Consider the following 72089-nt stretch of genomic DNA (forward strand, 5'->3'; position numbering starts at 1 on the left):
ACCCTTGGTTTCTCTTTTCTGCCAGATTGAGCTGCTCCTTATGTAATCATACTTATTTAAATGTTTAACGACAAGCATCAAGCAAGAATGTTGAGCTATGATCACAAGATGGATCTTGATAAGAGAAGAAGAGAGGACGGAGCAACCAGTCACACTGGTGGGCTCTGTACAGAGCAAAAGGAGCAAATGAAATAAATTAAGGGAGACTACAGGAGGAATAGGAACGAAAGGGATAGAGGCAGATGTTCAAGCATAGCCAAAACTATCGTGGGCATAAAATGTTCGAATCTGCTCCTTCTCTCTCCCTATCGTGGGCCCGATGGAGCGTCCAACACGTATTGGTCATGGAACTCTAAGCATTTACGAATTTAATGTTGTGTCGCGCGTTGGCCTTGACTTGTATCTCACACTTATGCACACACCAGAAAGGCAGACCTTGTGTCAAATAGAGACTGACATCAAGGGACGCATATTCTGGTGCCTTGCTGGACCGACCGACAGGCCAAGAAACCAAGCTGGGTGGGTGCCTGGTTTGGTGAAGAACTGAAACTGAAGGACCGAATCGTCGTCTTCATTTGTTTCATTAGTTGACTTGACTTGGCAACGATTGGGCGTATACAAGTCCAGATCCAGAACCAACGCAGCTGCCAAAAACAAGTTCCGGGAAACTACATGCCAGCGACTCTGCAACGCTCTTCATCCCAGCAGCCGTCGGCGTGTTCGGAGCAAGTCTCAAGCAGCTGTGCGCGTGTTGCGATATCAGATAGCTCGGTCTCCATGGATGGAGCTTGCCCTTCAGCTTCAGATTTGCAGGTAAGTCATCATCGTCCTACATATCTGCTCTTGACTCGAATTAGAGCTGTCCCTGCATGTCCGCACAGAAGTTACAATTAATCTGTGCCTTCTATCGTCATTTCTTTTTCTTTTATTCATTTCTGTTTTCTAGATACTCCTAACAGGACCTGTAGAACACTTTGACCTCTCGTAATGAAGCTGGGCGAGAGTAAAAGATACTCATAACAAGTTATAAAAGAATAAGCGAAAAGAACATGTTACAAAATAAAGGGTCGTATGGTGATGATCATGCTTACATGCCGTATGGTGATTAATCTGTAGATTTTTTTCGTGATTTTTAATTTAACATGATGTTTGCTGAGACTTTTTAGGATAGTTGTAAATTTGTAGTGCACTGTCTCGCCTCTCCTCGCTCAGCTCTTCTTGTTGGGCAAGAAGAGGTAAAGCAAGGGAAGGCAAATTAGTTGGTTCATCTTTTTGGTATATAGCTTTCCCGGTCTTTTCTAGACTCGTATCATTTTGAGAGATTTTTTATTTTATATTTTTAAAATTAAAAAATTATAAAAATAGATGTCCGTTTTGAAAAATCACACATCTAAGACTCTTATCACTGTTGGAATTTACATGTCGCTCTTCTAAGAGATGATAAATTTTAAAAAATAAATTTATCACCCTTCCTACGGACGATAGGTTGAAAAATAAAAAATACATCATTCCAATGCTCTAAAGATTTAAAAAACTATCAAAATAATCATAAAAATTCTAAAAAATATATGGTGTAGAGGATACTATAATCTAGTTCTAAATTTTTTTAACTAAAACAATTACTTGTACAATAAGAAAAAAGACATACTATGTTTAATAAAATTTTATCTTTTTTATTTTTTATTGTACATATAACATTTTTATCTATTTGTTTTAGAGTTAGACTATAGTATCCTCTACACACTTTTTCTTAGAATTTTTCATAAATATTTCGATAGCGTTTTGAATTTTGAGAGCAATAAACATAATATTTTTTTATTTTTCAACATGTCATCCGTTGGAAGGACTACACAATTTTAAAAATAAATCTATCGCGCTTACCATGGACAACAGGAGTCTACATGTACGATTTTTCAAAACGGATATCTATTTTTTAATTTTTTGATTTAAGAAATATAAAAAATAAAAAATCTCATTTTCGTGGGCTTGGTGCGAGAGAAGCCCAATATGGGGACCAGCCTAGCTCTAACACTATGGGCCCACTAAGGCCTTGGGCCATATTAGAGATGATCTGACCTTTTACTATTTTCGGTTAAGGTCGTTGCCAAGATGGGCCAACTAAGTGTACCAAGGCAGCCACACTTGAGCTAGGCCAGTTCACATCCTGGCCATTTTTCTGGGGTCTCGGATAGCCAAGTCAACCTCTCACTGAGGGGCTGAAAGGCCTATAGGTATACGGGCCTAATTATAAAATGGGCTAAAACTGGATAGTCTAGCCCAATGAATTGAATAGGAGACGCACACACCATCTAGGCTAATAATAATATCACAGCCAGGATAATGTATGAGATTCGTGCAGGCGTGGGTTGGGTCTGGCAACACGACGGGTCCGGACTGAGTGCAGCAAGAATACACTGATATGAAACCCGATTAAAAAATCCGACTTCAGTTTGAAACACATAACGGGTGAAAAATCACTCGACCCTGAACCTAACAAGACTTAAAACCCGATAGGACCTGTTGCTGCTGGGAGATGAGAGTGGATGAGTGACAGACTGGGGCGGGTGGTGGTGCGACGCTGAGGCGATGTAGCTAGGGTTAGTGTTAGGTGGGCTAGATTGGGGCGCTGGTCGATGGCTTGGCTGGGCACTAGGCTGTCAGCTATGCAATCCTTTTCAACGTCCACGGGCAAATATTTGCCCCCGCCTGGACCCAAACACAAATCAGGCATAAGTTTTGCCCCACCTTCACCGGTGTAAAACTTGCGAGAGCCTAACCTGACCTGTTCCGATGCCAGCCTAGGCTCGTTACGTGGAAAATGTCAAGCCAAGGAAAAAGAGAAAAGAAGAACATGGGCTGACGTTTCACCCACATGCTGGGCCGTATTTGAGCCTCGTCCCCGTGTGATAGGCCTCGTGGGCTGGCCGACGCCGAAGCTACATAGATAGGCTGTCCCGATCACAGCCTGCGTCCAAACTCGAAAACGACAGCCTTTGCATGTAGACAAAATCAGGAATTAGCAAGCTAGGGCGACACTTGTATGGATTAGATTAATAATACTCGAGTTCTTTATTCGTTAACTTTTGTGACTTGTCGTGACATCTTTCACGCAGTAAAAATCTGTTAGTACTTCCGCAACAATCTCAATAGAAAGTGTGTTGCTATATGGCTGGTTTAGTATATACGTACTTCTCAAAGCATGCATGGTTTGCATTGTTCGATCGACTTCTCTGGAAAAACCTCGACTCAGTTGTGCTTATTATGGTTTATGAATAAGAAGAAAAATGGGTACTAATTAATCACGTGCATCCCATCCTCTTTGCGCAGAGGATGAACGGAGGAGGGCGAAACCAAAGTTTGTCGACCATGAAACCGGCGTCCCTGTGACCCAAAGAGCTCCGCCGGCGGCGTGGTCGATCGCGGATAGCTCGAACCCACTCAGGTCAGTAACGCTGGCCGGCCGCGTGCCATTCGGGTCGAGGCTGTGTGTTTCCTGTGTAGATTTGAGTAGCCATTAATTTATGCCTTCTCTCGGTTATCTGCACGCAGGCAGCAGCTGATGCCGGCGGCGACGCGAGGCCTGCTTCTGTTCATCGGCATCTCCAAGCAGCTAACGCAGCCGCCGGAGCATCAGCCTCCGCCCAATCACAGGTGAGACAACGAGAGGTGCGGAAACTGTGGCTAAGTTATTTGGTTTCTTTTAGTTATTTATCGCGTGTGAGATGCGCACCACAAGTGCAACCTCGCCGCCGACGTTGTGGACGACGCGGGTTGCGTTGCGCTAGCTTTCCGGTGATAAACGCGCCGGCGAAAATACGCCGGCAATGTAGGCGGGGAAGAAGCTAACCCGCGGCCGCCATGCACGATCCCATGCATCTTCCTTCGTCTCCAAGTATTGGAGTGGCAGGGTCGGGGAGAGGGATCTAAGTGATAGTCAGAGCTAGGTTTTCGAGGAAATTGCCGCTCTGCCTCAAGGAAACTCTTTCCATCGTAAATAACTTGGTGTAGCTTTATGCTTACGCGTTTTTTCGCGAATTTCGGGATCAAATTTCAGAGTGGAACGAAATATCTAACTCTGAAATTTTCTTTCGCTAAACATGTGAGATCCACAGAAAAAATAACAAAAAATGATAAGAATTTTGACAAAATTTTACAAAATTCAGTCTTTTCGCTGATGAACGAAAAAAATTATTAAAAAATTATGAATTTCAGTCTTTGTGACAGAGACTTATCTTGCATCCAGTAATCGTCGAAGCCGATTTCTTGAACCGAAAGAGATGGAGATGCTGGAGCAAAACTAAACGGAAATTTTTAGATTTACCCATCCTTTTTCTTATTCATGCTAGCACCAGCACACCTCTCTCAATTTGACGAGTGAGACCGGCCCGTTTCACCGTATGTCTCGATGTATGCATGCGTCCACGAACTGGAAGCGCCCTGATGCATTTGGACTTCATTGGACTCGCTAGCCAACGAAAATTTGGACTTCGTTGTGTTGGTAATTTTCATCTTCATTCAGCGCAAAGCAAGAAAGTATTATTAGTACGAATTCCTTGGATCGAGTTGACACACTAGCCATTAGAAACCATTAAAAAGATAGAAAGGGTGCTCGAGATCAATTCATGCCAAGAAAGGCAAAGGATGAACTCAGCTCGACCTGTATGTACATGGCCATATGAACGTAAAGAAGAAGAGATGGCCTAAAATAAGTAAACAGAGAAGAATAGAGGGAGTTAACAGACTGGCGCGTGAACCCCTCCGATCCGGGCTCCGGCCGCTTGGAGGAGTAAAACTAGCGTTCACTCCGGCGAGCAATTCAGTTCATGAACGAGAACAACATGTTCAGCCCGATGGTCCACAGCACATAGGCGACGAAGAACCACGCGGCCGAAGCGGGTGGCACGGCTATAGCTTCGGCGAAGAGAAGGTACGCGCCCGCGGCGGTCATTACAGCGATAGCTAAGACACGCCTCCCCCTCCTCATCCTCAGCCCACGCAGGTGCCCACCAATTGCTTCGTGGCCATGCTGCGGCGGCGGCGGCGGCGGCGGCGGTGCGGGTGCTTTTCCTTTGCCACGGGCCGCCGGTCTGCCGGACTCGCGTTCCATCGCCGACTTGAGTCCGGCAGCCGAGAGCTTCTCGCCTCGGCCGGCTAGGTCGTGATGGACTAGTCTAACAAACACTGGATCGATCTTTATGGTAGGCTGACAAATTAAGAAAAAAAGCCAAGCACGATTAGACGAAGGTTCCCGGAAACTTGGTAGGACCTGTTCGTTCAACGATTCCTGTGTAGCTTCTTCGAAGCTTCATGAGCTGATCTCCCGTGTCTCTCTACTTTGACCCAACGGACGGACGACATAGGGTCTTCGCCTTGACGTCTGCCTGCTAATCCAGGAGAAAATGCTTATCTATATGATTAGAGGTTGAAACATAAGTAAGCTATGCCTTGAAATTCCATCGTATATAGTCATGGAGTAGTACATATATCTTGCGTCATTTCATAAATTATTTTGCGTCATTCCATAAATATATCTTGCGTCATTTGATATAACTTAGATATCGAGTGATGCAATAATTTCCACACTCTGCTTTTTTAGACGCGTACGTATCATATCTGAAAACGAGTGACGTGTGATTACATGACGTAGGCACATGTGCGTGCTATCTTCCGTGCGCCGGAGTACGTCGGCCTGGACGCTCTTAGACTGTTCCCAACCATATTTCTTTTATTTCGTTCCCTTTTTTATTCCCTTCCTTATTTTTATTCTCTTTATTTCCTCTCATCTCCAACAGCTTTTCTTCGAGGGGAATCGCGAAGGGAAAGTAGAGAGAATCCCGGTCTGGAGGGAATGACCTTAGGAATCCCTTCGCGACGGGAACCGTGAAGGGAATCTGTTGGAGCGCTGAAGGGAACGAAAATTCCGTCGTGAAGGGATTTTAGCCCCTGAAGGAAAACCGTTGGACACAGTCTTATGCCGTTTCTCGAAAGCGTGATCTAAGGTCATCTCCAACCATATTCTTTTTATTTTGTTTCCTTCCCGATTTCTTTTTCTGTTCCTATTTCTTTTATTGTCTCTCATCTCCAACAGCTTCCTTTCGAGCGGAATCGCGAAGGGAAAGAAGAGAGAATCCCGTCCTAAAGAGAATGAACCTATGAATCATGTCGTGAAGGAAACCGTAAAGGGAAATCATTGAAACGCTGAAAGGAACAAAAATTCCTTCACAACGAGATTTTAGTCCCCGATGGAAAGCCGTGGGGTAGCCTAAAGAAAAAAGGAACGTACCTGTACCAATCTATCCACGGATGTGAGAATATTCTGTTCTGGCGTATCATCGCCACGACCAGAAAACAAGAAAACATTCAGATGTTGCCCATTAATTGACAAGTACAGTATCCTATTAATGGTGAAGTTGGTGTATATATAAGTGGGGTGGTACTACTATACATGTATATATACTACCATGGATCGAGCAACTAAATTTTCTGTTGACATCAACAGTCAAGTAATTAAGGAAGTTAAAACAACACGAAGAACAGATCGAACATGGCAGTGACGAAGAACAGTTGCATGTAAGGGCCAACACGCTGGCCTAATTTCCATGTGATTTTGTGGAATAGCTGCAGGCCACCAATTAGTACAGACTGGCTTTTCTATCTAGTACAAGTTGTCGGATTTTTTTTTCTCAAGTTTTTTTTTCTATTGTGGGGTTTCTCAAAGGGCAAGTCAACTTGATATACTTGCACTTGAAATTCTTTTGCGTGCGGATCTTGTCGTTGACGAGGGTAGTACGGGCGGACAATCAACCTGACAAGGAAATACTTGTGTTCTTCTGTGTACCGACTACGTCCTATAAGTGCACGACCGAGCTTTCCATCTCGCCAGCCATATTTCTTAGCTTATTGGGTCGCAGTTTCCCTCTTTGATGCAAATAAGATTCAAACAAAACAGATTTTTTAATTAAAAACATACTTTTCGTTCATGGCCGGAATAAACGAATTTCGCGAAATTTTCACCGAAATTAAAATCCCTGCGGAGATCACTGTGTAGAATGGAGAGGGATACTTTACAGCAAACATATAAGAGATCGATCATGTATTCATGTCCCTTATTGTTACAAGGAAATAAAATCCATCAACGAGATAGCACACGTTACACATACACGTCTTACACTCGTTACATTATTCGAGTAACAAACGTGTACTATTGCTTCGTAGCTCATGCTGCGATCTGATAGAAGAGAGCGAGCGCGGCGAGCACGAGCGTGCCAAGACCGCAGCACGCCAGCACCGTCGCCGCGAACGCCGTGCTCGCCTTCGTCTTCTCGGCCTGCGCCGTCCCGAACGTGAGCACCCCCAAGCTCACCGAGGCGACGAATGCTGATGCCAGGAGGAGCGTGCACGCCTGCAGCTGCTCTTTGCCTACCGCGCCGCCAAGCAGCCCGCCGAAGATGGCTAGAATGGCGCCGAACGATACCGAGGCAACCGCCACCGCTATCACGTACATCGTGCCATGCGCGGCCTTTCCGTCCTCCGTCTCCGTGCACCCACCGTCCTCGCCTGCTGCGGTGAAGAACTCGACGACCAGCCATGCGGAAGCCCCGGCGACGACTGGGAACACGGCGGCTACTAGTAGCCCGTGCAAGATAGTTTCGGCGATCATGAGGATAGCCGACACATGAACGGCAATCATGACGATGTTTGCTGCAGAGAGTATTGCCCTCTGCCATGTTCCCGACCGCCGGCAATCGCCATTGCCGCAGAGCATCCTGCACAGCAGCAATGCCAAGATTCCGGCGACGCCTGCGCCGAGCAAGAGGTAGACGGGGACTTCGACTTGCGAATAGGCTGCGCCTAGGCTAGGTGCCTTGTGGTAGATGGCAAAGACAACACCAATGAATCCAGAGAAGGACGTCGAGACCAGCGACAAGATGAGCTGGGTTGCGCGCTTTACCTCCTTCTTGCGAGCTTTGCTCTGCGCTGAACTGATCTCCCCGTGATCAGTATCAGCGCAATAGAGGAAGTGAAATCCGGCGATAAGGAGTGACGGGAGCAACGCAAGAGGCAGGAAGTAGTAGGCCTTGCCCTTGGGTAGGAGGGAATAGGTGATCGATATGCATGTCAAGAAGAGCGAAGCCGCGCCTATGGCGAAGAGGATCTTAGAAGCCCTGGACAGGTTCTTGGGGATGAGCCGTGCTGATTTAATGGCCATCAGTTTCAAGGTGTGGAACAAGAGGCTGATGGCAGATAGGAAGGCAGTGAAAGCGAAGAATGCCGAGAGCTTCAGAGTCAGATCTATCTTAGCAGCGGATCCATGGAGGCAGAGTATGTCGATCAGTGGGATCATGGAGATTGTGATGAGGATTACTGACACCTTGAGGTCAAATTTCAGTTTTATATTTCTCCCTTTGCTCACGGTCGCGGTGCTACTCGCGCAATTCTGCAGTACATGACATAAAATTAAGGACATGTAATAATAAGTAGTTAGATGTAGGTTCTTTAATTAATTAAACTTGATTGATACATGTAGTGATTCATATTTGCACTAATATTTTTCATGCCGATATGTAGTAGGAATCTATGTTGAGTAATGTATAGAACGTGCATGAGAAATAATACACACGTGCATGCATCATACTTGATGAAAAAGGCCTTTGAGGAAATAGAGGTAGAAATTTTACGGTGAAGTGTGTTAGTGCATATATAAAGAGTACTAGCTAGAACCTGCACGCGCAAAAGGACCAGACTTTATCTTCACAAAGTAGCTAGCAAACGGAAACACTTAAAGAATCAAGGATGATGCAGAGTTGAAGTTACAAATATGGTTATTTGGGAAGTGCATGACTTCGTGGTTGTCGAATGGGATGAGCCGATGAGATACCTTCAACTTTGTACTGAAAAAATATTGGGAAAATTAAGAATTTTTATTGTTACCTCAACTGGCAGATTTTGTTGGAAAATCCCCATTTCTATACCACCGACTGGCACAAGAGCATTTCCACCTTCTATGGCGTTGTCCTGTGAGTTTCCCATCTCTTCCAGCTATTGTATGTGCACAAATTAAACATCAATTAATTAGATATGGATATGGACATGATGAATCAACAAACTGAAGAAGATACCGAGATGGGCAGCATGCGCTAACTATCCATATCTTTGCAGGTGCATGACGGCAAGGGGATAAATTAATCAAAGAAAGGTGAAACCAATTTTTGGTGAGAATTGGTGCAGTGGAGAATAAGGGAATTCTTTTCGTACTGCAGCTAGGAGGAGCTGATGTGCTGGACGCAACCCCTTCTCTTCATCTCTATTGTCCACCAACTGATCTGGAGGAGGGAGATGAGGAAGAGGACCCTCCTTCTCCGCTGCGCCCACCACGTCCTTCATCTGCACATCTACCAAGCAATGGAAATAAGAAAGCCATCGATCGTTGGAGGAAAGAGAAGAGTTACAAACGAGTGACGAGGTAGCTAGCCTGCATATCTCTTCCTTGCTTTGGCCTTCTTCTCAGCGAGCTTTCTCTCCCATGGAAAAGAAGCTGATAATCAAGAACCCATCATCGATCCGAGGCTAGCTAGTTAGCTGCTCATCACGTATTAATTGGAGAGAGGCAGAGAGGGAGGAGTGTAATGTAATGACACAGGAGAAGCTTTCGTGTTTGTGTAGTAGGCTAGTTCCACTCCACTCCGCACTTCAGAGTTCAGAGGTCCTTAGCCTCCAAGTAATGATTTTGAAGTCAAAATAGGAGGCTGCTATACGTTTCCCTGACAACTGTTCTTGATGGTTACCTGTGTGTTTTGCCATTTAATAAATTTCACTAAAAAAATTTAAATTTTAAATTTTTCAACAAATCAAAGCAAATAAGATTTAAATTGGGAAAAATATTTCGAATATACATCAAATTAAAATTTGAATTTTGAAAACATGCACAAACCAAACCATATTGCATTTTGAAGTTTTATAGTTTTTTTTAATTTTTGATTTCGTGTTCAAATTTGAACTTCTTCAATTCTCAGAAATATTTAAACATTTCTAAACCTCTAAACCCTTAGAGCCCAAACCCTCTAGGAAGGAGATGAAGAATAAGAAAATGACTACATCGATGGTATTGATGAAGATTAGAAGATTAAGACTATGTCTGTACCCAAGTTGCATATAGGTATTAGGCTTACCCCTTTTTGTTGTTGTTCTTACGTTGATCTCCTTTATTTAATAAATTTATGATATATGTGCTATGTGAGATTCTATTTATAGTATTGTAATACAATCGATGTATGACGTGATATATGCTCTTCTATTAAAAATGTGTATATCGGTTACTGATATAGAGATTGATATGCGATACATAATATAATGTAAAATGGGAGTCCGACACTAGAGTATCACACTGCCATCTTGAGAAGTGTCATTTCTAAATAAAAATAACTAGCAGTAGGGATTATCCTGAGACTAGTGGTCACCTTGGATTTCTCAGTTGCGGCACGGTGTTGATGATTTTTATCAACTATTTCTAGTAGTCCAATATGCGATGAATACTAGTACTATAATTAGACTAGTACTACAACCTCCTAAGTAAATCCATCGACTCTGATCTGGCAGGTCTAAATTAGTGGTCAGATTTGACCCCAGATCAATATCAATATGCAATGATTGCAAGGGCTATAGTTGTCCAGTAACTTCATCAATTTGATTCTCCCTTGAACTTGTTCCAGCTTCGCATTTCTTCTTTCTGACTAGAAAAAAGAAACGCAAGGGCGCAGCCGGATGTCGTTAACTTCGAATTTTTCAGTCCACCTTCTTCTAGATTACTGTCAATTTTGAAAGATATATTGCTGGTTCACCCAAATTTTTATATGTGATATGGAAGCACACGTTGATCTAACATGTATGCACGGTGACGTATGCACTGTGACATCAACAAAAATAATAATTAATACCATCAATGTTGACCGGATGATAACGGCGTGACAGCATATATTATTACTACAGCCGAAGTCTTGCATGTTGACATAATGCATGATAATTAATATCGGCCAAAAGCAAGAAGTTATCATTCGTGAAAGCAACAGTAACGATAATTATTAGTTATAGAAGACCATGTCATAGATCAAGGAAAGACGACTCTTCTTCTTAAGCATATTAATTAGAGGTGCTGTCTAATATGAGTATACAGTTATAGTAGAATCCTTAATTATGTGGTCGATGTAAGTTGGTATCAGTCATCAGACAGAGTGGTTAATTATCCGAATATGATATCAGAAACGGGAAACGTAAATTTTGTACTAAATCTAATAATAGTAATAATTATAGCCGAATTTGCAAAGTAGCAAGTTTACTGACCTGATTCTGCTGCCCACCGGAACGTCATCGATCCTACTCCAACTGATCTTATTATATATTTACCGTGATGAGGACTCAAAAGCACATATTCATGGTACATGTCGATCCAGTTTAGTTTCACTATATTACTAATTTGAGTCATCACAATTGTTGCCAAGTAAACGGCCTGTCGGAAGCATAAATACGAGCAAATCCTCAGGTCTGCCTCGCTCAATCAAACTCGATTTGCACTTTTATTATCAGTTTTAATTATGCATGCGCGGATCATGGATGCGCTTGCAGCAAGAGACCTATACGTGGCACGTCGGCATCATCTAGAATAAGTGGACTGTTTTTTTGTCCTTATCGAAACGAACTTTCGGCGAGTCTGTATCGTTTGGATCCTTGGGGTCCATATACAGCCCAGAGCCATCGCGTCACGTGTCGTTCTTGAATTCCTATCAATCGGAATCGGATGCTCGTTTTGAGCCTCTGCATTGGACGCTTTAAGACTGATGCTGTGGTTCGAGTGTGCAACAACTTGACGCGTGGTGCACTCTAGAAGATGGTACGATGGGTAGGTAGACTTGCAAACTTCAAACGTGTTCTACTATTTCAAATCCGTTTAAACCGTAGCGTTGTTTAGAATGAAGGGCACGATAACCATTCCAGTTCGATATTTCTTCCACATGTGTTGCATTCACATATGCACTGTTAAAGTATAAGTGAATTATTTTTATCATCTTAGATTTTATGAATTACTTGGTACATGTAGCTCAATATATTATCAGATCAGAGGTCTCAAGTTCAATTCCTAAGGGTGTAATTAAAACATAATTGCAGTCAACTTACATTTTCACGCCTGAGACTTGATAAAGCTTCCACGTGAGGAGTGTTAAAATATAAATGAATTGTCCATTTTTTCCCATCAACTTAGAGTTTTGGATGAATTGATTGATACAAACAGCTTAATAAGCACCAACACCTACAAAGGGAAAATTACCCTAACTCTGACTTATCATTCTAACTCTGCACACATGTCAAGGAATAATCTAACATTTATTATCTTTTGACATATGTTGCTGGACATTATTTGGCAACCCAAAAATGGCACTACAGGATTTGCCATTTCATGTGTTAATGGTAAATCACATCTTGAAATGCGCTTTTTGGGTGGCAACTCTTTCATGAAAATTACTAAAATTAAGTAGTACTATCTCGATGCTACACTTTTTCGTGATTATATGATCTCACTATATGGAGGACATATAGAGACAGCCAGAATAAGCCTCAGAAGTAGGAAAACCAGCCTCAATAGGTTTTCTGAGGCGGACGATGCTTGCCCTAGGAAACCTGTCGCAAAACATATCATGAGGATGTCATGCTGTCTTAGGTCATTCCCAATACTAATTTTTTAGACATTAATTAGGTGACCATATAAACAAAAAGATGATGTGGCAAACAATTTAGACAGGAGAGAGAATGAACTTATTTTTTATTGAAGAAACTAGCTTTTTGAGCCATCCAAGATGATTGTGAGATAATAAATTACTTTGGGATACCTCAAGAAATAAGCAACACACATGTATGCATTGAAAGCTTATTTCTTAATATCAGTTTAGTATCCTCTATCTCCTTTTAGACATCAGCTAAGAAATAAAGCATGGAGAGTGACTTTAGAATCCTTCTAAGGTAACCTGTTGTGTTGCCTAAAAAACTTTTGAGGCAAATTTAAAATGTTGCCTCGAAAGCTTTCTAATCAAGCAGCCTAAAAAACTTCCTAAGGCAAACCATGCATACAACTTGCCTCGGAAGCCCTTTTGTTGACTAAGGCAATTAATAAAATGAATATTCATTAAATTCATGCAATATTTTGGCACACCTTGAAATGAATGATAAAAACAGTTGACTAGATCATCTCAACAAAATCTTATATTGCCAATCCATATATTGAGATTGCGCTTCAAAAACACAGATTCGATTGCACATGTACATTAAACATGGGTCAATCAGTGGGTACAATAACATTATCATCATATGGTATCATAGTATTCATAACAAAAGGCTCTATATAGCTAATATTTGCTAACTGATTTTAACTTCTGCATTGCTACATGGCAGTGGCTGATCCAGCTAGGTGGCGCGGTGGGCTATGGATCACCATAAGAATTTGTATCAACCTAAGGCCTATGTAGTGTGTAAGCTTTTTTTAGGTAAATTTCAGATTCAATTATGTTAGCATGTTAAATTTGGCCACCCTTACCTATAATCTTGGATCCGCCAATGCTACCTGGTCTCTCAAACGATGATGGCCATCTGAAATCATTAAGAAAAATAGATGACAACTAAGAACAAATATGCCTATAAATTAATGAAGACGAATTGAACAAAGTTTTTTTTTAACTAGAACATAAAACAAAGTTATTGTTGTACAAGTCTAACCACGTCTGTGAAATAATAAAAGAAAAATAACGGATGTCTTAGGTACAGGAAGTAGAAAAATTAGCTAGACAAGCCCTTATAAGAGCAAGTGATGCCACCACTTATTTCACCACATTTGTAAGACTGAGAATGACGACTAGAGGGGGTGAATAGACACCTCACAAATTTCTTTCGAAACTGATAGCCTTCTCCTATTATGGTCACAGAACACACCTCAAAACTAAAGCGGAAGCAAAACTAGAGAGAAATAAGTTGCTACAAAAATCACAAAGAAAGCATGATTCTCATGGTTATAATTGAAAACTAGGTTCCATTAAAACCCAATTCATGCATCATCACAATCACACACAAAAGCTTGCAAGTTGAAAAACGAACACTTAGATCCAAACAGATAGACTCTGGGCGAAGAAACTCTCAAAGTCGATGATTTAGAAGCAAGAAAATTCAAGATCAACTTGTATACATTTCTATATGAATGTATTGAGCAACAAGAAGAACAACTTCAATAAGAGACAAAATTTCAGCCCTTAACCAAAACAAAAATTGCAACGAAATCCAAAAAACTCACAACGAAACAACGAAGCCAATAAAAGGAGACTAGAAGGAGATGAACACAAGCATGAGAACAAACTTAATCTTCATTACTTGCATAGATCAACCCTATTTTTGGTAGATTATAAATATTTTGCTCACAAAAAACTCTCACATAATATATAGCCTAACGCTACCCTCTCCCTCTCCTCTAAAACCGTAGCGCTCAAACTTAAATGGCTAGCTCTCACTCTCCTACAACTCTACCCCTATTTATAGGCCTAGGGAGGTTGCTTATCCCTTAAGCTTTCTTGTTTCCAAAATACCCACCTCTTTTAATAGCCCCATCGAACGACCGTGCCGCCTTCATGACTTAGCTTCGCCTAGACGCAAGCTTCACGATGATGTCACATGCACTCCATCCGCCCTTCACGGTTTTGAGGCAAAACTACGAAACCTACTTGCACGCTTCTCAAAGCGTGATTCACTGCCACTTGCTTACACCTTAAGCAAGCGATCCGATATCGACGCGTGTACTCTATCTTGTGATCTTGGTCGCCGGCAAGTCTCTCTCACTTTCGATCCCTCGGGCCACCTTGTCACTTGCACCGGCACCCCCTTCTCTTGACTTCATCAATATGCCGTTTCCATCCATCTTCTCATGTTTTGCTCGCTCTCCATGTGCACAGCTTAGGACCACCTTTGATTCTGCCCGACCTCCTTGATCGTTCGGCACCAAACACCCACTTAGCCATGATCATCCTACCGTCGAACGCCAAATTACATTCATCACCTGCACAATGTAAGACAAGCACAAACATATCTCCAACTTTATCTCCAGTTAGTCCAAATCAAAATCCTCACTTCAAAGCAAATCCCAGAAAAATCTTGAACACCATATATATATATATAGATTTTAACTGGAATACTCAGAAGTTCCAGTTTTGATCGGAAGTTCCGATCACCAGAAGTTTTAGGTTCAACCTGGAAGGAAGCTCTCAGTTTTGGTTTTCTCCTGACACCGGAAGTACTAGTTTTGGACCAAAAATTCCGACCATTGGAAGTTCCGGGTTCAACTTGGAAGGAAGCTCTCGATTTTGGTTTTCTTATGACACCGGAAGTTCCAGCTTTGGACCGGAAGTTTTGACCACCGGAAGTTCGTTTAACCTTCATGCAAACCAAGCTCAACTCAATTCAAACTCTGTCAATGACTCATCACATGCAAACCAAGGTACATATTCACTTGGTTTCTCAATCTACCTCTTGATGAGTGCATTGACAACTCTCAAAGCATAAATATTTTGCTTTGAAGAAATCTAATAAGAGAAGCTCATCCAAGTGACCGAAAACTCAAGAAAGAATAGAAAATGTCACTTGGCATTAGAAGGATTGCAAAAACCTGAAGAGATGCAAAGAAAAGCTCAATGCAATACTCTACCTTGATGAATGCACAGTTTCATTATGCAAGATTTTTCTTTGTGATTTAGTTCATATTTTCTCCCCCTTTGGTAATGCAAATATCAAGGATAAAACACAATGCAATGCATGAACATGCAATCCTAATGAGCTTTCACAAGTATATCACAAAGCATTTACAAAAGTTAGAAATATCAAAGGGATATGGAGAATAGAAAGTGGAGCTCACTGTTTCGCGGATTCGAAACATCGACTTCGAATTGTGTATATAACTTTGTATGTAATATTTGTGGGCGTGCCAGTATACCATTGTATACGAATTAAATAAGTACACAAATGTGAAATACGGGGAAACATAACTTTATTCATTCATCATAGAATTACAAAGTACAATTTCCCACGCTTTACATTATGCCAAGTATATATGACTAAATCAACTGGCGATTGCATGGCTCTTGGTTCCCGTGGCCTCGTAAAGCCGCCGGTTAATTACATTTGCAGTGTTGGACTGCAGACCACCTCCGATTAAGCTGCTTAATGGTCGTCGTGTCCAAAATAGGAGTTGTCTCCGAGTATGCATAAATATAATGCATGAAATGTGGAGTGCCAAAGCCTCATCGGCCTCTAGCAAAAGATATACGGCCTCGTCGTACGGATCCCATAATGGAGTCTCGAAAAGAGTGTTCGGCCTCGTCGGTCATGAACAAATAATTCCGGCCTCGTCGGTCACGGAAAAGGAAAAGTGTCAGCCTTGTCAGTCAGGGAGAAATGAGGAGACTTCAAGTGGTACACCGGCCTTGACAGCACGGACAAACGGATGTATGGTAGTAGCAGCATTATGCTCATGCAATAATTTGGAGATTTCTCTCGGTGTAGTCTCTTGATGAGATCATCTCCACGACACTTAGTCGCATGCTGGCTTAGCTTTCTCTGGTAGCATATACATGCATAAACTCAGCCCTTGCTTTGACATGCAAGCTGATATGTGACACTTAGAATTATTCAGGAATGCTGGAGAGCAAGCAAACGTGCTTGCAGGTGAAATCTGGGGCTGGTCAAGGCCAAACAACAAAAGAACAGCCGTGTAACAAGCCACGGTGTTGTGAGATTATTGGGGCCGTGCGGTGGTAGCAGGTAGGCAGCTGTAAGAGATGATAGCAGGCTGACGGCCGACTACATCGGACTTCGGTTGCCCAGTTCGACTTTGGCATAATCTAATGGCCCTCATCTTGAGTTTTTCTCATGGATAACACAAAAAATAACGAAGAAGCAAATGACTTGCTCTCCTATACACACGGCTGCATATATGCATGTATATAAATGCATGGTCCTGTAGCAAGGACTTTTGCTCCTACGTATCTTTGCTACTCGCAGCATTTTCTCGATCGAAATTGTGGGTCTTGCATGCCGGCATGTGCAAAGGTCATGCACTTTGTTGTTGCAGATTCGTGCTTATTTGTTGTGGCCAAAACTATAGAACCGGGCTTATGTACAAGCACAACGGCCCATAAACAGATAATCACATGATGGCCGGGCTTATGTACAAGCACAATGGCGTGGAACAGTAATCAGACAGCAAAAGAGGTGATCAGGTTCACACATGAGGAGCACAACAGCGACCACGGGCAGCACGACGGTAGGGCTATCATGACTCCTGGCTAGAGCCCGGAATTCACTAGAATGTGGCCAGAGTGCAAGATTTCGACGGCGCACGGCTGGAACTCGGAACTTCTTACGGCACACGGTTTGAGCTCAAGCGTCCACAACACGACGGCAAGGCTATCACGACTTGTGGCCAGAGCCTGTAATTCACTAGCGCATGGCCGGAGTACAAGACTTTGATGGCACACGGCTGGAATCCGAAGCTTCTTACGGCACACGGCCTAAGCTCAAACGTCTACGGCGCGAATGTGGCACTGTCAGAGGCTCGCCGACTTGGCCATGACCAGGGGTCCAACTGAGCATGGTGCGACAACGGTCGGAGACGGTAGGAGCGCGAGCAGCAGCTCTCGGTGGCGTAGTCAGCTTGACGGCCATGGCCTCCGGCCTTTTCTCCCCTCAGCCTCCTCTGTGGGCAGCGGCATTCATGGGGGCAGCGGCGCAGGAGCACGGCCGGGCGGCAACACGGCCTCGCCCAGATTTCTCTATGTCAGTGACGACTTCTTCTACATCGTGTGTGTATACGAACTACAGCCGGGCTTTTAGCCAGGCCCTTCTCCATGCCCGATCGATCTCCATGGGCAGCGGCAGCAGGAGAGTGGCGTGGTGGCAGCCGGGCTCAGCGTCGCGCAGGAGCACGGCAACAGCAGGGACTCGGCGGACGGCTGGGGCTCCGCCCCTCCTCCTCGGCGCTCGGCAGCTGTCCATGAGCGGCGGCAGAGCTTGACACAGCCTTGCTGCTCCAAACGCCGGAGGCGGCAGCAAGAGGCTCCGCCCCTTCTTCCATCTGCGCCCCCCTTTTTCGTGGGATCACCTGGCGGTCTTTATATAGGCAGAGCTGGCCTTGGAGTCTAGTTGGATTACGACGCGTAATCTCTTACGCAGGAGTAGTTTTAAATGGTGCAAACTCTATCTCCAAGCCAGCCTTATCTTTAAGCCAAGCAACGAGCACTTTTGCAACTTGATTGTGTACCTGAAGTTTTACATTGCCCCATCAATGACAAACGGGCCTGAGCTTTTTGCTTGCTTGTGGCCGCATGTATACTCGTATGTGCATGTATCCTAACTGAAGTCAGCCAGGGAAATCACGGCCGGTACTGCTGCTGTTGAGCTCGTGTGATTCCTGAATGCAGTTACAACTGATGGTGATTATCTTTGGCGAGCTGGCCATTTGACATTCAGTTGGATTAGCATCGCGCCGCTGAACAGATAAACACGCTACTACTCCTTCAACTATACACAGCAAACCCATGCTCACTGAATTGTGGGGCTAATGAAATGCAAGCCCTGCCGAGTTGTACATATGCACGTCCACGTATTTTGGAGATGGCATTCACGTGAGGACATGCATGCACTCTAACTTGGTCTTGTACACGTACTTGGATGGCCCATGCACAAAGATGTTTTGCCTTCTTGCTTCTTGAATAGCACATAAGTATACATATAAAATACTAGTGAATATGCACGATGGACATGAACAAAATACCGTCAAATATACGTGCCGTTTTGGGCATCGTGTTCTTTGCCGATCCATTACCCAAAGTTATACTAGAAATATTGGCAGCCTCATGTAGAGTGTATTCATGTCGTCCTGCTTGTTTGAACTGTTACAAAATCTTATCGTACACTCACAAATACACAAATGCTCAAAAAGATACCGTGTCACAAGAACATAAGGCTACACAAGCTTAACCAGAAGAATTATTGGTACATTTAAGTTTACATAGCCAAATTATGATAAAATTGACCACTACATAAGCATCCACTCGTGCCGAGGCAAGATAAGCATTAAGGGCTAGCAAACTTTAATCTCAAAATAAGCAGGCAATCATTTATGATAGTAGATTTTGCAAACGCTCACATATAAAACTAAGACTTAGTTAGATCAAGTGATTAAAGTAAAATTGATCATTTAGGCACATTTCTTTGTAATTTAGTTTATCCTTAAGTTGACATGAACTATCATGGGTTCACTTTTTTTTGGCAAACCACATGAAGCATCAAGACAACTGTATTGGGTCACATTTTAGCACAAAAACTTGATTATTCAAGATTATTCAATTTACACAATTTAACAAGTTTTTCATAAGATAAAGTCAAACAGTGTCTTTGCGACACAAGGAACATATATTCCCCCTAGGTTCTATCATGAGCTAAATATTTTATAAAGACAGAAAACATATTGCAATGTTCCCCGATTCACTATCTTGAACTAAGAAGCTTAGAGCAAGATATTCATAAAACTAGGTTTAACACAAGCATTGTCTAAGCGAAATAATTATGAACATGGTGATCAGTATTTCATAGTCTACATGATTCATAAAATTGCCAATTTCATCTTTAAAAAAGTTAGCTTACTTGAAATATTTCATGTCAAAGCATCAAGAGAAAGCTAAGATTAAAAGCTTGTTTCGCAACAACTACTTAACTTAGTTCAAATTTAAGTCTAGCAACAAAAAATGCTAAAGACATACCAATCAAAGCTCAACTATCATGATTATCTTACATGATGATATACAATGCAAATGGAATAAAAATAAAATAGAGGATGTACAAAGGCAACTCCCCTCACACAATACCATAGAGGTGACACACTCAAAGATCTCCTATCAAAAAAGTAAACCTTGTTGCATCTAGAGGCTTGGTGAAGATATCAGCAAACTAGTGTTGGGTACCTATGTGTCTCAAGTTAATGTCTCACTTCTCATTATGGTCTCACAGGAAGTGGAATCTCACATCTATGTGTTTGGCTCTGGAGTGTTGGATTGGGTTATTACCTAAGCTTATGGTACTGGTGTTGTCACACGAAAGTGGCACATTCTTAAAGTCTAACCCATAGTCTCTTAAAAGTAGCAACCATCCATAAAATTTGAGAACAACAGTTAGCGGCAACAACATATTCAACCTCAGTAGTTAACTGCGCAACACTAGACTGCTTGTGAGAAGACCAACAAACAAGAGAGTTACCCAAGAAATGACAAGTACCCGAGGTACTCTTCATATTAATTCTATAACCAGCAAAGTTGACATCCGAAAAACCTTGAAGAGAAAGCGAAGAGGATACATAAATCCAGAGATCATACTCAAATATTTGTTTGAGATACCTCAAGTTGTGCTTTACCGCTTGACGATGAGATGTCCTTGGTGATGCTTGGAAGCGAGCACACATGCAGACGACAAAGTGGATGTCGGGTATTATCGTCGTCTGGTACAGGAGGAAGCCAATCATGCTTCTGTACTCACACTGATCTACCGCCTCACCATTTTCATCCGGATCAAGTGCTGTCGAGATAGCCATCGGTGTCGCCAAGAGCTTCACATCCTCATGTCAAACTTTTTCAGCAGATCTTTGGTGTACTTCATCTGGTGGACCAATTTACCTTGCTTGCGTTGCTTGATTTGAAGCTTAAGGAAGAAGTTGAGCTCACCAATCATACACATCTCAAATTCCATACTCATAGTTTCTACAAATTTAGCCACAAGTGCATGAGAAGAGCAAAAAAAAATAAAAAATAAATATCATCCACATATATCTAAACAACTAGGAAATCATTACCATGCCTAAATGTGAATAATGTTTTATCGACCGACCTCATTACATACCCATGCTCTAACAAGGACTTAAGCATATCATACCAGGCCCTATGCGCCTGCTTAAGCCCATACAAAACCTTCTGAAGCTTGTATACTCGATGTGGGTATTTGGGATGCTCAAAACCAGGGGGTTGCTTGACATATACCTCTTGCTCTATGAACTCATTTAGGAAAGCACTTTTGATATCTATTTGGTACAACTTGAAACCCTGGAAAGCCATAAATGTAAGGAGGATCCTAATAGTTTTTAGTCTAGCTATTGGCGCAAAGGTGTCTCCAAAGCATATCCCCTATATTTGAGTGAAACTCTGAGCCATAAGTCTAGCTTTATTTCTAACTATAGACCCATCCTCTCCCTACTTGTTTTTGAAAACCCTTTTGGTGCCTATGGTATGGATATTTATGGGTGATTCTACAAGGACCTAAACTTAGTTTCTCTCAAAATTTTCTACTTCTTTATGTATAACATTGACCCAATGTGAATCAGAAAGAGCGTGCCCAACATCATAGAGCTCAAAAAAAGCAACAAATGCAGAATTAGTGAAATAAGCATGTTGAACAGATTTGTACCTCGTTACCCTTTCATTGAGATCACTGATCATCATCTGTGGGGGATATCTCCGCTAATATGCTAAGGAGTCTCGCACTATGAGACGATCTCCCCCTCAAATACTGCTGGTGCAGGCTCGAAAACAACTGAAGTAAAAGTAGAGGCTGCGGATCCTTTTGCCGGTGTAGAAGAAGCAGAAGCCAGCTCTGAAGCAGGTGTGATAGCAAAAAGTAGTGGATCATCCTCATCATCACCGAAAACTAGAAGGATGCCATATACGAAGATACTTTCACTCATCTTTTGATCACCTACACACTCAATAACAGAGCTAGCACAAGGGGTCGATTCATCAAAGGTCACATAACAGGATTCCATGATAGTGTTACTTTCAAGATTATAAACCCTGTAAGCATAACTATGAAGAGAATAACCCAAGAAAATCCCATCGGAAGAACGCCACTCGAATTTGTCAAGGTTGCCACATTTTAGGATGAAGCAACGATGTCCAAAAACTCTCAAATGAGAAACTTTCAGCTTCCTCCCAAAGCGTAACTCCTAAGAACCCACATTTAAAATCGAGCGCAAGAAAATCCGATGAGAGATATAGCAAGTTATGCTAATAGCCTCTGCCCAAAAATTTCTAGGAGTCTTATGCTCATCAAGCATCATCCTAGCTGTCTCCACCAAAGTGCGATTCTTTCTTTCAACCACACCATTCTACTGAGGAACACATGGGGCAGAAAATTGATGCTCAATACCATGTTCAAGAGAGAAAGCATCAAAGAGATAGTTCTTGAACTTTGTATCATTATCACTGTGAATTACTTTCAATGCACCGATGAGTTCCTTGAACAATCTCAAAGCTAAGCTCTAAAACTGTGAGAACACTTCATCCATGCTCACAAGAAAGAACACTCAAGAATAGCGAGAGTAGTCATCAACAATGACAAGTACATACCACTTCCCACCCGCCGAACGAACATAGAAAGGAACAACAATGTCCATATGGAGAAGTTCTTCTGATCATTCAGTCATCACCAGTTTGACTGGTGGGTGAGATGTGACAACCATCTTAACATGCCGACAAAGAGCACAAATAAGATTCTTCTCAAACTCGAGCTTAGACAATCCTCGGATCAAGCCTAAGGGACTCAAACAAGTGAGAAAATCAAAACTCAAGTGCCTCAGTCTCCTATGCCACATCCAAAGCTCAGAAGAAGGTTGAGCAATCAAACAACGAGAAGAAGCAAGGGACTTAGAAAAATTAGCTCAAAAAACTCTCCCAACTATGGAAATCCGACAATAAAAGCACTTGAAGAATCAAGAACTCGAGAAGCATCATGCTTGAAGCGCACTTCTAAGTCTTCATCCAATAATTGAGATACAGACAGCAAATTGTATCCTAAATACTCTACCAAAACCACATCTTTAAGAGTGAAACTTCCATTTACCTTTACCATATCGTTGGCTTTCACCATTCCTTTTCTATCACCCCAAAAGTGATACTCATGCCACTTAGTTAGGGTGAGGCTAGAGAACCATGATGAATCTTCGGTCATATAGCGCGGATAACTAGAGTAAATGAGCCACTTGTTCTCTAGACCTCTGCCTGCCACCTCAGAAGAATCAAGCTCGGGGTCGCTGTCGTTGTTGTCCGCCGTGAAGTGAAGGCCACAAGTTCTTCTTCTTGTTCTTCATGGGCAGCTCCTCCTCCTCCTCCGAGCTATCGTCCTCACTTGAGGATGTATCGATGTCGCTGAGGACCACCACAAACACTTGTGAAGCTGCCTTGCTCGCCTTCTTGGTTATCTTGTCGCAGTTCTTAAAGAAAGACTTCTTGTTCTTCTTGTGCTTGTCATGGTCGTGGTTGCGATCTTCCCTCTTCTTGAGCTTGGGGCAGTTCACCTTGAAGTCAATAGTGTCATCACACTCATAACAGGCACGAGAGCCCCCTCTCATCTGATCTCATCGGTTGTTATAGAAACGAGTGAACTTCTTCACAATCAATGCTAAGTTTTCATCATCAAGTACATCCACCTGCTCCTCTGTGATAGAAATAAAGAAAGACAAAGCAAATCCACTAGGTGAAGGGTGAAGGGTTAGCACAAGAAAATCCATCTCCAGCCTAACTACCACCACTAGGTCCTAAAATCGACGCTATGTTCTGAGATAGGGGGTTTCTTAGGCCTATCTTAGCCGCCTTGACTATCTCAGTGGATTTGAGCTTACTAAAGAGTTCATCACAATTCAATGTGTATAATTAGATAACTCATCAATGCTTGAGATATTCACTTCCCATATGCTACGGTCAAAAGCATAGAGAAGCTTGGTCTCCCTCTCATGATCAGAGTAAGGCAAAATCCCAGTGAATCTAAGGTTGCTAACAATTCCATCAAATCTAGAAAACATAGCATCCAAAGATTCTCCAGGGCCCTACACGAACATTTGATATTCTGGGATGTACGTGCTTTGGCGCAGAGTCTTGATTTGGTTAGTGCCATCATGAAAGACACTAAGAGTGGTCCAATCTCTCTAGCCGTATAGAGGTGCTGAACTCTATCAAAGTCATTACGACTTAGGCTGGTGAATAATGTATTTCTAGTCTTGTTGTTGTTAGCTTCATATTGTTTAATCTGGGCCTGAGAAATGCGAGCAACATAGATCTCATAATTGGAGTCCACAATCTCCCATATTGCATTACCTTGGCTCAAAAGGTAATCCTCCATACACACATTCCAATACGAAAAGTCTCGACCTTTAAAGAGATGGATCTTCCCATGTCTCTCCATTATCGTCTACAAATCACAAATCCGGTTAAGGTCAATTGGTAATCAAATTGACTTTGATATCAAATATAGGACCGAGAATGACAACTAGAGTGGGAATGAATAGGAACCTCACGAATTTCTTTTGAAACTAATAGCCTTCTCCTATTATGGTCACCCAACAAACCTCAAAACTAAAGCGGAAGCAAAACTGGAGATAAACGAGTTGCTATGGAAATCACAAAGAAAGCATGGCTCTCATGGTTAGAATCAAATACTAGGTTCCATTAACGCAATCCATGTGTCATCGCACACAAAAGCTTGCAACTTGAAAAACGAACAGTTAGATCCAAATAGATAGATTCCTGGTGAAAAAAACTCTCCAAGTTGATGATTTAGAGCCAAGAAAATTCAAGACTCACTTGTATATATTTGTATGTGAATTTTATGCCTCTAGCAACAAGAAGAACAACTTCAACAAGAGACAAAATTTCAGCCCTTAACCAAAAACGAAAATTGCAACGAAATTCGAAAAACTCGCAATGAAGTAACAGAGCCAATAGAAGAAGACTAGAAGGAGTTGAACACAAGCACGAGAGCAAACTTAATCTTTATTACTTGCATAGGTCATCCCTATTTTCGGTAGATTATAAAATATTTTGTTCACAAAAAGCTCTCACATAATATATAGGCTAAGCTAACATCTCCCTCTTCTCTCAAACCCTAGCACTCAAACTCAAATGGCTGGCTCTCTGTCTCCTATAGCCCTACCTTATTTATAGGACTAAAGAGGTTGTTTAGCCCTTAAACTTCATTGTTCCTAAAATATCCTCTTTTCCAATGATCTCCTACCTACCATCAGGGTATTTTTGTCCATTTTTCACTGCATCCATTGAATGACCATGACGTCTTTACGACTTAGCTTCACCTCAATGCAAACTTTGCGACGATACCACGTACACTTCATCCATCCACGGTTTTGAGGTCAAACCGTGAAACCGCATTACATACTTCTCAAAGCGTGACTCACTGCTACTTGCTTACACCTTAAGCAAGCGATCCGATGTCAACGCGTATACTATGTCTTGCGATCTTGACCGTCGGCAAGTATCTCTCGCTCCCGATCTCTCAGGCTGTCTTGTCACTTACACCAGCATTCCCTTCTCTTGACTTTGTCAACACGTCATCTCTATCCATCTTCTTATGCTTTGCTCGTTCTCCATGTGCACGGTTTAGGATCACCCTTGACTCTATCCGACCTTCTCGATCGTCCTGCACCAAACACCCCGCCTGACCCTGATCATCCCGCCGTCGACCACCAAGTTGCATTCATCACCTGCACAACATAAGACAAGCATAAACATATCTCTAACTCCATCTCCAGTTAGTCCAAATCAAAATCCTCATTTCAAAGAAAATCTCAGAAAAACCGTGAACACCAGATATCTGGATTTTAACTGAATTCTCGGAAGTTCCGGTTTTTGACCGGAAGTTTCGATCACCGGAAGTTCCGGGTTCAACCGGGAATGAATCTCTAAATTTTGGTTTTCTCTTGGCACCGGAAGTATTGGTTTTTGACCGGAAATTCCAACCAACGGAAGTTCTAGATTCAACTTGAAAGGAATCTCTCGGTTTTGGTTTTCTCATAACACCGGAAGTTCTAGCTTTAGACCAGAAGTTCCGATCATCATAAATTCATTTAACCTTTATGCAAATCAAGCTCAACTTAATTCAAATTTTATCAATAATTTATCACATACAAACGAGGTATAAGTCCACTTGATTTCTCAATATTGCTTTACGTCACCTCTTGCGCAGGACTAGGCAGAGACTTGAAGTTGCCTGGGGCGCATGAATAAAAAAGAGTAACCATCCTGCACTGTGATTGGACAATGCCTCTGGTCGTACGTGCGTGGTACATGCAGTGTCGTACGTGTAGTCTTTCAGATGACACATAAAGCACTCTAAATAGATTGCACAATGTTCTAAATTCTAGTAAAACTAATCAGGAAGCACCAAGTCAAGCTAAATCTCGTATTACAATGATAAATGGGCACCATAAAAAAGGTATAAGCTAACAGTTCAGATAAAAAAACACATAACAAAGTCAATGTGTAATATATGTACTTAAATATGCATGACTGATGGCTTTAGATAGTTCTGACTTCTCTAAGTATAGCTTAATTAAGATGCCAACTTAAATGGTTAGATCTCCATCAGAAATAAGCATTACCGGTCCTTGGATCATCTCCTTCAATAGTTCTACATGCCATGTTTCTTCGTTCAGATAAGATAGCTGGTGTGTGTGCATATTCCGTCAAAATTTGTACTCACATGTATGTAAGACATACTGAAGGAATTCAATAATTTTCATAGAACATCTAGAAAACAACCCTACCAGGATAATGAAGTATTCATTATCCTGGAGAAGGGTTTGGCCCTGCTGCTGGATGAGCCCTTTTGGGACTTCAGCGCTACGAGCCCACTAAAATTTTGGTCGTCTTGCGCCTTTCGCTGCTTTTTTCACTTGGCTTCGCAGTTTTGCTTGGCGCAGCAACATGTTTCATTTGGTGGCAGCATGGCAACTTTGGCTTAGGGCATCTCCTTGGCAGAACAATTTTGTTAGCAAAATCATCAACTATATATTAGACAAATGATTAGATGGATTTGTCAAGAAAGGGGAGAAATCTCAGAATACATAACTACGATATTTAAGGTTAGCCCCAGGAAATTAGACAGTCTGAGATTTGCAATAGCTAAGAGTAGGTACATTACATATGCGAACATGCTCTGATAGAATTGCGTAAGATTAAATTACGTGTCACAACCTTGATATGATATGTGATATTTATATAATTATAACAAGTAAGCTTAATTAAGATTGAATTTAAATCACAAGTGAAATAGTTATATTAGGATCCGATCTAATTTCAAATGAGAGTGCTAAGTCGACGCTAAAAGAGTTCTAGCAAGCTACTCTAACAATATTGTGAATACTGCGAAAAAATTGAGCATCATACTAAATTTTCGAAGCAAACAATGAGGCAAAGCGTACAACCGGGCATGCTCTGACTCCAAATTAATACCATATTTTGAGGCTAACGCTTTGCCTCAGAATACCATTCTGAGGCCACCAGTGTCAAGCTGCCTCAGAAAGGTTTAATCCGAATCCCGGCCATCCTTTAGTGTCTACTGTCTATCATTCATGATTTAAGGATTAATTATCTATCTTAGTACAAAGCATCGGGTTGGAGCTCCTAAGATACTGAGGTTAAACCGATACTAGTACTAGACAACAAGCTAGCTCTGATAGTAGTGCTACTTGACAACTAGCTAGATGCCACTACTATCACATATATATAGTTATGGCTGCATGCTGAGAAATGGTTAGGAGCAAACCTATCCTATATTCCTATGGTCCTTGTGATATTGGGGAACGCAACCCAATTTCATCAGGCAAGATTCGTGTTACAGTTAATCATTCATCTGCAGCCCATCTGATTGAAGCCTGCGCCCTGTCTACGATGCCACCATCTGCACGAGAAGTACATGTTTTAGGGACATTAAAATTCAGATCACTATCCTTAACAATGGAAGAAAATGATCAAATTAACGGCTGCCTGACATTTATTTGCACGGAGCATCTGGATCAGTGTGATTATATACAACACTATATTTACATCTTCAGTATGACAGTTACATCTTAATTACTCATTCCCCCAGTCTTAGGACATGATGGATCCCAGTTTAGCCAAGACCCAGCTGCTACCACATCATTTCGATCGAATCAAAATGGAGGAGACCCCAGTAGATGAATATCAAAGGAAAATTTCGTAAACTGCATTCAATCACAGGAAATTTAACACTAATTATTGCACGCCATCGACAAAATTACAGTCTGCTCATTTGGTAATAAGAGACATACGGACACATCATCTCACAATACTGCAAAGCCCCAGGCACTAGAAACGGATCTAGAAGAAGCCCCTCAGAAACCGTTCCGCACGAGCAGCGAGCCGCCCGCCGCCCCCGAGCGTGAGGAGCGCGAGCGCGACGCCGAGGATGAACAGGACGAACCCAGCTATGAGGTGCTCCGGGTTGGCCGAGCGGTTCAGCACCGTGCCGTAGATGACCGTGCAGAAGCCCCAGGCCAGAAAGAAGGCCGCGGCCTGGAGGCCACGGTCCTCGAGCTCTATCAGCTGCTGCAGGGCACCGAGGCCTCCGCCGCCCCCGGCCGCGGCGGCAGGGGTGTCTCGGTTCTCCTGCTTAGGGTGGGATGCCTCCATCGAGATTGCTATGCTAGGTTAGCCGTGCTTTCGTATGGGTAGGCTAGGGCTTCCCTCACACCCCCTTTGCTTTTTAGAGAGGAGAGGAGGAAGGAGGGGTGGGGCCCGGGATGCGTTTGCTTCGTAGGCACGCATGTCGCAAGTGATTTTTTCTTTTATTTTGTAGCTTTTTTAGGAAAATTAATTATTTAGCTTAATTAACACGCAGTGCTTTGTTTGATGGGCCTCAAATCTTATACGGGCTTCTGGCCCATGCTATGCGTCATATACGGGCCTTTTAAAATAAGGCCAGCTCTAGTGTCTTTCAAGATTGACATAACCGCGTCTATTGTAACAGTTTTTCTTATGTAATTGTATGAGGTGAATTTATCGTTTACGTCATACGATTTTCTTCCATTGTCCATATGGATCTGGATCTTGACCTGAGTTCCTGACACCTGTGGTAGGAAAGGCACAAGGATGCATGGAGGCATGAAGCAAAATTTACAAGTCCATCGATCTTCTAATATGTTGATTCTTCCTACTTTTTGCGAAATTGAAATATCCATTTCTGATTGAGTTCTCATGCCGTCAAGAGAATTTCATTTGGTTTCAGTCTTTCAGAGACAACCATGAATCTGAACTGCAAAACGAGGTTTCAGGGGAAACTATGAAACCGCTATCATCACTAAATCTAGTGAGCCCTCCTTTCAGAAATAGATCTAGTCAGCCTGAAGCAAAGCAAGCTAGCTAGACAGTGGCCGGCACCGCCGCTCGTACCAACTGCAGCTGCCGAAGGACCTGCTTAATTGTCCCGTAAATATCTGACAAGCGAAACACAGGACCGGGAAGAAAGCGAAGGTGAAAAGCAAACAAGCACGTCGAAAATATAGCCAAAAAACAGCTCATCTCAAATTAAGTGTGAGAAAAAAACACACCCTGAAAGGCTGAAACGAAGAATAAGCCTCAAACCACATGCAGAAGTTAAACAAGAGGAGCTAGCGACGTACATGGCTGGCCGGAGCGTGAGCACAATACGGACGCGCGGCGGCGGCTCGGCGAGCAAGCTTGGTAAGGCGCCATCAGGCACGCCGAGGCGGCGACCCGAAGAGTTGACCTGAAGAGCTAGCGAGGCATGGCAGCCATGGATAGGTAGCGCCGAGGAGGATAGATATGGAGTAGTTGCCGTGACCGGGTGTTTGGTTAGAAAAATTCAGGCCACTCTTCGCGAATCTAACAACAAGTGGTCCTTGGTTTTTCCAGCACTAGGATACAACACACAAGGTATTCCTTGAATGCGATCCATAGTTCCTGTTCCAGACCAGTTCAACGCCAAAATAATCCACCAGCCAATACGATTAGACTGGTTGGGCCGGTAAAGCTGAGACGGATGCACCGGCCCAGCATACATGGTTACAAGGAAAGAAGCGTTTGCTCCGAGCTGGCTCGATACTCTGACGACTCTGCTACTAAAGGATCAAGACCATACCGGCATACTTGCATATAATAAAATAAAAAGAATGTAATCAAGAAGACTTTTGCGTGCTCCTCTCAACAACAGCCACAACAACAAGATGTTGGCGCGCCACGGTTCTGCATGTGCAGTTAAAGGTGCGAATGCATGTGTGCTTGCTTACGACTGAGAGCAAAGTGCAAAACTTGGTGCAAGACGAATGCGAGGATACCAAGTATGCAACAACATATCACATCTTCCAATTACATAACCAACACAGGCACAACAACAATACACCCTTAGAAATATCACATCTTCCAATGACATGACCAATACAAGCACAACAACAATACACCCTTAGAAATTACATGGCCAATACAAGCACAACAACAACACACCCTTAGAGACAGAGCAAACCGAGGAAAGAATGCTGATAAACCGACAAGCGAAGACTATATATCCTAGCTTCTTTATTCAATGACTAGGATAAGCACACAAAAGCGTACCCTGGCTGCAGCCTGCGAGGCCGAGCTAGTTCCACGGGGTGAAGCAATGCTTGATCACGGCGCTGGCCATGGCGGCGCCGACCAATGCGGCCTGCGGGAACCGGCCTGCCGCTGGCACGAGCGCCACGAGGCACACGCCAAGCTGCCAGATGAGGAGCCCGATGAAGGCCTGCTTGCTGTTTGCTGCAGGGCCTGCCATGGTTGAAATGGTGGCAACAGCGCCGCACAGCATGAGCAGCCGCCCTGCGTCGAGGAGGAGAGGCTGGAGACGGTCGCGGCGGACACGGACGACGGCCTCCCATCGCTCGGCCATTGCTGCGGGGCGTCACGCGCGGACCTGTGGCTGCACCTTTTGGCCGGGGCGGCGGCTTGGCTCTGGAGCTGTGGGAATTATGTGTGCTAGCTAGCAAGTGTGGTCAGAGGCGAAGGTTTGCGTCTCATTTTATAGGCTTGGCCGGAACGCTCGCTTTGTCAATTGGCCTGGCATCTCGCTTTTAGAGCCAGAGGGCGGAGCCTGGCATCTCGCTTTTAGAGCCAGAGGGATTGGAAAGGAGTCTAGGCGGCCTACTTTCTCCTCACTCCTCCTGCTCGTCTCCACGGCTCCATTAATTAGACGAATAAATATTTTGTTCACGTGTCTATGTCCACACATAGACAGAGGTTTGACGAAGGGTTATTTCGTCTTCTGAGAAAGCCGTGGATGCACCTTTCGACAACCATACATATTTTTTTCTTGGACGCACTAGAATTTTACGGCTAATGAGGGATTATATTAATATCATTTTTAAGAAGTGATTATTTTCACCTTTTCTTTATTTCATATTTAAATGAAAATTTTCTGTTCATGTTATTTTTATGTTTAAAATGATTTTGCACTATTTTAGGGACTATGCCAAAATTGGTGTCAACACCATGACACTGTTTACGTGGCTTGTAGGCAGTGCCTCTAATTCGTAAGCATTGTTCCACTGTCTTGTTAGCAGTGTTCATGTGGTTTGTAGTTGTAGCCAATGTCCTTATAGCTCGTTGGCAATGTTACTGCAGTCTGTGAATTGTCTTTTTTTTCGAATGGACGGTAAGAGAATTGTCTTGTCTATGAATTGTCTTAATGTGGCTCGCTGGTAGGGTTCCTGAAATTTATAATACGACAAAGGAGAAAATATTAATGAGAACAATCAAAATGGACGACACTGAGATGGCTTTAAAAGAATTAGGGAAATAACAAAATTCGATAAAGAAAACGAAACAAAGTGCATAATTCCTAGTCATCACCCGTGGAACAATGTACCATGGGCATTTTCATCTCTCGAATATACCATGAAGCTCATAATAAATGTTCAGCGTGAGTGTTCAGGGATATACAAAAAATTGAAGATAAATTATATGTGTCACTGTTCCTGTTTTGAAAACAATCCACTTCCATCTATTTGTCCTCGACGCCCCCACGAACTGTTGTTCCCTCTTCTCGCACATTATTATTCCTGTTACGCTGTTGGACGAGCACCCTCCCCACCTCCCCTCAGGGGGCGGATCCACCACTAGGTAGGGCAAGGTCAGGCGGCCGCTCGAGGTGACCGGTAGCGGAACCATCACTTCGCTTGCTCACTCGATCATCTTCTCTGCTCCGCTCCGCTCTGCTTCGGGTCATCGACGAGAGCATAGCACCCGAGCGGTGTGATGTCGTCGGCCGCTGTCGGAGGGTGAACTCCTGTCGCAGGGATCCGGAGGGACCCCTTTTTGAGATTCGGCCGGGGGATGATTCTGAATATGTTTGCGGGAGAAATAAATGGGTGTAAATGCAATAGCAGGCGGGATGGAATGATCTAATGCAGAGAGAAGTAAATGCACTGGAGGGATTTTAGACAGGTTCGGGCCGTACTGAGTGTAATACCCTACTTCTGTGTGGATGCTATAAATACCCTGAGAATGTCCCTCAAGGATGTGCTGGTTACAAGAATATTTGTCTATCCTAGAGCTTCGGGCTCCTTATTCTTCGGTGGTCTCAACTTCTATGCTTGTACGAAGATGTTCTTCGGTCTCTTGGCGCCTGTGCTCTCTCCGAACCTCTCAAAGAATTCTTCTTGTCCGTGCCCGCCGGCTCCCTTAAATACTCGCCGGCGGTAGCGTGCCCCGAAAGGGAGGGCATGAGTTCCAAGGCGCCATAAATGGAAAGGCAGTCATCATGGGCTCGCCAGCGCGAAGTGACGGGGGGTTGAAAACGCGCCCCCCGCCTTGTCTTCGATCGTCATGATGGCGCTGGCAACGGACGCCGTGGAGAGGGCCCACCGGGCAGCCGCAGAGCAGCCCGGCGTGCCAGCCCGGTCTTGTTCGCCTGCCACAGCAGAGTGGTAGGCGGAACGCCTCGGGCCTCACGATGTTATCCCGAGGCGCGCCGGATGACGCGGCTTGGGACCCGTGCGTTAAATGTCCCCACGCCTTTCTGCCAGAATGTGGCAGGGACTGACACCGAGCGTGGCAGGAGCAGTTGGAGGTGACAGGCCACGCGCCCTCTTAAATGCGGTATCGGGCCTTTTACAGGCTGACACCTCACCGCTGGACCCCGGTGGGGGCCACCGACGAAGAACTTCTTGGGCCATCGGGGAACCGAGTGCTCGGGGGTCACTGTTCACCTCCCCGAGCACTCTCTCCCGGAAACGCCCTCTCTTGATCCTCGGGGAACCGAGTGCTCGAGGGTCACTGTTCACGGCCTCGAGCACTCTCTCTCGGAATCGACTGTTCAGATCCTCGGGGAACCGAGTGCTCGGGGGCCGCCGTTCGCGGCCCCGAGCACTCTCTTCCGGAACTACCTTCCTTGGGTCCTCGGGGTACTTGGGTGCTCGGGGGCCACTGCTCGCAGCCCCGAGCACACCCTTCCCGGTACTCGGCCTTTCTGGTTGTCGGGGGACTTGGGTGCTCGGGGGCCACTGTTCATGACCCCCGAGCACTCTCTTCCCGATCACTTGGTCTTCGCGGATCATCGGGGAACCCGGGTACTCGGGGGCCACTGTTCATGGCCCTGAGGGCCCTCTCCCGGGACTTAGTCTTCTCATACCTCGCGGGGACGATCCCCGCGGGAAGGCACCACGTGGCAAACTGCTGGCCTGGCCTCGGGATTCGGGGACCCCTGGTTCCTGAATCACCGACAGGCGCTGCCGCCATGGCCTTCGTCTGTGCTGATGAGTTGAGCCTCGAGCTCACCATTGCTTTCATTCTTTCTGGCACTCGAGTCCACTACTTCGTCCCCAAGGTCTGTCTCCTAGCCTCGATCGCCCTTCCGGCCTTCCTTCCCCGCATCGCTTCGTTTGGCACAAGAGTTCTCTGGGATGAACAGTCACGAGTCATGTGACTGTAGGTGTATCAGGAACCGGGGGTCCCTGAGTCCCGAGGCCAGGCCAGCCATCCGCCACGTGTCGCCATCCCGTGAGGTCCCTCCTGCGGGGTGAGGAAAGTTCAAGTCCCGGGAGAAGGTGCTCGGGGTCACAGTCCGTGGTTCCCAAACACCCCAGTTCCCTGATGATCCGTGGAGTTTAAGTATCGGGAAGAAAGTCTCGGGGAGGTGCCGAGTCACCCCCGAGCGCTCTAGTCCCCCGACGATCAGAAGAGCCAAGTTCCGAGAGAGAGTGCTCGGGACTGCGTGTGGCAGCTCCCGAGCGCTCGGTTCCCTGAGGATCCGCGTAAGAGTGCTCGGGGCTGCACGTGGCAGCCCCCGAGCACTCGGTTCCCCGAAGGTTCGTGCAAGAGTGCTCGGGAGAGAGTGCTCGGGGCTGCACGTGGCAGCCCCCGAGCACTCGGTTCCCCGAAGGTTCGTGCAAGAGTGCTCGGGAGAGGGTGCTCGGGGAGGTGAACAGCACCCCCGAGCACCCGGTACCCCGAGGACAAGGATAGGCATTCTCGAAAGAGAGTGCTCGGGGAGGTGAACAGTACCACCGAGCACTCGGTGCCCCGATGACTCAGAAAGACCCCCGAGGCACCCGCCGATGAGGTGTCAATCAGTCAAAGGCCCGAGGCCGCATTTAATGAGCGTGCGTGGCCTGACATCCCCAACTGCTCCCGCCGCAGTGTCAGTTCCTGCTATGTTTTGGCAGAGAGGCGTGGGGCTATTAATTGCACGGGTCCCGTCCCGTATCATCCGGTGTGTCTCGGGATAACATCACCAGGATCAAGGCGTTCCGTCTGCCGCCCTGCTGTGGCAGAGGAACAAGACAGGGCGGGCACGCCGGGTTGCTCTGCGGCTGCCCGATGGGCCCTCTCTACGGTGCCCGTTGCCAGGGCATTTATGGTGATAGGTGACCGGGCATGCGCCGCGTTTTCCACCCCCCGGTCACTTCACCCAGAAGAAATGATGACGCATTTCCCAGTCATGGCGTCTTGGAACTTGTGCCCCCCTCCTTCCCGTTTGGGGTATGTCACAGCCGGTGAGTACATAAAAGAGCCGACAGCACAGAAGAGAAGGATGGACCCAACAAGCCATAGATAGAAGGCCAAGAAAGAGGACCCAACAAGCAATCGAAGAATCGAACAAGAGACCGCAAGCATCGAACACAGAAGCACCAAGAACCGAACCACAGACCCTGCCCAAGAACAAGGAGCCTCAAGCTCTTAGTTAGACAAATATTCTTGTAACCAGCAACATCCTTGAGGGACTTCCTCAGGACAGTTATTACATCCATACAGGAGTAGGGTATTACGCCCCCGTGCGGCCCGAACCTGTCTAAATTCCGGTGCATTTACTTCTCTTTGCACTAGATCATCACCCCCACCACCGGCCGTTGCATTTACTCTCATTCATTTCTCCGATGAACTTATTCAGGATCATCCCCCCAGCCGAATCTCTAAAAAGGGCTCTCGGGATCCCTGCGACAGGAGTTAATCCTCCGACAGCTGGCGCGCCAGGTAGGGGGGAACATCCCTGAATCTGTTTGTTTGTTTTCTTCCACAGAAAAAATGGCCGATGGACACCGCCTCCAGCGTTCCGGCTCCAGTTCCAGTGAGGAAATGCAGCCCCTCGCACAGGAGGTCCTAGCCGCTGCTGCGTCCCAGCAGCAGGCGCAATCTGCACGTGCGGCTTTCCCCTCCCAAGGGGACCAAGGCGCTGGGCCCAGCAGGGCCGCCGCTGCCGCCGCCGGTGCACCTTCCGACCCCCGGCATGTGGTCGAGACTCCAGCCGCCAGGTCCGCCTCTGGGCAGCGTCGGGTGCCTCTTCGGCGTAGGCTCGCTTTCAGCGAGGCCGGTCCCGGGAGCGCGCTACTTGCGGCACACGCTCTCCTCAGGCATCCGCCTGTTCAGGCGACTCCAGAAACCCCGGAAGGCCGCCGGATCTAAGAAGTCGCTGCCCTGGTCAGCACGGCTCCCCGCCAGGTGCTGGTCGAGAATTCTCGCGCCACCACCCGGCGTGGCGCCACCAGAACCGGCCCATCAACGGGCAACGTTCGCACAGGCCGAGGGGCCTCCAGGCGGAGCGCCACCCCCCTGGCCGCGTCCGAAGCCCAGGACCTCCGCTTGCGTCTCAACGAGCGGAGGGGCCACGAAGATGCGCGCGTCACTCTCGAGCGCCAGCGGGAAACCCGGCAGGAGGCCGATGCTGAGGACCAAGCTTCCTCTTTTCCGGCCCACGACCGCCAGGATTCCCCGGCTCGCCGGCGTCCTCCGCCAAGGAGCGCCGCCCGCGCCACGGAGTACGGCACCGGCTGTCGTGCTTTCTCTAATGAGCTCCGACGGGTCAAATGGCCCTCCAAGTTCTGCCCTGAGCTGCCGGAGAAGTACGACGGGTCCATCGACCCCGTCGAGTTCCTCCAAATATACACTACGGCCGTCCAAGCGGCCGGAGGCAGTGAAAAGGTGATGGCAAATTATTTCCATGTTACCTTGAGGGGCTCTGCCCGTTCTTGGCTCATGAACTTACCCCCAGGATCTATTAGCTCCTGGGATGACCTCTGCCACCAGTTTGTAGCTAATTTTCAGGGCACGTTCACGCGCCCCAGCTTGGAGTGCGACCTCCACGCCATCAAGCAACAGGAGGGGGAGACGCTGCGGCGCTTTATTCAGCACTTCAGCCAGGTCCGCAACACCATCCCGCGGATAGCCCCCCACGCTGTCATCGTCGCCTTCTGGCAGGGCGTCCGCGACGAGCGGATGCTCGAAAAGCTAGGTACGCACGAAATCGAGACCACTGCGGAACTCTTCGCACTGGTCGACAAGTGCGCCAAGGCGGCAGAGGCCCGGGCGTGGCATGCTCCGCGCCCCGCTGCCGACCAGCCAAGTTCTTCCCGTTCTGACAGGCGGGAAAAGAAAAAGAGAAGAAAGTGCGAAGCCGCTCCTGTCGAACCGGCCCAGGGCCCCGCCCATAGGCCGGCTCAAGAGCCCGACCGCCGGCAAGAACGCCGGGCGGTCGCCGACAGATGGCCCGCGCCCGCGAGGGCCCCGGCCAGGGCCCCTCCTCGGGCTCCGGCTCCCGCGAGGGCCCCAACACCTGCAAGGGCACCAGCTCCCGCAAGAGCCCCGGCACCCGCCCGGGCTCCTGCTCCAGCGAGGGCCCCGCTCCCACGGGGCCCGAGCCAGGCAAATGGTGCCCCATCCACCAGACCAGATAGCACGATCTCACGGAGTGTCGTACGGTCAAAGGCCTCGTCGAGCAGCGCCAGCGGGAGCGCGACGAGTCCCGCGGGGGAGGCGACGCTGAGGCCGCCCCCGGCAACGCCAAGCTCAGCTTCCAGGAACCCGAGCATACCGTCGCCTTCATCGACGGAGGCGCTTACACGGCTTCCTCGCGGCGTGGCATCAAGACCATGCGGCGCGAGGTATGTTCGGCAACCCCGAGCGAAGAGGCCGCCATGCCCCTGAGGTGGTCGGACGCTTTGATCACGTTCAGTATAGCCGACCACCCCTCCAGTACTGCACGCGTGGGGCGACTACATTTGGTAGTGTCTCCCACCATCTGCAATGTCAAGGTCGACAGAGTGCTGATCGATGGAGGCGCAGGCCTCAACCTCCTCTCCAAGGAGGCCTTCGAAAAGCTGCAGGTGTCCTCTAGGTGCCTAAAGCCGTTGCTTCCATTCTGCGGAGTGACACCCGGGCACTCCCTGCCCCTCGGGCAGGTCGAGCTACCCGTAACCTTCAGGAGTCGGGACAACTTCCGCACGGAAAACGTCCTCTTCGACGTCGTGGAGCTCCCCCTCCCCTACAACGCCATCCTCGGGCGTCCGGCGCTCGCCAAATTCATGATGGCTATGCATTATGCGTATCTGACGGTTAAGATGCCGGGCCCAGCAGGCCCCATCTCCGTGACTGCCGACTCCGGTGGCGCTGTTTCCTGCGCCGAGCAGTCGTAAATGGCTTTGTTCTCAGCCTAGGCCGAGGTCGAAGGCTGCATAGGGGGCCCGGGACCCTCTTCATCGAAACCCCGACTCGCCGCCGATGCCTCTGTTCCTACGAAGGAGGTCGTGGTGGGCGAAGGCGCCTCCCAGGTCGTCCGCATCAGAGGCGACCTGGACGGCAAATAGGAAAGCGCGCTCGTCACCTTCATCCAGGCTAACGCCGACGTGTTTGCCTGGCAACCATCCGACATGCCCGGGATCCCTAGGGAGGTGATTGAGCACCACTTGGCTGTGCGCTCGGACGCACGCCCGGTGAAGCAAAAAGTCCTGCGGCAGGCACCCGAGCGCCAGGAATTCATCCGGGAGCAGGTCAGCAAGCTCCTCGACGCCGGATTTATCCGAGAAGTCCTCCACCCCGAGTGGCTGGCGAATCCAGTTATCGTCCCGAAGGCCAACGGCAAGCTCCGCATGTGCGTGGACTACACCGACCTAAATAAGGCTTGCTCTAAAGATCCTTTTATCTTGCCCCGCATAGATCAAATTGTAGATGCAACCGCGGGATGTGATCTTTTGTGTTTTTTAGATGCAAACTCTGGGTATCACCAGATTCGCATGGCCGTAGGGGACGAAGAAAAAACTGTTTTTACCACCCCGGTGGGGACTTATTGTTATATGTCAATGCCTTTTGGTTTGCGCAATACTGGGTCTTCTTTCCAGTGCGCTATTCGTATCACCCTTGATTCGCAGGTTGGCCGCAACGTCGAGGCCTACGTCGACAATCTCGTGGTCAAGTCCCGAGACCGCGCCACCCTGCTCAACGACCTTGCCGAGACTTTCAACAGTCTCCGCACTACCCGCCTAAAGCTCAACCCCGAGAAGTGTGTCTTTGGGGTACCCGCGGGCAAGCTCTTAGGTTTCTTGGTTTCCAACCGAGGAATCGAGGCCAATCCAGAGAAGATCCGGGCCATCGAGCAGATGCGACCCCCGGCTCGACTCAAGGAGGTCCAGCGTCTCGCCGGCTGCATGGCGGCCCTCGGGCGCTTCATCTCCAAACTTGGGGAGCGGGGGCTCCCCCTTTTCAAGCTTCTGAAGAAGACCGGTCGCTTTGACTGGACGCCGGAGGCCGAGCATGCCTTCCGTGATCTCAAGAAGTACCTTACCTCACGGCCCGTGCTGGTGGCTCCATCCGAAGGCGAGCCACTACTACTCTATGTATCGGCCACTCCTCAGGTCTTAAGCATGGTGGTGGTGGTGGAGCGCGACGAGTGCGCGGGGCCAGGTGCTGGGTCCCGGCTCCCGGCCACCCCCGGGCACTCACCCATCCTCGCGACTCCCCCCGAGCAGGGGGTCGAGCCCGAGCACTCGGCTCCTCCCGACCAGGGAGTAGAGCCCGAGCGCCCGGTCAGCCCCGAAAACGCCGCCGAGCTTGGGGGCTGCGACAGCCCCTCGGGTGAGGCCACGGTCCGGGCCCGCCGGGCACAACGACCAGTGTACTTCGTCAGTGAAGTCCTCCGGGAGGCCAAAACAAGGTACCCCCAGGCTCAGAAGCTGCTCTACGCTGTGCTCATCGCTTCCCGAAAGCTGCGCCACTACTTTCAAGCGCACAAGATCTCGGTGGTTACCACGTATCCACTAGGACCCATCCTCCGAAACTAAGAAGGCACCGGGCGTGTCGTCAAATGGGCGGTGGAGCTGGCGGAATTCGACCTACACTTTATCAATCGCCAGGCGATCAAAAGCTAGGCGCTCTCTGACTTCGTGGCAGAGTGGATACCCATCCCCGAGGTCGTCCCAGAAGAGACTTCTGCATATCCCGGGCACAATGCGCCCAGGTACTGGATCATGCACTTCGACGGTTCCCTCTCGCTGAAAGGCGCGGGGGCCGGAGTGGTTCTCACCTCCCCAACGGGTGAAGAACTCCGGTACGTTGTGCAGCTGCAGTTCCGCGCATCCAACAACATGGCGGAATATGAAGGTCTCGTCGCTGGCCTTCGAGCCGCGGCGGGCCTCGGGATTCGTCGCGTCCTGGTCAAGGGAGACCCCCAGCTGGTGATCAACCAGGTATCCAAAGAGTACCAGTGCACGGATCCTCAAATGGCGACGTACGTGGCAGCAGTCAGGAAGCTGGAGAGGCGCTTCGATGGCCTGGAGTTGCGGTACATCCCTCGCCGTGACAACACTCTGGCCGACGAGCTCTCCCGCCTGGCCTCCTCCCGTGTGCGCGTCCCTGCTGGAGTCTTTGAAGAAAGACTCACACGGCCTTCCGTCCTGCCTGCCGAACAGGATGAAGGGGAAACCTCGAACTTAATTCAGGGGACCCCAGCGGCGCCCTCAGTGGGAAGCCCCGTCAGGGTGCCGCCGTCCGGTGAGTGCGCTGTGCTTGCTGAATGTTCTCAAGATGCCTCGTGGATGGACGACATACGAGGGTACTTGAAAGAAAAGTTCCTTCCCGGGGATGAGGCGTCTGCCGAAAGAGTTGCTCGGCAGTCCAAACGCTATGCCATAGTAGATGGGGATCTCTACCGGCGTAGCGCAGGCGGTATACTCCTGAAATGTATCTTCCGGGCAGAAGGCGGCGAGCTTCTCGCTAAGATCCACGAGGGCGAGTGCGGTGGCCATTCATCGTTCCGCACGCTGGTCGGGAAGGCCTTCCGGCAAGGTTTCTACTGGCCTACAGCCCTCCAGGATGCTTCCGAGCTGGTTCGGCGCTGCAGAGCGTGCCAGTTCCACGCAAAGCAGATTCACCAGTCAGCTCAGGCTCTTCACACCATCCCCCTGTCATGGCCTTTCGCGGTCTGGGGGTCAACATTCTGGGTCCATTCCCCCGAGCAATCGGGGGCTATGAGTACCTCTACGTCGCCATCGACAAGTTCACCAAGTGGCCGGAGGCGGTTCCAGTCAACAAGGTGACCAAGAACACGGTGCTCCAGTTTATCCGCAGCATCACCAGACGCTTTGGTGTCCCGAACCGGATCATCACCGACAACGGCACCCAGTTCACGAGTGCCCTGTTCGGGGACTACTGCGAAGACCTCAGCATCAAGCTCTGCTTCGCCTCCATCGCTCATCCTCGGAGTAACGGGCGAGTTGAGCGCGCCAACGCGGAGATACTGAAGGGCCTCAAAACCCAGACCTATGACGTGCTCGCAAAGCACAGGAAGGGATGGGTGGACGAGCTGCCCACCGTGCTATGGGCTAATCGGACCACGCCAAGCCACACCACCGGGGAGACTCCGTTCTTCCTCATGTACGGCGCCGAGGCGGTCCTCCCCTCCGAGCTCACTCTAGGATCCCCTCGGGTGCATGCCTATTCTGAAGGCGAACAGGAGCAGCAGAGGCGCGACGACGTCAACTACTTGGAGGAGCACCGGTGGCGTGCCGCCGTCCGGGCAGCTCGTTACCAGCAAAGTCTACGGCGCTACCATCAGCGTCGTGTCCGGGCCCGGTCTCTCGAGGTGGGGGACCTAGTTCTCCGACGCGTCCAGTCACGCGAAGGAAAGAATAAGCTGTCCCCTATGTGGGAGGGTCCCTTCACCGTGATCGGGGTCCCGTGAGAAGGATTTTTCAGGTTGGCGGCAGAAGACGGGCAGCCGCTCCCCAACCCGTGGAACATCAAGCACATGCGCAAGTTCTACTCGTAGATGACCATGCTCGCGGCTCAGGTCAACCAGGCCGGGGGCTTCCCCCTGCCCAAGTTGACCGGGGGCTACCACTAGCTGGGTAAGTCACCCAACCTTGTAAAAATTGTCAATTCAGTATGAATGTGAAATACAATCGTGTGTCAATTTCGTTTTTCTAGATTCCATATGTTTAATCTGTCTGGTGAGATGCTCGACTGTGCGAGAAAAGTTCGCTCTCTCATTTTCCCCGCTGATAAAAGAATTCCGATCGGTATGCGCGCGGGCAGCTACCGCTGACTTACGTTCGATGTGGTAGGCTGTGGTGTTTGGTGTCGTGGTGGATCTCCGGGCACTGCCGAGTCCCTGGGTGCTCTGGGTAATCCTATCGCTCGAGCCGCTCGAGTAGTCCGGAGCCCAGGCCCCAGGGGCGGGCTGTCGGTGCTCGGTCTGGTCTGTCATACCCGAGCGCCACCAAACCATAGGACCTCTGGGTTATGCCTCTGCCTACTCTTGTCCGCCGGTCTGGGTATTCGAGAGGTCTCGGGTCGAAAACGAGAGTAGTCCATAACAAGTACCGCACTAACAGAGCGCACTAAACAAGGATGTTCTCCTCTCTCTCTTAAGTCACAGATCAACAATCAAAGCAAAGGCAGCTCGACCGCGAGGTCCTCGATGCCTAGGTCGCTGCTCGGCCCCAAGGGTCCTCGGGTGGTCCTACCGCTTAGGCATGAGTGGTCGAGATCACCCGACCCCGGGCTCCTCACGCGCCCCTTGATGCTCAGGCGCCCCGGTTGAGGGAACCAAGTCCCCGGGCACCCCGAGCTCGGAGCGCACGCCCCTCCTGGATCGGTTGGCCGAAAGGCCGACAGCTGTCCGGTGAGTGGTTAAATTCAGATGAATTTACGTTCAATAATATTTTGTTCCCGAGTCGTCCTCGGGGGCTCTCGCATTCTAATCTGCCCGGCGAAATGGTCTCCTCGCAGCGTCGGAGATCCCCTTCGGTATTCTGGAGCTCCGCTGCCCAACGCTGGAAGTCGGCGTGAGCCCGGTCGACCTCGCTCTCCCGAAGTATCAGGTCAGCTTCGAGGGCCTCCGCCGCCCACTCGCGGTTCACGACCGCCTCCTCTCGCTCCTGCGCCCGCCTCTCCCTGGCAAGGGCCTCGGCAGCCTGCTACCACGATGCCTCAGCCAGGCGGGCGGCGTCTTCTCGCTCCCGCGCAACTTCTGCGCGGGCGCTCTCCAAAATTTCCCTATCCCGCGCGATCTCCGCGCGGGTATCCTCCAATAGCTTCTGCTCTCGCGCGGCCGCCGCGCGGGCCTCATCCATGGCGCTTTGCTCTTCCTCGTTGGCGGCGCGCGCCGCGACGAGCCGAGCTTCGAAGGAGCGCCAGGCCGTCGTAAGCCGCACCCTCTCCGTGTCCAGCCTGGCGCGCTCCGCCTCAAGCTGTGCCACCTCCACGTCCACCGCCGCGCCCAGCCGCTCGACCGCCGCCCGGACGCTCTCGATCGCGACCGGGAGGGGGTCGGCAGGCTGGCCGGGCGCCGGTTGGGCGCTGGGTTCCCCGCGAGCCTCCTCTGGGAGAGTCGGGGACCCCGAAACTTGCAACGCCATCATCCGCCCTGGGCGCGGCATGCCCGGGGTAGGTTCGACCGGCGCCGGGTGCTCGGGCGATGGCTGCGTCCCCGCCTCGGGCGCCGCGTCCGCCGGCCCAGTCACGGCCGTCGCTTCCGCCGTCCCCGCCTCTGCCGCTGCGTCTGCTGGCCCTGACACGGCCGCCGCTTCTGCCGTCCCCGCCTCCATCGCCGCGTCTGCCTGCCCCGGCTCCGCCGGCCGGCTTGGCTCGGGTGCTGGCGCCGGCGCCGGCGCTTCTCGAACCTCGGTGGCACCCGAAGGCGGCCTGCGGGAGAAGAATGAAAAATCAAAATCAAAGTTTAATTTGGGCGAAGCACGCCCAAGAAGGAATGAAAGGCAAAACTTACGTGGTCCTGGTCCCTTGGTATTGCCACTTGGCCGCCGGGATCCTAAACTCCGGGCCCGATGGCGCCGATCCGAAGTCCTCCCTCACCCTCTTCCGCCGGGGGCTCAGCGGGGCCGCTGCGCGGTCTCTAGGCGCCGGGGCGGGCTCCAGAACCGGGAACGCTGCCACCGCCGATGGCGACGGCGGGGACTTCGGCACAGGAATGTAGAGCCGGGGGCGCTTCCCGCGGTCCTCCGGTGCGACCACCGCTCCGCTGTCAGCGGTGCCTCCCCCTTCGGTGCGACAGCTGCTGCCCGCAGCGGCCCCACCGCTGGCCTGCGGCTCGCCGCTCGCGGCGCTCGGGCCACCGGTCCGCACCGGACTGCTCGCGGCCCCCTCGCTGGCCGCCTCATCCAACCCACGGAGCTCGGGGGCCTCGAGGCTCCGGCTCCTCGGCCGGTCGACGAGCCCCTGGGCGTCGAACTCCGGCAGCCTTGCCTGGATCGTTGTGCGCTCGGGGTTGGGGCAGAGCGCCATTTCCGGCCACGGGAGCTCCGCCCGGCTCGTGTCCTCCACACCGGTCACCACCCGGATCATGCCCCTCAGCTCCGCCGGGCCTAGGTCCCAGCTTGCGCCGATTTGGGTCCGAGTGATGTCTTCGGGCCCGGTGTAGAGCCAGCATGGCCGGGCCCGCTCCCGCAGGGGTGCCAGGCGGCGGCGCAGGAAGTCCGCCACCACCATCACCGAGGTCAGCCCGGCGTCGCGCTGGAATCTGATGCGCTCGAACACTGGCTCCAACCTCGCATCCTCTGGCGGCGACGCCTCCCACATCGACTTCTGGGGCTTCGCCGCCACCTCCGGTAGGGCGAGACGGTCATGGGGGTCGACGTCGATGAAGAACCAGTCCCACCACCACTCCTCCCATTTGCTTCGTAGCACCTGGGGGATGTACCGCTCTTCCATGCCGTCTCGCAGCCGAAGATTGCAGCACCCCGCGACGTCCGCCGTGGAGTACCCCCTCTTCTTCCCGGCCGATCGCAGGACGAAGAAATATCGAAGAAGCGTCACCGAAGGCGCCACTCCCACGAACATCTCGCATAGATGCGCGAACACCGCCAGCACGACGACGGAGTTGGGGCTCAGATGCACCAACTGCACGCCGTAGGTGTCAAGGACTTGGAGGAAGAATGTCGAGAACGGCGGCACCAGTCCCATCGCCACGAAGGATGTGAACAAGACGATGCACCCGGGGATGGTCGTCGTCAGCGGGAAGTTCACCGGCGTCACCACCGAGGCCCCCTACTGGCCCTCGGGGACCAGCAGCTTCCTGACCTTCTCCGCCGCCTCCTCATTCTTCAAGCGAGACTCCGGAAGCACGCTGTCCAGAGTCCTGTCGCGGTGGCTTCCACCGGCTCTCGGCATCTCGTCGGAGGGGGAGGTTGTCCGGGTGGTGGAGAGGAAGAGAGAGAAGTGCTCTGATCGCATAAGGGATTCTAAGGGCTCAGGAGCGCGAAGGAAACGAGAGCAAGATCGCAAGATGGAATAAAGAGGGGGGCGGATCGTTCCCCTCCCCCAATTATATCTCAGAGAATTCACGCCAGCCTCGGTCTCGTTCGCGACGAAGGGCCCATCCGCAGTCTCCGTGCCATCGCCTGCCAATGGGCCCGGGGGCTACTGTCGGTGTATCAGGAACCGGGGGTCCCTGAGTCCCGAGGCCAGGCCAGCCATCCGCCACGTGTCACCATCCCGCGAGGTCCCTCCTGCGGGGTGAGGAAAGTTCAAGTCCCGGGAGAAGGTGCTCGAGGTCACAGTCCGTGGTTCCCAAACACCCTAGTTCCCCGATGATCCGCGGAGTTTAAGTATCGGGAAGAAAGTGCTCGGGGAGGTGCCTAGTCACCCCCGAGCGCCCTAGTCCCCCGACGATCAGAAGAGCCAAGTTCCGGGAGAGAGTGCTCGGGACTGCGTGTGGCAGCTCCCGAGCGCTCGGTTCCCCGAGGATCCGCGTAAGAGTGCTCGGGAGAGAGTGCTCGGGGCTGCACGTGGCAGCCCCCGAGCACTCGGTTCCCCGAAGGTTCGTGCAAGAGTGCTCGGGAGAGAGTGCTCAGGGCTGCACGTGGCAGCCCCCGAGCACTCGGTTCCCCGAAGGTTCATGCAAGAGTGCTCGGGAGAGGGTGCTCGGGGAGGTGAACAGCACCCCCAAGCACCCGGTACCCCGAGGACAAGGATAGGCATTCTCAGAAGAGAGTGCTCGGGGAGGTGAACAGTACCCCCGAGCACTCGGTGCCCCGACGACTCAGAAAGACCCTCGAGGCACCCGCCGATGAGGTGTTAATTAGTCAGAGGCCCGAGGCCGCATTTAATGAGCGTGCGTGGCCTGACATCCCCAACTGCTCCCGCCGCAGTGTCAGTTCCTGCCATGTTTTGGCAGAGAGGTGTGGGGCTATTAATTGCATGGGTCCCGTCCTGTATCATCCGGTGTGTCTCGGGATAACATCGCCAGGATCAAGGCGTTCCGTCTGCCGCCCTGCTGTGGCAGAGGAACAAGACAGGGCAGGCACGCCGGGTTGCTCTGCGGCTGCCCGGTGGGCCCTCTCTACGGCGCCCGTTGCCAGGGCGTTTATGGTGATAGGTGACCGGGCGTGCGCCGCGCTTTCCACCCCCCGGTCACTTCACCCAGAAGAAATAATGACGCCTTTCCCAGTCATGGTGTCTTAGAACTTGTGCCCCCCTCCTTCCCGTTTGGGGTATGTCACAGCCGGCGAGTGCATAAAAGAGCCGGCAGCACAGAAGAGAAGGATGGACCCAACAAGCCATAGATAGAAGGCCAAGAAAGAGGACCCAACAAGCAATCGAAGAATCGAACAAGAGACCGCAAGCATCGAACACAGAAGCACCAAGAACCGAACCACAATCCCTGCCCAAGAACAAGGAGCCTCAAGCTCTTAGTTAGACAAATATTCTTGTAACCAGTAACATCCTTGAGGGACTTCCTTAGGACAGTTATTACATCCATACAGGAGTAGGGTATTACGCCCCCGTGCGGCCCAAACCTGTCTAAATTCCGGTGCATTTACTTCTCTTTGCACTAGATCATCACCCCCACCACCGGCCGTTGCATTTACTCTCATTCATTTCTCCGACGAACTTATTCAGGATCATCCCCCCGACCGAATATCTAAAAAGGGGTCTCTCGGGATCCCTGCGACAGGAGTTAATCCTCCGACAGTGACCCATCTCCATGCAGGCGGATCGATCGGCGGAGGCACTTGTGGAGTTGGGCACATGGCGGAGCCATGATTTCATCGTTAGGTGTGTCCGTTGGACACTCTAAAATTTTTAATCCAAAATACAAGTATAAAATTTACTAAAAGTACAATATAAATATATTAAAAGTTCTCAACATTAAAAATTTAACAAATAAGTTTGAAATTTTTGAACACTACAATATAAATAGTCCAAATATGAAATAAAGTCATATATAGAACATTATAATACTTACTTAGAACTCTACTTTATGTTTTTTGATTGCTATAAAAATCTTGATTATGTCATCATCACTTACCTTGGAAAAAATATCACGCCCAATTCAAATATAAATAGCAGTCTTCACAATAAATAAACAGAAACCAAGAAATAAATAGAAATGAGAAGGCAACAAGCAACTGACTACGTGCAAATTGTTGGGGGGGGGGGAGGGGGGCTCAAAGCGAATATAAACGCTACTACATAACTAGTCATAATTGCCCTTTTTTTATTTTGAACTGGTACTGAAGTGTGAATCGGACCCGAAATTTTTATAGAATAGGCTTCGGGCTCACACCGCTCACGTCCGCTCACGCTTATTTCTTCACCTCACGGCTCACACCGCGTTCGATCCCCTCTATCTCTCCCTCATCTCCTCTCTCTCTCCACCTTATTTGTTTCCCCGCCACCGTCCTCCACCTCCTCCCCCACCAGCCTCCCTATCCCTCATCCCCTCACCGGCCTCCCCCACCAGCGCAACTCCGCCTCTTGCGAGATCCACGGTGGGATCCAACGGATCCGGCCATGGATCTCGCTAGGGTTGGAGATCCACGCACCAATAGCGGCGGGGAGAAAGAGGCCAATCCGAGGTGGACGAGGTTGGCACCCGAGCCGGGTTGTCGATGGCGCCGGCGTTGGACAGCGCGATGGGGTGGAGCTGGCAGAGCGCAACGACGCCGGTGTCATTATGTGCGGGCAGCACAATTGGCTTTTGCTACACTTGCTATGAGCACTTGATTGGCTTGGTTTTGTTTTGATTTTTGGAATATGTGGAGCTCGGTGTATGTGGTGGGTTTGTGCTCGGTGTATGACATTAAATGGTATAGTAAAGTGAAATGACAAAATAATGTGTTGTGTTCATTATGCATTGCTTATTCTTGCTGCTGATAACTTGTACCAGAATAACATTAAATGGTACAGTCATTCTAACCATGTCATTTTCTTGCTGAACTTAGAAGCGAAAGGTCCCAAGTGTGAAGCAGATGAATGCACCGCAAGCAAAGCGGTTCAGATCACCAATAGTACCAATGGCCGTGAGGTCACCTGGGATAAAGATAATGTTATCACCAAGAGTTGGGTCCCCATCTACATCACTGCCAAGGTCCCCATCGCCAATCCCGATATCTCCCTCTAGCAGTAAGTATTGTAATTTGCTACTTCTATTTTGTCATAAACGTGTATCATTTGTGCAATAGTTTCCATGTCACTGTCTATTAAAAAAATCCATTCTATATTAGGATCTTCATGTCGAAATAGAAGACGGAAACTTACATCTGAGATATGGATTGAATTTGAACCTATATATGATGGTCAAACTCTTGTGATGCATTCATTGCAGCAGAATATTCAAAGCAAATCAAGATTTTGGCACAAGTGGTTGTTGTAGGCATCTAAATAGTTGTGAGGGAAAATCCAAATTTGATCATATGCTTACCCAAATGAATTCCAATAATTTGTCCTTGCATGGTGTTCTAAAGAACTAGAAATTTGACCAAGAAGTAGCTCGATAAGAACTAATTAAGTTGATTATCGTACATGAATTGCCATTCAATTTAGTTGATTACACAAAATTTAGAAACTTTGTTGCTAGCCTAAATCCTTGGTTCACACTAGTTTCTAGAACTACCATCAAGGCTGATTGCATTGATGCATATGAGGAAGGGAAGGCAGCCCTACGAAAGATCTTACAAACCTCGACATCTAGAGTTTCACTCACAGCTGACTTGTGGACTTCGAATCAAACCCTAGGCTACTTATGTGTCACATGCCACTTTATTAATGATAATTGGAGGCTCGTTAAAAGGATTATAAAGTTTACTCTTGTAGAGACACCTCATGATGGTAGAAACTTGTTCAATGCTATGCTAAGGACTCTCCAAGATTGGAACATAGAAGATAAGGTCTTTGCAATCATATTAGACTTTTGCAATCATATTAGACAATGCAACAGTAAATGATTCTTTTGTGACATCTTTGCAAGAGAACCTTGTAGCCAAGAGTTTGCTACTCCGTAAAGGAAAATTGTTTCATTGCCGGTGTGCTGCACATGTCTTAAATCTGATAGCTCAAGAAGGTTTCAAGGCCATGAGTGGTGCTATCGACAATATCAGAGATAGTGTAAAGTATGTAAAGAGCTCACAAGGAAAGATTTGAAAAAATGGTCCAGCAAGTAGGTATAACTTGTAAGAAACGCCCTACTCTTGATGTTGCTACAAGATGGAATTCAACATATGAAATGCTCAATTCAGCTTCGGAGTATAAGAGGGCCTTTGAAGCTTTGAGTCGAGAGGACACTCAATATGTACACGAGCCTTCAGTTGAGGAATGGGACATGGCCAAGAAGCTTTGCAGCATGTTGAAGGTATTCTATGATGCAACTAAAGAAGTGCCAGGCTCCAAATATCCTACTTCCAGCTTCTATTTCCATCAGATTTGGGAGGCAAAGAGAATGTTGGAAAGAGAGTCCTCTAATGCAAACCAAGTCATTGCATCCATGGTTCACAAGATGAAGGACAAATTCAAGAAATACTGGGATCTATCGTTCTTGAAGATTTGCATTCCTGTTATTCTAGATCATAGATTTAAGTTTGGCTTTCTTGACTTCCGTTTGAAAAAAGGGCTTTAAAAATAGAGCATCCTTATACCTTTCTAAAGTGCAGAAAACATTTGAAAATTTCTTTGCTGAGTATTCGTTGGACTCAATCTACAAGAATGCACATGCAATAATGATGATGAACTAAATGTAGATGAAAGCAATCCATGGGCAGAATGGGGGCAGCATCAAAGTGTGCAGCAAACGAGAAGAATAAGTGAGCTTGACGAGTACTTGGAAGAAGAAACAGTCTCCATAGGAGTTCCTTTCGATATCCTAGAGTTTTGGAAGATGAACTCCACCAAGTATCCTACACTTACATGTATGGCACGTGACTTGTTAGCAGTCCCTGCCTCAACAGTAGCCTCCGAGTCAGCCTTTTCCAATGGAAAGAGGGTTATAAACAACTACAGAAGCAGATTGACTAGTGACATAATATAGGCTCTTATCTGTCTGCAAGATTGGATACGAGCAAAAGGTATTTACCCTTCCTCACACTACCCACACCAAAAGTTACATCTTATGTTATTGTGTTTAACTGCGTATTGAATCCATTTCAATTGTCTTAGACTCTACACGCGATAACATAGCTGGTAATTGGACTGGAAATGATGGCGATGGTGAAATTTAACTGCAAACTTCAGGTATCTCCTTTTAAATCTTCTGTTTCTGTTCTTCATGCTAGCAGCTGTAGATTTCAGAAACTGCTCAGTTTTATTGCATACCAGCATAGGTTGCTTCAGTTTGAGAAAAGCATAGATTTCAGAAACTGCTAAGTTTCTGTTCTTCATGCTAGCAGCTGTATAAGTTTATTGCATGGGAGCATAGGTTGCTACAGCTTGAGAAAAGGGTTTCAAGAGGTGCTCACTGGGGGTTACAATAATAAGTGAGTATCTGCATAGATGCTGTTAAAGAGAGTGAGTATCTGCATAGATGCCTCTACTTCCTGTGTAAATTCTAGTATTCATGCAGCTATGTTCATCTGTCAAGTGATTCCTGCACTAATAGTCTTTTGGCAAGTCTCTTGTTACAAGGAATTTTCAGTATCAGTAGCTGTGACAAGCATGTGTCAGCATTAGTAGCTACTGTTGTCTGAACTTTTGTTGCGATTTCTTGTGGTCATTACTTTTGTGTGGATTCAAACTATCACAGCTCATAAGATTATCTATTCTGTACAGGCAAGAGAAAAACATTCAGCAATTTAATGAGCTTATCCAGAGCCTTCAGTTGCTGCTGTTGCATTGTCGTGGCAGTAACAGTACTGCTCACTAATAGTCTTCCGCATCTTGTACAGGGTTATAGTATGTTGGTTTAGGATATTTTCTTGATTAAAATTCAAATATCTGTGTGCCAGTCTTTCTTGTGATTGTTCATTCTGCTACGCTCTAAATATGTGTGCTCCAATTTGTATATGGTGGGTTATATCTTGTGATGTTAGTTTCATGCTCTGTGTTTTTATAGCCACTTGACTTTGTTTAAGTTCTACACTCAAAATTTTCCCTAGTAATTTTTGTTTTTTTATGATTTGAAAAAAAATTGTTTTTTCGTTAACGCCGCTGTATTCATGCACTAAGTCTCTTTGTTGATTTGTCGTTCATATATTAAACAGTGAAGACCAGGCTGCGTTTTAAAATCCCCGCCTAAAGTAGATAGCGGTGCTTTGCGGGCTGTCGCAAAATCCCCGCCTAAAGTAGCGGTGCTTTGCGGGCTGCCGCAAAATCCCACAAAAAGCACGTGGCTGGTGCGGCCGGGAGACACCCGCACCGCAGCCCGCCCCACTTGCAACCTGAGTAATGCGTGGTGACAGGAAGTGCAATCATGTCAGTTGATACCAAATCACGCATCACCAGGACGTTTTCATAAGATTGATCACTATCCTGAAATGCATGGAGTCAGACAGACATGACTGGGGATGAATGGATGCGTCAATATGTACCCTTTCATTTTCTAATCAAGTAAATATATTATCCAGCCAAGAATTCGCGTGCTCCAAGGCCACCTGCTACTGTAGTACTGTAGCGTCATAGCTCTGCCGTCCAACAACGATCCAACGGAGCCCGCGCGCCAGAGCCCTCGTGCTTTCACGTTGCACCGGAAGTGGCCCCTGCCGGTTGGTGGTTGGTGCCTTCCGGCCGGCCGCTGACTGGCTCGCGGCGTGGCGCGTGGCGCACGCCGTTTGGCAGCTCACTAGCTAGCAAGAAAAGCTGATGAGTAATGTTCATATTTTTTATTTACCTCTTCATTTTATTTACGGTACAAGAGTGATTAAAAAATTCTAAATATTTTTATGAGTAAATTAGATCTCACTAACAACCTATTTTAATTAGTTTGATCCAAAATCATTCGCCAATATTTAATTAAAATTCAACCAAAAAAAAGGCCCACTTTTATAACTTCTAGCTATTTTTAACGTCTCAAATAAATTCCATTTTTTTTGAAAAATTCACTAATATTCTTTACATGTGATATACTAATTTTTAAAAATGTTTCCAACCCTAGATTATTTGCTAAAAAAGTAACTTCCTTTGTAATGCTCTATTTATATTTATTTTTATCATTTCATATGAATTCTCAGTCATCGATGCATTATTTGTGTACCATCCGCGAATCACTGACTCGCTAACAAGAGAGGTAGTTGTTTGTGTGGCATATGTGCAGCACCAGATCAAAGGGGATTTTATAAGATATAGCATGAGTGTATTGGACCCTCCCTAACCTTTGATAAATTTACAACATATAAACAAAATTACATTATCAAGTAAATATATTATCGAATAATTACATACATACGATTACAACATATATATACATAAACATATATATACATAGTTGTATAAAGATCTTACACTATAAGATCTTACATCCATGACCAACCGAATAAATTAAACAAAATACAACATCCTAAACCCAGGATGCCTTGGCCCATTCGGTATGTGGACGTAAGTTGTTCCAAGTTTATATAAGCCTCCGTCTCATGCAAAATTGCGTAGTTAGACAACAAAACAATTTGCGTTTTATGTTTTGACCCTTGATTTCGTTACATATCGTACTTCCTACTGTTCAAAAAACATTCCAAACACTATATATTGATTAGGTCAAATATTTTAACCTGATCCAATGGGTCCTAAACCTATCAATCCAGACTGTAACCAGGTGGATCACGATAAAAGAAAGTATTTTAGAGTATTTTGATTTTTAAGAAATGAATATACCGAAATAAATATTAGTTATATTGATAAATCGATTGAAATAATCTAAAATCCATAGAGAAACATCTAGAACTCAAAAAAAATATTAAACCAATTTTGTTGGGTTCGTATTTCTGTCGTCTACATTTCAAAATTATGTGCATGTATGGAATTGATACTGCTTTTACTATAATTAACTGAATGTGTTAAATATTGAAAAATTCATATCTAAATCCTGAAATGCCCAAAATTAGTGAACCCAATTTGTTTAGACTTCTTTTGGCATGCTCTGTACATGAAAAAAAAAAGTTCAATGACAAAAAGCAGAATGGCTGTGGCATAGCGCGCCTTCCGTTCTAATTTTTTTAGTCTTCTTTTATCAGACAATATTACCGTAATCGTATTGCTCAGACATTATCTTCTCTGCTCTAACCAAGTACTAAAATCCCACGGGCGCGCATAAGCGCGCCAATCAACCTAGTACAGTGTTACAGTGCCGGGAGTTTCTTCCGTCCGCCACCCGGTTCCGCGTGTCATCCTCCCTTCTTTCCGCGCGTTGCCCTCTAGACTCGTCTGGACATAGATTACCTGATGCTTGCTGCTTTGAATAAAAGGATCCTAAATGCTTGACTTAAATTTCCATTTTGACTAGAAAATAGGCGCGAGTTACCGCGCCCCTGCGTGTGTTATGTGGCCGGCAACGCGAACCACGTGAACATGTTTGTCTATTTAAAAGAGAAGTTCGCAAGAGCATTCACATAAGGCATTTCAACACAGCAGATACACATGAATTGTCACACAGGAGAAGAAAGTAGAGAAGAGTGCATTCAGGAGCCCTCCCACATATTGTTTAACAGATTGTATATAGGAACTCCTATTATATATACGTAGGAGAGAAGTTGTTTCGTGGCTATTCAAAATATTCGCTGAGCAAAAGAAGTTTGTAGCGGCGCAAAAATACGTTGATCAAAAGAAGTCCTTATCGGTTACCAAAAGTAATGGTCCTCACTCGTGTTACGAAAGTCTTGCACCAAAACAGTGTCAATGGCGATATTATCAACAGAATCAATCGCAAAAGGGAAGTTCGACAGGGGGCCTCTATCTCCCATGTTGTTTCTGCTGGCCATTAACCCCCTAAATATGCTTTTCCAAGCTGCCCATGAATAGGCAATCCTCACCCCACTACTAGAAATAGAGCACAATTAAGGGTCTCCTTTATGCTGATGATGTAACCATCTTCATTAAACCAACAGAGATGGATGTCAACAACATGCAGCATATTTTACATATTTTTGGAAAAGCATCTGGGCTTATAACCAACCTTAGCAAGACAGAGTTATATCCCATCAGATGTACAGGGGAGGAGGTTCTGAAGGTGATATACCCTAGAGTTAATCACAGAGATGATTGTACCACATCTATGTTTAGGTACTTTTGAATAAAATGTCATTTCAAGAATGACTATCATTCATTGATTAGCAAGTATGTGACTTGTTCGTAGAACTCTTTGTTTGTATCATGATGTTATTCTAAATTGATTCTTAGTTACGTATCATTGTAATGATTCATAAGATCAATACATATATTGATTGATGATCACGTTTCACGGATCATTGGTATAGAGATACCAGGTCAATAATGTGGATATTTATATTGGAGAATATGATGTTGGATAGACCTACCTTGAGATACTGCTAGAATTGTTATTTATGATGTGTCATCAGTTGTTATATCATATAGTGTACCTACAGGATCCTTAGACCTGAGATCGTCATTGATTCCTAAAATGTGTAGTGGCATACTTTGAGGTTGTCAATTGCTATTCCGTAACTAGGTAGTCACAAAGGTAGTTTTCGGGTTTATCATGAAACATGTCATAGGGTGTGAGCGATTCAGATGGAATTTACCCCTCCTTGATAACGAGAGAGATATCTCTAGACCCCTCGAGGTAGTTGAATTGAGAAAGTGCACGGCCATGCTAATATGATTAAAGAGTTAATCATGATGAATCCACTATTTGATCGAATGATTGGTCGAGCTATCACAAGGGTGACACTTATCTCGCCTTGAGCTTGACTGGCATCGTGAGGCGAAGGGATCGATGCATGTGTATATCAAGGTTCAGCTGATATGATCTTTGTGTATACTCGGGAGTCAACATGTCTTGCTAGGGACCGCTATTGACTTCGATTTGGAAAGGGTTTCCGAGTCATAGCTGTTTGTACATGAACCTAACGGGTCACACATTTAATTGAATTCGTATATGAGTTTGATTGGATTGTGATCCATAAGGTGTTAGAGACCTAAAGGGCTTCCAATGTGCGAGCCCATTAGCGAGCTCTATATAACGAGAGGCGTGGGGTGGGGCGTGCAGAGATGAGTCACTCCGAAACCCTAGCCGCAACCCTCCACACAATCTCCCAAAACACTAGCTGCATGCGCAGTGCTAGCACATCAGCGCTCGGCGATCCTGCCCAGTATGTGTGGATACCGTAGAGGCACTGTTGCTATTGCGGCACGGATCTTCTCGGCATGAAGATTACGACGATTCTATCCAGCTGGGCAAGGATCTACTCTGCTGGTCGACATACTTGCTCGACTAGTCGTGGAGCACGACGCGACCACTCGGAGCTGGTCGAGGATGCGAATAGACCTGCTTGAGAAACTGGTCGAAAAGTACGACCATCGGCTTGGAGTTGGTCGAGGACGCGACAGACCTGCTCGAGGAACTAGTCGAGAAGCACGACCACCTGCTTGGAGCTGGTTTAGGAGCGTAACCACCAGCACGAGGCTGGTCGTGGATCTGATCGAGAAGCTGTTCGAGGAGTTTGATGCGCATGACGTTGGATCGGTCTACTCCAACTCTTCTTCTCTTGCACTGCACGTCAAGTGGTAATTATTTATTATCTCCTACTTGTATGGTTTCCTGAGTGAATGCGGCAGAAAAATTTTATTTTTAGGCTAGCATTGCCAACCTATTCCCCAACAGGTTCATCTAATCCAACAACTTACTGCAGCTGAGGTACAAAATTTTCCCTGTAAATACCTTAGGCTACCTCTACACACTAAGAAGCTAACCAAGACCCTAATTCAGCCTATTGTCGACAAAGTGGCAAACATGTTGCCAGGATGGAAAAGGAACCTGTTGAATAGGAAAGGTCGTGAGAGACTAGTTAAATCGGTCTTGTCTGCAATCCCCGCTTACTTCATGACAGTGTACAACTTACCTAAGTGGGCAACTGATAAGATAGATAAATATAGAAGAGCCTTCCTTTGGTGTGGGCATGGCAGGACCTAAAAGGAGGACACTGTATGGTCAACTGAAAGGTCATTTGCCGACCTAAAAAACTAGGAGGACTGGGCATAAAAAAAATTGGACAAATTTGGCAGAGCTATGGCTCCAATGGGATCAGGAAGAAAAACCATGGAAGAAATTGATGTCCATTGAAGACAATACTGATGAGGCACTGTTCTTTGCGTCGGCAGTGATCCATGTGGGAAATGGAACTAATACACCTTTTTGGGATGCTAACTAGCTCCAAGGAATGGCTCCCAAAAAACTAGCACCGGGATTATATCAAGTGGCCAGGTTCAAACGGTGCATGGTCAACCAGGAAATAAGGAACAACAACTGGATCAGAAATCTCAGGCATTTAGGTAGCCAAGACCTCGTGGATGAGTTCAATCTCTTATTTAACTACTTACAACAAATGGAACTTGATGACCAGCAGCATCAAATCATTTGGAAGTGGACAGCCGATGGATCCTATACAGCAAAGTCAACTTATCAAGTGCAATTCATAGGGGGCGTTCACCAACCCTGGGCAAATGCAATTTTGGAGGGCATTTACAGAACCTAAATGCCAATTTTTTGCTTGGTTTGTCACTTGGTCTTACATTATAGAATCAACAAGGCGGAGGTTATGCAAAGAAAAAATTGGCCACATAACCCATTCTGCAGCCTATGTTATTGTTAGAAACTACTGAGCACCTCCTCAAGGAGTGCAACTTTGCTGAAGCCGTCTGGGAGAAAGTGTTCCATGCCCTAAATCTACCTGACCTACGGGATTGGACTACTGCATTAAATAAAATTGGACAATGACATACCAAGAACGCAAGGATAGGCATCCTTATATACTTTTGGTGGGGCATCTGGAAAGAATGAAACAGAAGTCTTTCAGCGGGATGAAAATTCCTATCAGCAGGTGACCACAATGATTCTTGACGAAAGCTACGATTACATGGCGACAACACAGGAATCAGCTCTACAGGAAGCCTAGCTCTCTTTTTTCTTCGGTCCCTTTAAGTGTTCCTATAATCTTCTTTTTTGTTGTTGTACCTTTTCCTTAGCTCCTTCCCCTCCCCCCTCTCGTGTGTTCTCTTTTTTATTCTGTACTGCTTTGCCTCTCGAAAGTGCTTTGCCTCTATCTTAATGCATGGGCAGATTTCCTGCCTTCTTTAAAGAAAAAGAGAGCAAGGTCAGTCGAGTCAATCTGTAGCTCCATGCTAACCCAAGCTTGGCCGGGCTGTGTCCAGGAGAACCAAAGCATCACAGCTAGAGGGGCACGTCCAAATCACTCAAGGTCCGGGATACCGAGTCCTGCATGCTGAAGCGGACGACAAACCCGGGACCTTTGGCTGCAGTTTTGTAGTATTGTCTATGTGGTACTCTAGGCTCAGTTTAGTTAGATTCTTAATCTGTTGTGTTTTGTAGTTTTTGCTTGGTTTTCCTTAATTAATCGAGCTTTCAGACCGTCGGGCCCTTCTTCTTATTATTAATATAACAAGCAACTCTTTTGCCGGTTCATTTTTTTAAAAAATAAACCCAGGACCAATTGACTTTATACTTGCCACCATGGAAGTCCAAAGCGAAGGCCCACAGAAAGTGGCATCGGGTTTTGTCCAGCTCCCGGATGAATTACTTTGTGGGCTGTAGTGCCATCAGAAGGTATGTGGTAAGTGAACTGAGGACTGAGCGCACTAGCTCTCGCCAACCCCCACAAGAAAGAAGCTTGCCTTGCCAACCCGCCATTTTGAAGAGGTACAGGGACATGGGGTCGCCCTGCCTTAGCCCCGACCCACTTATGGCAGATCTTGGGGCCTAAAATGCCTTTGAGGAGGATGGATGAGGATGATGAAGTGAAGATAAGGGTTAGCCAGTTTCTCCATCGTTGACTGAAACCTCTATGCTCTAATAACATAACTTGAAACTATACTCCCAAGACACTGTGTAAAAGGTTTTTGAAATGTCCATCTTGAACAGCAATGCAGGAATACGGGTCCATGATATGCTTGAGCCAGGTTTCTAGCATACAAGAAACAATTTCTTGTATGAACGACATTTGACCAACACATTCTGACAGCTTGAGATGTGATCATCAATTTTCTTTGAGAGTCGGATGGCTTGAGACCAGCTTTGCCAAGGAGTGGATTAGACTAATTGGTCGAAAACCCCGAGTTGTTTGAGCCACTTCTTTTTTTAGATGAAAGAAACCGATGCTTTGTTGATCCTTTCAAGAGGCCCTGTGTTGAGATGGAAAATACAATTGATCACCGGCCAATAGGACTTGTGCCCGTAAAGCCGTCCGGGCCTGGGGCCTTTTCCATCGGCACAGTTGGTTTATTGCCTCGCATATTTTCGCTTCTGTGAACATGCCATTAATCTTACTGAGGTTTAATTCTGCCCAGTTTAAAGTGCACTATCTTGGCTCTTTTTCTCCCATCATCTTCGTAAAGTGTTCAGGTAAGAAGAATAGAGGAGGAATAAGCCCCTCCCCCACTCTAATTTACACTTCTCAAGTGCAAAACTAGAAATCTTACCCTTCTCGTCTCTTCAAATAGTCCAAATTATACATGTGGGATTTCGAACCTCTCGAATGAAGCCCGTCTTTAGGAGTTTGCTAACCTTCTCTGGATGGCTTGTTTTCTGTTCTCCACAAATCTTCGCTACTTCTGCACCACAGGTTTGGTATTGGCTTCCACAGATAGTCGATGCTCGGTCATCTTCCTAGGGACTCTGGGTATATCGGACAGGATAGTCGATGCTCGGTCATCTTCCTAGGGACTCTGGGTATATCGGACAGTTGCCATGCAAACACATCTTGGTTTGCTCGGAGGAAAGTGATGAGCTCGAGTTCCTATTTAGGATCAAGGTTGAAATCTATTTTGGCCATCTTGGCTAGCTCAGATGGGTCGAGGGGCACTGTCTTGACACCAGCACTAGCCTTCTTGTCCTTGGCACCGACGTTGGTCTCACCTTTGGTGGCGTTGTCGGACTTGGAGGCATCAGCGAGACTCATGACCTTGGAGTTTGTGGCCTTGTCCTTGCTCTTGGTGGCGGCTTGATGCTTCTAACATTGAGACTATGTGCCTCTTGAGGTAGTCGTCGTTCATCAAAAGTGCTCGACCATCTTTATGCTCTGCTTATCACACTTGATCGTTGCACGTTGATCTCCCTTGATGGTTATGACCCCTTTAGGACCTAGGATTTTAAGCATCTGGTACGCATAATGCACTACAATCATAAACTTGCCTAGTATCGGGCGGCCTAGGATCACATTTCAGGGTGGCAATGGGTCGGATCGAGTTGAGGCCCTGTTGGTTTCAGGCCTGACAGGAACGGGTTCGGGTGTAGAAATCACCCTGTGGGGCTATCGAGTTGAGGCCCCAACCTGAGTCGGGTTCAAGTTGGGGTTTTATTTTTCACCCACAGGTGTTCCACGGGCCTCAAAATCCGAGGCCCATTACTGGCCTTACTTTGTGTCTCCGCCACATGCACGACCACACCCTCACAGAGTTACACGACCACACGTGGCAGCCCACAAAATAAAGAAACCTAGACAGCATCGGCGGAGGCTCTGGCGCTCCTACGACGACGATGGCCAGCCACACTTGTGCGGCTTGGCAACACCTCCCCCTCAGTCACAGCCTGCCCCCAAACCTTTTCGTTGCTGCTAGGATTACCCCCATCTACTGCAGTCTACAGATCTCACAACCATGCGACCAGTGCCCTGCTGCAGTGCTGCTTGGTGGAGCACCGATGGCCTGCTCCTCCCTGTGGCTGGCAAGGAAATCTACTCGAGGCTCATAGGCATGTGCCTTTCGGTGATGGCACCAAGGTGATTTTTCTTTCTTCTTCTTTTGCTTATGCGTGATTTTTGTTATGGGAGTTCAAATTTTATGAGCGCTTTCTGTGTTTAATTGGAGGACTGGAATCTGTATTCCTTGAATCAGTCTTCGTTCTCTCTGCTCATGACAGAGGTAGGGAGTGCTTCTTAAAAAAATGGAATTTTCTCCATCTTTGGCTTCAAATGATATAAACTATTGTCCCTTGTTGCCATATGGAGGAAGCTTGCTATTTTTTAGGGCTCAATACTAGGAGTATTTTTTATGGTAGAAAAAAACAGGTTTGTTAAAGTTGTATTTGTTTGTAATTGTAGGAATTTTGGCTGGACAAGAGCAAAGGTAGGATTTGTATGGCGCTTTCCTTTAAACCACTTGTGATAATTGGGATTGATGACAGAAGATAATGGCAACACATGCCAACTTCAGAATCAAGGTGAATATGGCTTGCATTTACTAATGTTTTGTTCGTTCAGTTTGTGTTAGTTTTCTAAACGATATGGTGACATGAGCTGCAATGGAATGCGCATAAGAAATACTACCTAATGTTGTGATTGACATATTCATTGTTTCTTCATTAAACGCTTAATTCCTTACCATGTCAAAATAATAGATCAAGAAGAAATTATAAAGTTGCCATATCTCCACTATCAGGTCGGGTTTCGGATTCCCCATCGGGTCTTGAGTCCCTGTCGAGGGCAGGGGCGCGGGTTGTTTTACACCCGGTTTGATTTTCGGGTTTAGATCGGATTTCATGTTTTGGGTTTCGGGTTGGGTGTGTTCTTGCTCCACCCGGGCCCGATCCAACCCGTTGCTACTCCTAATCACCTTGTACGCCATTTTGAAGTCCGCAATGTCAAAGGTCGATTTATCTGTGAGAAAGTTGTTAGGCTTCCGAACGTGACTGGTAACTCAATCTAACTGAGGGGCATGGTCAATGATTTTGGAGTTATATTGTGGAAAGGCTCAGCTCCTGCCTTGAGCTCCGACCTTTAGATTCTCATCTTGTCTAACGTCTTAGCAAAGATGAGGTTGAGAGAGCTACCCATATCGACTAAATTTCTAAAAACCCTGATGTTGATAATAGTGAGCTAGACCATAACCGAGTAGCGACCTGGGTGTGGAACCACGGCTGGGTGGTCAGCTTGATCGAAAGTGGTCAGAACTTTTGACCACTTGAGGTACCGAGGAAGCCCAGTCAGAGCCAGGTTGACCTCCCTTTTGACTGCCTTGTACTTCCTCTTGTACTCATACGAGGCGAATCCTCTGAAGATGTGTGCAAAGTTCTGATCGGCCTTGTGGAATTCGGGCTTGTCATCTTTAGCGTCTGGCTTGGTCTGTTTGCTATGGTAATTAGCAATAGTAGCCTTGAGTTTCTCTTCAACCTTCTTGTTGATAACTTGACACTCGTTAAAGTTGTGATGGTTGATCCAATGGACGGGATATCACTTCCCACCACCATGGCTCTAGCCGTTATTGTCTCTAGTTGCGCGACTTGCTTCTATCAACTGCGGCTATGGTCGTATCTGAACCCTTGTCACTGGACTTGTTCTCCTTCCCCTCATTATTTGAAGACCCAGGCTTCACTATAACATGGTAGAGAATTAGAGGCTAGCTTTTCAACCTCAAAAACTAGCAAATACAGCCTCAAATGACATATTGAGGCTATCATGACCTGCCTTGGATACCCTTACATGAAAAGGGGTCTTTTGAGGCAACCATCTGAAGTTGGCCTCAAAATGGGTGGGTTGAGGAAGTCTGAGTTAGCCTCAGATTCTCATTTTGGCACACAAGGTTTTGCCTCAATGCTCCTATGTATACTGAGGTTATAGCTTGCTGCCTTAACTGCACTAAGGCAATTATGGCTGCCTCAATATTATAAATTGTGACGGATCATCCATGCAAAACAAAGTGCAATGTACATCGAACAACTTTAAACAGAAAGTGAATCATTCAATGGTTGTTGACACACAAAAGGTGTCATCTATCGATCATCCAAACACAAAAGGAGACATTCTTGTGAGTTTCATCGTCCATACACAAAAGGTGACATCATGAATCATGTACACAAATGGTGTGTGTCGATGGTTAGTCCTTGACAATGATTTCGGGATATGCTAGGCAGCGGGTGCATAGACGGCGTTTCAAGAATCGAAGTGTGCACGTACAATGGACTTAGTGACATAAGGTGTTATACAGGTTCAGGCCTCTGGCAGGATAATAGCCCTATGTCATGTGTGTTGTGTTATGAAGGATCTTAATTGGTTACAGAGGTAATTCTAACTAGCTGCTAGACTTGATCTTCCTTCCTTTACAAATGAAGTTATCATCCCTTTATATAGTAGTGAGACGGAGAACTAATGTGTGGGTCTAAACAGAAGACCCTACTTATCCTAATATCCAATCCAAGCCATCATTACGGAAGACCATCCCTGATCACTTGTTTAATTGGTTTGCTGACAACGTCCTGTCCGTCGTGTGGCGCCATATCGACCTGTAAAAGTCCCACTCCATAGCATTTAATGCTACGAGACAGGATAAGACCCCTTTGCACCATCCATGACTTCGCCCATTGGAGTTGGCGCCTGGGGAAGGAAAACACTTGAGTGGATGTCAATAAATGCGTGGACAGGTTGTATCAGATTCGACCTTGCGACCAGGAGGTCGGTCGTGGGTGTATGTGATGGTGTAGGGAGACTGATCGCGTATGCCTTGTACTCGTCGTGGGAACCATATTCTGGTCACGCGACCGACCAGTTTTAAAAAATATACGCCTTTGACCATTATATCCCTTGTGGGGCCTGTTTGCCAGGGTACTTTTTACTCAATACACCGACAGTGTGGCTAATAGGAGTCTTGCAATAGCCAATCCGTACAACGTGGCCATCTTTTGCTAAAGAAGCCCGATCGCCTACGATTTAAATTAGAAGTCTGATTAGAGCTATAGATAAAAAAAATGTTTGAGTCAAAACAAATTCTTCTAACAGCAAACACAACATGCAATACTCTTTTCATGACCAACAATTCTGCCTGACTGAAAATTTTGGCAATAAGAAATATAATGGCATAACTTGTTCAATAAAAAAAAAAGAAATATAATGACATGGACCATTCAAATAACTCAACTCTAAAGCATTGAATTATACATGTGAAAAATAACCTACATGTAACTGAAGAAAGAATTTGTCTACTGCATCTATATTTTTACATTGAACGGACTAAAAATCGTCTATAGCTAGTGTGCCATGCTTAAAAAATAAATAGAACTACTCCTAAACAATTCTAACTCCAGGCTAGGTGCATAGAATAGACTAGAATCAGCATTGCCAAATCAAAACTTCGGACAATAAGGCACGCGGTTTTGATTACAAAGATGCACAAGAATTATGCACGCAAGAGTCCAATGGGGAGCCACGAAATTTCACATGACTAAAACTAGCACATAATCATTGCATTGTCTTGTTAGAACTACTCCTAAGTTCTAAAGTCTAAACTATTTTATGCCAAGTTATACAGGAACTAGAAGAAACATCAGCAAGATACAACGGGAAATTTAATATAAAAAACGACAAAGGAATAAATTTTAGTACAACAATGCATCAAAGCTAACCTGATAAAAAAAACGACCACAGAAAGGAATCATCCAAACAGTATTCTAATTAATTATTAAATTGATTATTTACTTAAAGATAACCCGACTCTAAAAATTATAAATTGAGATATTAGCAAGAATACGGCCACATGGTTAATTAAGTTTATATGCGAAAGCAAAATTTGAAAAAAAAACATGTGTGAATATCTATACTTCATCAACATAATTATCTAACACATAACTATCAACTGAACATATATGTAAAAGGAACACCTATTTTTGCATTTTTCAAAACGTACGCCTATTTTTGCATTTTTCAATTTATGAAATCCAAAAATAAATAAAAAATCTGAGCCTGCCTAGGTGATTTGGGCCAGTATGGGCATCTTTTGAACAGCCCAATAAAAACTTCTCAACACATCGATGAATTGTGCTTTGGCCCATGGTCGTGAAGCTCATTGGGCCACACAAGTTTCTGGGCTGAATAGCAAGATGTTACTGTACTTATACTCGTTCATCTATTTTGGAACTAGTCCAATTCGCCCCGCTTGTCAGCGAGTCTAATTTTCACTTCTGAACCCTAACTCCAACACCAGAAATCTTACACCGCTCATCTCTAAAAACCATTTACTTTACCAGATTGAATCAAACACCACCTAATTTGCTGATGGTCCCACGCCTAGTCCCCTGTAATCCATTTTCCTTCCATTTGCGTTACCAGAGTGAATTAAACACCACCTAATTTGCTGATGATTTCGCACTGTTCATTCGGCTGTCGTTGGAGTATATACTATCTTCCTCCACACGCTTTGTCCTAGGGTCTGTCTAACTCTCACCCCGAGTAAATCTGATCCAATTCTCATCTAATTATGGGTCATCCAATCTCACCAGCCGTTTTCTTCCTCCTCCGATCGCTTTCTTCCTTCTCCAACCGATCTCACCAGCCGCCAGCTCCCTTGCCCCCGCCCCGCCCTCATGCCGCGTCTCTGGTGGCTCTCCGCCGCTGGATCCATCTCCACCGTCCGCTCCCTAGCTAAACCCTCTTGTTTTGACGCTCCCGCCGCCGACCCTCCCCACCGGGCGTTCTCCACCACCCTGGCCGGTGGCGCCCTCGCCGCCTCACCGCACCGCCCACCAACCGCTTCCTCCATCGTGCCGGCTTCCCTCCCCAGCGGATGGAGAGCGGGATGCAAAAAATCGATGAAAGATGTCTCTATTTTGCCTGAGTAAAGCTTAGCAATAACATTGTCCTATGAAACCCCTACCGATGGCATGCCGACAGGACCTGCGTTCTTGCGCATGAGTCATGGGACCGGAAGAGTCAACCTGCTGGGATTCCATAGAAAATTATGTGCCCCAGTGCCTCTGGTCTCTGTAAGACTGCAACTGACAGAAAGTTCAAGAGAAAAGAGACCTCAGATGATATTGACGCGCCACAATTCTGCTTCTGCAGTTAAACCTGCATGTGCACGTGTGCTTACGACTGAGCACAAAATTGAAAAAACTAGGTTGATTATGTAAGATTGTTGCATAATTAATGATATCGCAAACAGTTTGCGAGGATGCTGGCGCGCCACAGGTTGATACTTCTGTTTGTGCAATTGATTAAAGCTGCGTGGTGCTTACGAGTGAAAACAAAGCGCAAAATAAGTTTAATTAAGCAGATAAACTAGACACGATGCACCAGAAGTACCACTCTGTTTCGTATCATCCGTACAGCATCATGACCTCTCATACTATAAGTTCAATAGCATGAGAATTGAGAAATCTTGGAATTCGATGGCGAGCACGAGTACGCAACAAGAACACATCACTATATTGCCAGATTGGGATGTTCATGGGAAGGAGAGAGGGTAATCTTCACGCACGAATCCCAAATTATACGACGATGTGACGGTTTTGCTTCTAATTTCAATCAAGTAAAAACTAAAAAAACGAAGACAACTCTTCAATGAAAGAAACGGCGCCAAAATAAAGAGAGTTGAATACTAGAAGAAAAGCACATGTACCGAACAAAATTAAGTGCTGCCGCTGGGCCTATCGCCTTTGCGACTGATCTTGTCGTATGCTGCTAGTTTGCATATGACCGATTGACCGGAAGAGTCAACCTTGCTGGGTGCGAGCTTGACACTTTCAGAAACTCGACCGGAAGAGCTCGGAGCGTAATGCGACGCACAAATTAACGAAAAAAAAACCCTCACAGACAGCAATATCACCTGGTAACCAAAGAACCAGAGTTGTTTGCATGATCGAACGGCATGCAAATAGCAGAAGAGTAGTAGTAATGGTAACCAAAGAAGCAATACTCATAATACAACCACAAAGCAGACGACGCTCGTAAAGCAGCAAGAAAGCAGAGTGAAACAGAACGAAGCATACTAATGGCGCTCAACTAGTAATACCTGTCCTCCCATAAGCTAGTTCCCGGCTGGCGCGAAGAGGTAGAAGAGTACGGCGTCGGCCACGGCGGCGCCGACCCGCGCTGCTCCTGGGAACAGGTTGGCCACCGGCGACAGCATGACCAGGAATACGCCGAGGAGCAGAAGCGCGAGGCCGACAGCATGGCCACCGGCGACGTTCGCCGAGCTGTTGCCGATGGCTTGCGTGAGGACGAGACAGCCGGCGGCCAGGAGGATCGAGCCAGCGCGGAGGAAGCGGGGCTGAACGTGGTCGACGGCGCCTTCAGGGGGGCCCGCGCGGGCGCCGATCATCTCCACCGGCTCTTCGAGCTGAGGCACGTAAGCCGTCGCCTGGTGTTCGTGAGGGGCACCTTAATTGGGGCTTTGGAGCGGGGGGCCGTTGCGCTGTGTTCGTGAGGACATCATTAGGACAAGGTACGAATTTATACGGGCAGCGGTATTGGCGTATCGCAACCCGAAAAGTAAATACTAGTCCTCGGGCGTATAGGCGTATCACAAATTTTACAACAAGAATGATTTGTCTTGGGCACATTTTGTTTGGAATGGATATTATAAGAATGGAACTCTGCATACTTTTCTTAGAAAATGATTTTATTTGGTAGAGAGATATTGTTAAATTGCTTGATATTTATAAAGGAATTGCCTACCATCTTGTCGGAAATAGTAGTTCAGTCCTTTGGGAAGACATATGGTGTGGTTTTATAGCTCAACGCTCTTTTCCTGAGCTATACCAAAGAAGGAAGAATTATTCTTCATGTGGCCTCTCATAGCATAATCTTAATGAAGCTTTCAATATTCCTCTTTTGGTACAAGCTTATCAACAGTTTTAAGATCTTCAGGTCATTTGTCTCTCTTAAATCTTAATGGCCTGAATGACTCTTGGAGTTATATTTAGAGAAATAATTCTTATTCTGCCAGCAAAGCTTATAAGATTCTTATGGCTCATAGGCTCATTCATCCAATTTTTAAATGAAATTGAAAATCTTGTTGTTAGATGAAGCATAAAGTCTTTTTTTAGCTACTCTTAAAAGACAGGCCAAACACAAGGGAACTCATCTGACCGAAAAATATGTTTCTATCGTCGTATACTTGTGACCATTGCATTTTACAAATGGAAGACACTAGTTGTCATCTGTCACAGAGCTAAACCATCTAAAATGCAAATCATATATGAATGACTTGTTTCTTTTGAATAACCTGTTTATATTTTTTTTGTTTTTTACTTTTGGCTTGTAATTTGACCCAATTCTATTTTCTACCTTTTAATTTAATATATAACTCGTAGGTAACGATCCTACTATTTTATAAAAAAAATACTAGTCCTCAGGTGTTCGGGGTGATCCGGTGCTTCCGGTTCTCTTTGACCGGTGGCCGGTTTTCTGAAATGTGGCAACTTGGCAGCACAAAAGTAAATAGTCCTATGGTTGTATGTATCGTAGCTAAGGGTTAAAATTTCGAAGACATTTTATGAGTTTTGTGAATTTTAGGGGGAAAGAAATATTTGATTTCGAAATTTTCTATCACTCGCACGTGGGACCCACATAAGCAGAGGATGCAAATTGACTAAAATTTCGATTGTAAATTTCGGTCTTTTTCTCAATGAACGAAAAAATGTAAAATAAATTTGAAATCCCTAATCCTTGCAACTTTGGTGCGTTCAGACAACGATCTACAGCGTCACAATAACAGGCAGCCTTAAGGTAGTTTCACGCCCTACGCTGCGCCCGTGCATGCTGGCGCGAAGTGAGTCGTTTTGCTCCACATGCTAGATCAGTGTGGCAGCGATCGTATCTCTAGCGAAAAGAGTCGTTTGCTATAATTATAACATACAAATACAAAGGGTGAAAACCGAATAGAAATGTGCACGCAGCAGCCGCATGCATATCTATTAATCACTAATTTTATGTTATATCGATTTGTGCCCTTGCCGATTTGGCAACATGCAAGCTCTCTCCAATAAAAAATATACACCCTAAGACTCGTACCGCATATTACCACTACACAGAGAATAAACACCAACAACCTTCACATTTCTATGATATTATTGACAGTCTCATCATTACATCTGTCACCCGCGGTATGACTGGTCCAAGAGTCGAGTAAAGTTTGCCCGGAAAGGCAACCCGAATGTATTAGCCACTTACTCACTCAGATATAAAAGATAAACAAATTACTCACTCAGATAACTCAATAAATTTGCACAACAGTATAGCACAATTGCATGAATAGTCTAAAAATTTGTAGCTTACAGCAACTTCAACAATGAGTTCAACAGGCATAACAATTGCATCCTACACAATTCTTCAACAATCTACGTTCAAAAATTTTATGCTTCTACTGTTCTACATTAGTAACCAAACGAAAGCATGACAAAGAAATTTCACATCTATTAAGATTCAAGAGCCACAGTCCACAGACAATTTGACAAAGCAATCTTACCACAGGGCACAAGCCATAGCTCAGCCCCACCGGGTGCTCGACGAGATGGCGGCTGGGAGGTGGGTGCTAGTCTGGTCCATGCCCACGGCGACGGCGTCACGGCGTGTTGCCGTGTTGGCGCTCACAAGCAGCTCGCAGCCGGGTGCTGCCCAAGACAACGGACGGGCAACGACAACACTCCAGCAGTCCAGCGGGTGGATGTCTCGATTCGGCTCGGTCTTGATGGAGGAGTTGGCGATGTGGGAAGCACTCGAGAAGGCGCTAGCCTCTAGCAGCCTAGCAGAGTCACAGGCGGGGAAGATCTGTTCATCTCGACTACCACGCCATAGTAAGAGATCATCCCAGATGTGGGCTGACGGCTTGATTTGGTTTGGCAGACGGCGGACAGGGTGTGCAGCAGCGGAGATGCGCTAGGGTGCGGTGCATGGCTACAGGCATTGGGGCGGCTGGGAGCAGCGGCGAGCTGTGCAGGAGCTAGGCACAGGCCATGCACTCGCTGGTCGCTCGACTGCTCGCTTAGGCTAGGTTTTGCCCAAAATTTGACTAGCCGATGTAGCAAATTTCCTCATGGCCTGCATACATGTATTAGGGCAGGCCAAGGCGGAGCCCGGGCAACTGCCTTGGCTTGTTGGGCCTTGGGTCCGCCACTGGCTAATAGGAACATTTTTTAGTAGGAAATTTTTAGTGCAAATAAGCCATTCAGTGTAAAGGTGTAAATATCGAATCTTGTCCATTTCATTCAGATCTAAAAGCAACTCTTCCTTCCACCATCTCACCAAGCACCAGCTCTTCTGCATGAAAAATTTCGCACACAAAGGGTTTTCTGCAAAATAACTGGTGGGATGGTGGGAGGAAGAGCTGACTGAATATACTATATGTCGCATAAAGGGGGTGAATAGGCGATTCCTGAAAAATAAAACTTCACAGTGGATTAACAGAATCCGGATACTCGAGGTCAATCTGGAACTTCTGGGTCCGGAGGTTCTAAGCTCAACTCGGATAGTCCGGTTGGAACTCAAAATTGAAATCTAAGTAACCCTAAGTAAGTTTAGTTGATTCTAAGAGTTACCACAGATTCCAAATGTTATCTAAAGACTTTTTATCAACCACCTGCAGTCACAAACTCTCAGACACAAAGATCGGACAAATTTCCCTAAAGATCAACTAGAACAAGAATAGAAGCAAGAACACAAATGCGATAAGAATTTATTTCCCAAAGTTCAGATCCAATGATCCTACATCTCCATTGAGGTGCTCACAAAGAGTCGGGCATCTTTTGACCCTTATCCTCACCAAACGACCACAAAGATCAAGCTTGGGCGTACTCAAAGCTTCCTCTTCCCTTGCGGAGGCGAGGATGACCTTCATAATTTTTTCGGAACACTCCACAAGCTTGGGTGCTCTCCGGATGACGCCTAGCCATCTAGGAGCTCCAAGTTCCAAGAGTAATGAACATGAATCAATGGCTTTATGATGATCTCAAGTGCTCAAAAGATGGAGTTATGCTCACTAGTACCAAATCTCACTTTTCCAACCCAACTCTTAAAAACTTTGCAAGATTTGATGCAGTAGAAAAGTGGGAGGGGTTATTGAATGGCTATAAATGTTCTTGTCTCGAGTTGGTTCAACAACAACAGCAAATGAATGGAGGGAGTGAGGGGGTATTTATACCCTTCCCTAAAAACCTAGTCGTTACAGTGTTTTTATATTGACCTGGAGTATCCGAGTTTAACTCGGAGACTTCATGTAAAACATTTAGGCATTAACCGAGCACCCCTCCTCGGAGCAAAGTCCGGAGACTCTAGCAACTCGGAACATCCGGGTCAACCTAAAGTATCTAGGTTGGCTTAAAAACCAAAATCGTGCACCTCTGTCGGAGCTAAACTCGGATATTTCGGCAACCCAGAGTATCTGGGTCAGCCCGGAACATCCAAGTACAGACAACACTTAGAACTTCCTGGTGTTCGTGGGTGATTGTGTCTCTCAATTTTTTTGGTTAACAAGGGTAGTTTGAGCACTGAGATATCTTCAAGTCTATCTACACACATCTCTCTTAATAGTACGGCACACCTAAACTCAAATTCAAAAATAGAATAAATTTAAATCTATTTAGTAACTATATGTCTCTTATATTTTCTTTTTGAGGAATGCAAATGCCTTTTAACATCTTCAATAAGACTAATACCTATTCATAATCTTATTAAACTCATTATTTCCTTAATCATTTATCATCAATTATCCAAAATTCCACATAGGGGACCTAGATGCACTTTTAATGACTTCAGATCAAGATCAGGCAGATGAGATTCATTGTTTACACCTTTGTGCCAAATGGCTTGTTTGCACCAAAGATCTCTTAATATTTTTGCAACATGTTTTCTTCTTACCTACCATGGAAGTTGGTGGAAGTTGCTGCCATGGAACTCCCTAATACTTGTTTTCATAAATTATAAGCATTTTTTTAATTTACCACGAACGTCCAAAAATAACTAGAATATTCATGACCCATACATTCATTTAGAAGTGAGAGACAATTAAGTACACCTTGCATTTTACCTCTAGGGTCTTCAATAAATGCTAATGCATACAACATTTGGATTCCAATATTACAAAAATTTAGAATTTACTAGCTGAGTGCCCGTGCGTTGCAACGAAACCCAAATAAGCCACACAATTCCATAACAACCCGACCATGGCATGATGTCAATGTGATCTTCAACTACTCGTAAAAGTTCAGGCCGTGTACAAATTACTACTATGTTGTTCTGTTCAAGATTTTTCTTACGGTTGCATGAAAGGAAAGCTCCACTGCATTCTTTTATTACCAATGACAAAGCAACACATTTTTTTCTTCTAGAAACATCACATGACATGCTAATCTTGTAGTATCAAATAAAGGAATTAGATTTCCAAAAGATTGTTGCAAGGCAAATAAAAGAGAACCATTAGTCACTCTCCTATGAACAGCATCCAGTTCAAAACATGTAGTACATATGATAACTTCATTGTGATGCAGAATAGTCCAGTAATGCCAACGTTCATATCTAAAAATGAATTGGTGATAGAATTAGATTGAAGCATTATTCTCAAATTTATAAGCTAACGCGAGAGAGGGGAAATCATTCATTTTCATACACCGCATGTATAGTACAATAGCAGAAATGCACAGAACAAGCCAAAAGATTGTGTTCACATCTTCAATTTCTACTTGCACCAATTCTAAAAATATTGAACTCCTTGGTGTTGAAAAATTAGTGAATGATTGAACTAATAGTGATGGGAGCCCAAGAAAAGAAATTACAAGTCCAAAATAATTGCTCGGTAGATAGCCTCTTATGATCTATAACAACTAGATCCATGAGGGACTCACTGTCACTGATATTAATTAGAATTTTCTTCACTATGTCACACCTAAAATTTAAAAAGACTCTATACACAAATGTACTTCTTTTCTCCATTCCACTGAATGAAATACTCAATATGTATATGGAACAAAAATTGATCATCCTTGTGCTATTACATTATAAGATCATGATGAAAATAACTAAAGCTCTGAATGTTCATAACAAGGGCCTAATACAACAACAAAGCCTGTACTCCCAAGCAAGTTGGGGTAGAATAGTGCCCTATCGAAATTCAAAAATCAATGTGAATTGTCATAAAAAAAAGGTCTTAAAAGTGAGTAATGATGAAATTCATATATTGGAGGCAGAACTGAAAATAGAAAGACTGAACCAAACCAATGGTCAATACCTCACCTTGTCATTTGTGAACAAAAGCGTGTCATAGTGCTTTTCCTGTATGGGAGTGACTTTTGAAGACATC

General features: G+C 46.4%; 2 protein-coding genes and 1 long non-coding RNA gene across 23 annotated transcripts; 1 reads left to right on the forward strand and 2 right to left on the reverse strand.

Annotated features, from left to right (window-relative positions):
* Nucleotides 1–616: 616 nt before the first annotated feature.
* On the forward strand, nucleotides 617–9754 carry LOC133927214 (uncharacterized). Of its 8 annotated transcripts, none has more exons than XR_009911280.1 (5): nucleotides 617–813; nucleotides 3328–3442; nucleotides 3550–3666; nucleotides 6089–9017; nucleotides 9160–9754. It is a non-coding gene; the product is annotated as an uncharacterized LOC133927214 (long non-coding RNA). The 8 variants fall into 8 exon arrangements; XR_009911282.1 differs by having other exon boundaries at nucleotides 3550–3651; XR_009911281.1 differs by having other exon boundaries at nucleotides 632–813; nucleotides 8944–9017.
* LOC133927213 (uncharacterized) lies at nucleotides 7217–9618 on the reverse strand. The gene is made up of 4 exons (XM_062373570.1): nucleotides 9473–9618; nucleotides 9256–9384; nucleotides 8932–9039; nucleotides 7217–8437 (listed from the first exon to the last, which is right to left on the reverse strand). Exons 1-4 carry the CDS (start codon nucleotides 9476–9478, stop codon nucleotides 7217–7219), a joined length of 1464 nt encoding a protein of 487 aa, XP_062229554.1. The 5' UTR covers nucleotides 9479–9618.
* Nucleotides 9755–21688: 11934 nt separating the features above from the next.
* Nucleotides 21689–29829, reverse strand: LOC133927215 (uncharacterized). 14 transcript variants are annotated; one of them, XR_009911291.1, is made up of 3 exons: nucleotides 29549–29811; nucleotides 27673–27807; nucleotides 24869–25609 (listed from the first exon to the last, which is right to left on the reverse strand). XR_009911291.1 is itself a non-coding variant. In XM_062373572.1 (2 exons), the coding sequence occupies exon 2, from the start codon at nucleotides 28557–28559 to the stop codon at nucleotides 28248–28250; it is 312 nt and encodes a 103-aa protein (XP_062229556.1). In that variant the 5' UTR covers nucleotides 28560–28996; nucleotides 29549–29826; the 3' UTR covers nucleotides 28124–28247. The 14 variants fall into 14 exon arrangements, 1 of the variants encoding a protein (XP_062229556.1); XR_009911290.1 differs by lacking the exon at nucleotides 24869–25609 and adding an exon at nucleotides 26479–26877; XR_009911288.1 differs by lacking the exon at nucleotides 24869–25609 and adding an exon at nucleotides 26479–26911.
* Nucleotides 29830–72089: the final 42260 nt, after the last annotated feature.

The sequence above is a fragment of the Phragmites australis genome, chromosome 8, assembly GCF_958298935.1.
Source record: "Phragmites australis chromosome 8, lpPhrAust1.1, whole genome shotgun sequence".
Taxonomy (NCBI): Eukaryota; Viridiplantae; Streptophyta; class Magnoliopsida; order Poales; family Poaceae; genus Phragmites; species Phragmites australis.

Excerpts from the sequence above, each read along its gene's own strand:
- LOC133927213 (XM_062373570.1), bottom strand. Across the intron at positions 9,040-9,255 it reads ATCAGCTCCTCCTAGCTGCA|CTGGAAGAGATGGGAAACTC; the intron begins GTACGAAAAGAA and ends CACATACAATAG. Across the intron at positions 8,438-8,931 it reads AACAAAATCTGCCAGTTGAG|AATTGCGCGAGTAGCACCGC; the intron begins GTAACAATAAAA and ends CATGTACTGCAG.
- LOC133927215 (XM_062373572.1), bottom strand. The coding sequence starts at position 28,559 with ATGGAGGCATCCCACCCTAAGCAGGAGAACCGAGACACCCCTGCCGCC.